The sequence below is a fragment of the Phaseolus vulgaris genome, chromosome 8 (assembly GCF_000499845.2).
Source record: "Phaseolus vulgaris cultivar G19833 chromosome 8, P. vulgaris v2.0, whole genome shotgun sequence".
In the NCBI taxonomy this organism is placed as follows: Eukaryota; Viridiplantae; Streptophyta; class Magnoliopsida; order Fabales; family Fabaceae; genus Phaseolus; species Phaseolus vulgaris.
The window spans coordinates 22720237-22792058 of record NC_023752.2 but is presented as its reverse complement, the minus strand read 5'-3'; the positions used below and the strand labels follow the sequence as shown (position 1 = coordinate 22792058).

The following is a 71822-nucleotide window of genomic DNA, read 5'->3' as shown; positions in this document are numbered from 1 at the left end:
AATATTTTTTTGTCTTTATTTAAACTTAGTTCGTTATTTATAATCATTCTTGGAATAATAATTAAGTCTAAATTGAAAGTTTATAATATCTATTTTCTTTCAATAATTAATTTGTTGATATTGTATTTTTATTTAATGAGCAATAATTTAAATAATAATAGTCCATATATATTTTTTTAAGGATGGTTAAATGTGTTTATTAAATTTTTTATTAAACTTAGGATGTTGTTCTTAGTGATCAACAAAGAATCCATAGTCTTAACGATGTTCGTAAAGGGATTATCTAGTTGAGTAAAGACTTTGAAGGGTAGTTGGAGATAAGGATGACCAATAAACAAAACTTGGACAAACTTTGGAGAACTTGGAAAAAGTTTGTAAAAGCCAAAAATCTTACAAGAATGACATATTGGCATATAGAAAGTATGAAAGTCTTATAAGAATGACACATAGAACATATAGAAAGGACAAAGTGCTATAATGATAACACGTAAGTCATATAAAAAGACAAAGTCCTGTAAGAATGACTCGTCGACCATATAAAAGGGACAAAAGTCGTGTAAGGATTGTGAATACCTTAATTCTTACAACTTCTATAAATTTGTTACTAACACTCTTTTAATGTAGTTTTCATCCATGAAACTCATTGAAATTAAAGGTGTGTGTGATCATATCATACATATAAGGCCTTTTGTGGCTCAACTTAAAGCTTTGGAAGTTACCATGTTTGATTCTTTCTTGGTACACTATATCTTGTGCACCTTTCCTCATCAATATGCCCTTTTAAAATCTCTTACAACAAATATAAGGATAAGGGGTCTATTAATAAATTATTCACTAGGTGTGGTAAAGAAGAGGAAACATTACTGATGAAAGAAAGGGAAAAGGTGAACTTGACCACCTCTATTAAGAGTAAGAAGAATCAAGTTAATCACAAAGGAAAAAATCCTATTTAGCCAATCATAAAGAAAGAATTAAAGAGTTTCTTTTGTAAAAAGATGGGACATATGGAGAAAATTTGTCAAATTTAATAATTGGCTAGACAAAAAAGGCAATCCATTTGTTTTTGTTTGTTATGAATCTAATATGGTTAATTTTAATTATAACACATGGTGGATTTTTTCTAGTTCTACAATTTGTGTTTTTCAAATATTTTGTAGGGTATGAAAAATCTAAGGAGGTCAGTGGGAAACGAGCAATACATCGATTCAGGAAGATAAGTTCACATGTGGAGGTCATTGAGACGCAAATTTTGTTTGAAGTGTTAGAATTAAAGGTCAAGAAAAGAAGGGGTGAATTGAACTATCAAGAGTTTTCAAAAACTTTTAGAATGAATATTTAAAGGATTAGTCAATTTCAGAATTTGGTTGTCTTTCTTTTATTGTGTTGAAATGCAAAACAAGAATCAAAGAACATATTAAAAATACTAAAAATAATAAGAGAGAATAGAAGAGATGCACAATCGTTTTATACTGGTTTACTCTTATACAAGAGCTACATCCAGTTGTTTGACTACACCAATCAAACTTCCACTAAAAAAAATTATTTACAACAAAAAAACAATACAAAGAAACACCAAGAACACCACTCTTGAACCCCACAAAAGCAAAACACCAAACTAGTAACACCATGTTATTGAGTTGAGTTTGAAAGTTCTATCCAAAAATAAAAAACTTACACAAGAAATGAAAAATACAATTAAAACAAAGTCACATCAATCACCATAAGTATAGGAAATGAATTTCAGGTCAATAGCAAGATATCTCCTTCAACGAAGAATAATGATCTTTGAAACACCAAAATTAGTGATTTTACTTTGTATTTAGAAAATACTTTTTATATTCCTAGTTTTCTAAGAAATTGATTTCTAGTTCAAGACTATCCCCTTTGAGTTTTTCCTTTAATTTTTAGAATTCTGGTTTTACATTGTCAAATAAATATAAAATTGTTGGTTTTGGTAAAGTACATGATGGTTTTTATTCCATTTTTCTACAAAATAATAATCTTGTGCACATTGAGTTAAAATGATGTGTTGTGAATGAAGAATCCTCTATGTTGTGGCACCAAAGATTGTGACATATCTCTATTAATAGAATTAAGCGATTAGTAAATGAAAGAGTAGTTTGGACTTTGGATTTTCCAAGAATAGTTTGGATTGCATTAAGGGTAAGCAAAGAAATAACTCTAGATTTTAGCACAATGTGGACTTCAAACCAATTGGAGATCATTCATATACATGTTTTTTTTTTGTCTAAGCATAGATAGTCCAAGATACTTCTTCACCTTCATAGAGAATTACTCGTGATATATGTATACTTACTTCATTCTAAGGATGAACCTTTGGATGCGTTTAAAGTTTTAAGGTTGAAGTAGAGTTACAATGTATAAAACAAATCAAGATTATGATATTTGATAGAGGTGGAGAGGCATATGGTAGATACTCAAAGAATGGACAAACACTCGATCCATTTGGCCATTTCTTCAATAACATGGGATTGTTTCCTAGTACACTATGTTTGATTCTTTGGATCATAAAATAAAAATAAAAAATAAAAAAAATCAAACTTTAATGGATATGTGAGAATCACGAGAGGTAATGCAAAACTTCCTCAATTCTTATGGATTGAAGCACTCAAGAGGACTATTGATGACACCTTGAGAGATAGAGCACCCACTAAGCTAGTCCAACCTTCCAGAAGGATGACCAGGAGCATGACACAAGACCTAGGGCTAGGTCAGGATCACTCCATAGTCGATGCCTCAGAGACCATCATCCCTCAGCGGACCACTAGGAGCAGAGCCTACTGATGGGAGTTGAGCATAAACTAGTTTTTTATTTTTAACTTCAGTAGATTAGAGTGTATATAGCATAATGTGAGGTGTACTTAGAATAAATTGGGTTTGTGACAAGCCCACATTTCATGACAAATGCACCTAGGATTAGGGTTTTTTAACCTAACTTCTAGAAACTAGGCTTAAGGGGCGGCATTGACCTAGGGTCAACCCCTAGGCCGCCCCTCCCCTCTCCCTTTTCCTCTCTCCTCTCATCTTGCCCACCAAGGCACCTCTCTCCTATAAATAGGGTGTCTTGCCTCATGTAATTCACACTTGAATTTGAATTAAGAAGACAAACTATGCTTGAGTGATTAATGAACTTTGTCTCCTAACCTAAATTGTTCTTGGGTCTTATCTTGAGAGTAGTACACCTCAACTAGCGGTTTCTCACCACTAATCTTGGAATTCCCTCACCTTCCAAGTGGCGTGATCATCTCTTTCATTTCACCTAAGCTCTCTTATTTTTTTCTCTATTTTCCTTTTTTTTTCATTTGGCCATCATCCTTTATCTTATGTCTTGATATCTTCTTTTGTTATTCGGTGTATATTGTTCTTTATCTTTTGCTTCTTAAATTCCGCACCTCACCATCATATAATTATCTTTTCTCTTTTTCTTTCTAGAAGAGAACTTTCACACTTACTTAACCACTTGGTTAAGTTTGTATCCAGTGACAATCTTCTTTAAGCTTATCACCATAATTGCTAATCTCAAAACTCATAAACAAAAGAGTAACCTGTAAAATGTGCAACCCTAAAATCAACTCACATAAACTATGTATATAATAAATCAAGTTCCAACCAATGTTGTTTTAAAGACATCTTTTGAGTTATTCAAACGATGGAAACCGAATTTATGACATGTACGTGTTTGGAGGTATAGATCTGAAGTAATAATTTATCTGATACAACCCAAGTCGCTACGAAGATGACTAAGGAAGCAAAAGACAAAGCACATGGTGAACAGTCATCTCAGCGAACAACTCATAACCCCACCAAAGATCACATGGACCTCACTATAGGAGACGAGCATAAACCAACACACCAATTATTCTTCCTTTTGATCTTTTTATAAGATACAAATATGTTGTAAATAATTTGAGCTCTCTTTTTGGGGTCCAAATAGCAAAGATAGGCTAGAATAAGGTACCTTTAGCATAATAGGGGGTGTAGTTAGTATTTTAGCTTGTTCCTAGCCCTTTAGGAAAGGATTTTGACCTAGTTTCTAGAATGACAAGCCTAGGGTGCGGGTTTGACTTAGTCGAACCCTAAGGCTGCCCCTTTTTTGGTGTTTCCCATCCTACCCTTCATACTTGTTCTCCAAGGCTCTTTCACCTATAAATAGGAGACCTACCTCATTGTATTTTACAAGTTGAGTTTGAATGAAGTAAAGAAACTCTGCACAAATTGTGTGAGCTCTTAGTGAGGCTTATGTCCTTTTAGGTTTTAGGTCTTATCTTGAGTGATTTGGGAAGCTCTCAAGTGACAGCCAACACACTCATCTTGGAGCAAAACCACCCTCCAAGTGGCGTGACATTTCTCACCCACCACCATAAGTTTTCTCATTCCATTTCCTTCCATTTTCTCCATTCCATTTTATGGTTTTGTCTCTTAGTTCTCTTATTTGTTGATCTTGGGTTTCACTCATTATCATGAGTATGGTGCATCATTTGGGAGGCCATATCCACCATTGATGTTTACCTTGTGCTCATTTCAATTCCGCAATTGCATCTCATCCTCACTATATCTTGTTTTCCATCTTTGTCTTTGTGAAGTGAACATTTACACTTACTTAACGACTTGGTTAAGTTCGTGTCCAATGGGAATCTTCCTTAGCTCCTAACGACTTGGTTTACTTTCATGCATCTTTAATTCCTTGTCTTTACATTCACGTACCTTTAAATTCTTGTCTTTACATTCTTGCAATTTAATTTTCAACCATTTATTTTCTTGCAATTTCATTCGACTATTTTACTTTTCCATAGCTTTGTTTCGTTTTTGGATTATTATTTTATGTCTTATTGTGTTATTGCCTTTTGCTTTGAGTCATATGTTCATTAGTGTTCTAGGAGTCCTTACTTTGATTCTATTACTTTGCTTTTTAATTTTGAAAGTTTAAGAAGTAATTAGAAGCTTGTTTTAGTAGAAGTAGATTTAAGTTCCAAACAAAAGATTTCAAGTGATCAATTATTTTGAATCCTAATTTATTTATTTTTTTTGTGAAAATTGGAGTTATTGGAAAATATGCATGATCAAAACTATGGACATTTCATTTCCATAATCCAAAAACTAGTATAAAAAAAACAGAGAAGTGTGAAGCGCAAATTTGGGGTTCCATTTTCTTAAAGAAAAACATTTCAAAATTTTAGGTTCAACTTGATTGGCAAATTGATTTCAACCATTGTGGAATTTTTATCCTTTTGCTTTAACAATTTCTAAAGAAAAAAAGTTTCATTGTTAAAAGTTTAGTAAGTACCTTAGAGTCTTTTTCTGTGTCTTTTTCTTGCTTGTCTTCCTTTTCAAGTTTTGTCATATTCTCTTTCTCAAAATTGGTTTAGCTTTCTTGTTTTGAGCTTTTCTTGATTGTCTTTTCAAATTTCTTAAGTTTTTTTTGTGATTCTTTGAGATCAAGTGTTTTAAGCTTTGTCCTCTTTCACTTGAGAATATTTTCAACACCAAGATAGACCTTTTTGAGAGGATAAAATTCCTTTTGAGTGCTTTGAGTGTTCTTCTATTGATTTCTTTTCACCAAAAGTGACGCAAACTTGAGAGAGTGTATTCTAACTTCTATTTCACTAAATGTTTGTTCACTTCTGAATTATGGCTCATCTTTCTTCAGGGGAGTCATCAAAACCCCAATCTCCCCCGAAAGGCATTCATTATGGGTGAATTGGCGGCTGTTAGGAGATCCATTACCCAAAAAGAAGAGGAAATGAGACAAATGGAGGAGAGACTTCAAAGGCTTGAATCGGCTCATGTAAGACAAATAAGGAGGTGGGAACATAGAAGAGCTACAAGAAGTTTCACTCAATATGGTAGTCACGAGGAGGAAGAAGATTGGAGGTTGAACCACTTTGAGGAGAGACACCAACATCCACACCATGCTCCTAAAATTTCTTTGCCTTATGTAAAAATTCATAGTTTTAGTGGGGAAGGTGATCCTAACATTTACCTAGGATGGGAGGCTAAAGTTGAACAAATTTTTAATGTACATGAGGTCCAAGAAGACCAAAAAGTCAAGTTAGTCTCCTTAGAGTTTTTTGACTATATCATGCACTGGTGACATAAGACTGTAATGGAAATTGAACTTAACAAGAGGCCAGCCATGTCCTCTTGGGAGGATTTAAAGTTATGCATGCGCGCTAGGTTTGTTCCTCCTCACTACAGGAAGGAACTCTTGTTGAAGCTCTAACGACTTCAACAAGGAACAAAAAGTGTTGATGATTATTTTAAAGAGCTTGAAACGACTTTAACTAAAATTAACATGCATGAAAGTGAGGAGTCTAAAATGGCTAGATTTGTAAGTGGATTGAGAAGGGAAATCCAAGATGTGGTGGAACTTTATGAGTATTCATAATTAGAAAAATTGGTTCACCTTGCCATCAAGGTTGAAGCCCAACTTTCAAAGAAAAACCATTTCAAAACCTCTCATAATGATGGATACTACCGACTATCTTGGTAAAACAAAAATAAAACTTCTTCCAAAACTTTTCCTTCAAATGTTGAGAAAGATTGCAGTTACAACCCTAGACATTCTAATCCCTCCACTTCAACACCTAAGTCACCTACCAAAACCTCAAGTAGAAAGTGTTTAAATGTTTAGGTTTTGGGCACATTACATCTAATTGTCCTTAAAAAAGAAACATGATGGTTAAGGAAGGGGTTGTCATGAGTGATCATAGCTCACAAAGGTCTAGGTCCCCTACCCCTTCTAGATCCCCAAGTGAGGAAGAAAGTGAGGTTCCATGTAAAGGAGACTTATTGGTAGTGAGGCGCATGCTAGGCCAAGTTTTAAAACCTTTTGATGAAAGTCAAAGGGAAAACATTTTCCACACTAGGTGCCTCATTAATGATAAATTGTGCTCCTTGATTTTGGATAAGGGTAGTTGTACAAATGTGGCAAGCACAAAAGTGGTAGAAAAACTTGGGTTGCTTACCATCTTTCACGCCAAGCTCTACAAGCTCCAATGGCTTAATAAGGAGGGAGAAATCATGGTTAATAAACAAGTCCTCGTAACTTTTGCTATAGGAAAGTATAAAGATGAGGTTTTATGTGATGTTGTGCCAATGGAAACAACACATATTCTATTGGGAAGGCCTTGACAATATGATAGACAAGTTCTACATGATTACCTTCCAAGGCACAATGTTACCTTAATACCCCTCTCTCCCAAAGAGGTTCATGAGGACCAATTAAAAATGAAAACAAAAAGAGAAAATGAAAAAGGTGAGGAAAGTAAAAAGGGTTTCATCTTGTTAGCCCACACAAAAATAAATGCACCTTCAAAGTATACTTCTTCCTTCCCTTTTTCATTACCAAAGGTTTCTACCTACTCACCATCTTTGTTAAAGAATTTTAGGAATGATTTTCAAATACCTCTTAAAGGTTTCCACCTTTTAAGAGGATTTTCATCACAAAAATTATCATTCCCAAACATTCTTTTCAAACTTGGTATGTATATAGAACACCATCTTATGCACTCCCAACACTTAAGGAACATAAGTTGAGTTCACATCCCAATCCTTGCACTATCTTATATGTGAACAAACTAACTATGTTATCTACAGGAGTTCTGAATTCGATGTCGAATTCTCTCGAACTTGGGGAGCATGATACAACCCAAGTCGCTACGAAGATGACCAAGGAAGCAAAAGACAAAACACATGGTGAACAGTCATCTAAGCGAACAATTCATAACCCCACCAAGGATCACATGAACCTCACCAGAGGAGTTGAGCATAAACCAGCACACCAACTATTCTTCATTTTCGTCTTCTTATAAGATACAAATATGTTGTAAATAATTTGGGCTCTCTTTAGGGATCCAAATAGCAAAGATAGGCTATAATAAGGTACCTTTAGCATAATAGGGGGGGTAGTTAGCATTTTAGCTTGTTCCTAGCTCTTTAGGAAGGAATTTTGACCTAGTTTCTAGAAGGACAAGCCTAGGGTGCGGGTTTGAATTTGAATTTGAATGAAGTAAAGAAACTCTGCACAAATTGTGTGAGCTCTTAGTGAGGCTTATGTCCTCTTAGGTTTGAGGTCTTATCTTGAGTGATTTGGGAAGCTCTCAAGTGGCGGCCAACACATTCATCTTGGAGCAAAACCACCCTCCAAGTGGCGTGACATTTCTCACCCACCACCATAAGTTTTCTCATTCCATTTCCTTCCATTTTCTCCATTCCATTTTATGTTTTTGTCTCTTAGTTCTCTTATTTGTTGCTCTTGGGTTTCACTTATTATCATGAGTATGGTGCATCATTTGGGAGGCCATGTCCACCATTGATGTTTACCTTGTGTCCATTTCAATTCCGCAATTGCATCTCATCCTCACTATATCTTGTTTTTCATCTTTTTTATCTGTGAAGTGAACATTCACACTTACCTAACCACTTGGTTAAGTTCGTGTCCAGTTGGAATCTTCCTTAGGTCCTAACCATAAATTTCTAAAATCCCAACCTTAAGTAAAAGTGTCACCATAATGAAAACATCTAAAAATCAAGTTCCAACCAATGTTATTTTAAAGACATCTTTTGAGTTATTCAAAGGATGGAAACCCAATTTATGACATGTACGTGTTTGGATGTATATGTTGATCAAGTGTGATCAAGTGCTTTGAAGATTCCAAATCCAATGTGTTTGATGAAAGGCTGGTGTTGTTGCTGTGTTTGGGTGGGATCTGGGTAGAATAAAGTATGATCCACTCCTTTTTTGAATCTAAAACTGATGTGAATTAAAACATTTTTGAAATTAAGTGTTTTTCCGACTAAGTGAAAAACAACATGTTGTTTTGTCGAATCAACCGGTTGTTTTACTCTTAAGAGTTTTTGAAAAAGGTTAAAAGGTGTTTGGTTTGGTTGACTTAACTGTCAAGCCAAAACAATCGGTTGTTTCGTGATTTCAACCGATTGTTTCTTTGAAAATCCTAACAGAATTCAGTTTTGAATGGTGAATCTGTTTTAATTGTTTTCTAACTGAATACGCTCCTTCATTAAATGCTTTGACAAATCTTTGGAAAATATAAATGGTTTGTTTATGTTTTCAAACAAGTAAGAAACAGTTTTGACAAATTTAGTTTGACAAATTTGGTTCTAAGATTTCAAGATTCACATCAAGCTTAGGATTATCAAGAGAGAGTGGAATAGGATTGCAATTGTATTCTATTCCCTTCTTCATTGATTACTGTATTTCTATTGTTGTATTGCCAAGGAGTATTGTGTTCTTGAGGTGTTCAAGATCAATACTTTGGTGTGGTTTTCCAAAGGTAGTGTGTTTCTTGAAGGGTTCAAGGTCACTACTTTGGTGGTTTGTGTTTTGTAATATGGTTTGATTGCTTAATGGATTATCTAGTGGTATTCTGGGGACTGGATGTAGCTCTTGGCTTAAGAGTGAACCAGTATAAGCTGTTTGTGTGATTCTCTCTTACCATGAACTCATTTTAATTCTGTTTTAAGCTTATCTGATATAAGCAATCGATTGTTTTTCTGTGTATTGCTGCATAACTGCTTGAGTTTTTGGATAACTTGATTCTTGTTCTGGATTTATACAAAGAATTTCATTAAACCTGAAAAAGTTTTCAAAAACCCCTTTTAAACAATCCACCCCCCCTCTTGTTAAAGGCCATTTAAATGTAAAGTTTATTGGAAAATGACTTGATTAGCGGGAGTGATATACTTTAAGATATTGGCTTTTGAAAAAGACATTTGAAGGTCAACCTTCTTAATCAAATGATAGACTATAAGTCATTCATGCTCCTCCAATTCAAAAGCATGCTAAAGAATTAGTAATTCAAGTTCCACTACTTGTTGAATGTGATAATATAGATCAAGTTGTTAACAAGGGGAAATAATTAAATGTTGGACAATCTGTTGAGGATATGTTGAACAAAAAATTCCTTCTCGAGGTAATGGACAATCAGTAACTTTTAGTGATTATGAAATGTATTTATAAGAATTGGAATATAACTTTAGAAGAAACTAACCGTTCTAAATTCATTTTTGACCATTTTGCAGCTTCTACTTTTTTTAATGTCTTTCTCTTCGTCTGTTCTCGTTTCATTTTGACAATATCCCTTAGATGTGTGTATCTTTTTCTTGGTAGTGTGCATTTTCTTGAATTAGGTTAAATTGCAATGCCTTACGAAGTTGACACATCTTCTAGGGTTGAAAATGCTTTGTTCAAGGATTTGATGAAGAAAAACAGCTTCAACTCTTTACTTGAGAGATCTTCTTATGCATCTTGTCCTTTGTCCAATGGATCTCTTAGTCAGACATAGGTAATAAACATTCTTGCTTCTCTTCCAAATGTTTAGTCAGACATAGGTAATAAACATTCTTCTTTCCCATTCAATTCCAAATCTCGTTCTTGCTTCTCTTCCAAATGTTTTGTTTCCAAACTTAATTCAGTTTTGCACATTGATTGTAATTAAGCTAAGTGTTGTTGTAAGAGATATTACAGAAGATTTACTTGAACAATATCTTCGAAGAAGATTTGTTATGTTTTTTGAAGCGTTTTACAGAGGATTTTTAATTTTAGAATTTGAGAGAATATCCTTACATAAGATTGATTTGGTTTCTATTCTTGCTTCCTCAAAATGTAATACAACTATCGAACCAGTATCTTCCTTTCCCATGATGGAGCATCCATAAGTAGACGCTTCGTATCACAACAATTGTATCACAACACCAGTAGTTTTCAAGGGTCCAAGAGACAAGGATGTGAAAAGAGATAGGGTTATAACATTGATAGACGCTCACAGATCAAGTATAACAGTATCAAACAACTAGTCGTTGGTCAAACGAGAGTCGATGGAACAAGGCATGGATGCCTTATTCTCTCAAGTTCATGAGGATGATTATAGAAAATGCTCAAACATTAGTGATACTATAACTAATGAAATGTACATATATCATCAAAACAATTAATGTTTTGTACAAAAAAGTTAAATGAATACAAAATTTCTTTGGTCTTATATTGATATCATTAGTAATTTATTGTCTCATAATGTTTATATATAATTGTGTTACCGTCATTAGATTGTGTTTGCAATAGGTACAAAATGAATAGAGGAAAGAGTGTTGTACCAGATTCAATGATTGACATTCGCAAGTTCAAAAAATGGATAGATGAAATGAACTTACACCTAATGATGACTATGGTTGATGAGGCATGATTTTTGTAATAGGATTGATGGGAGTTGGATTACCCAGGCAAACATTAACGTTGTTGAGTCTCTACGACAGTTCTGTTCAATAGGGATCACAAAAAATAATGTAAAAAATAGATAGAAAAGCTTGAAGACAAATGTCATGAGGTTCACAATTTCTTTGGTGAGCTTATTGAATTTATGTGGAATGAATCCACAAAACCTTGTGAGACTGAGAATGAAGTATGGGATAACTTGATAAAGGTATTGTACAAAGCTTCATTAACAATTGACATGGTTAAATAACTAAAAGATAATGTGCTATTTGGTATGTTTATTTTCAGGCAAAGCCATTTGCAACTTTATAGAGGGTTAATTCAGTCGACACAACCATTTGATAGAGGAATTTTAGGGTGTTGATTGTGCCACATTCCAAATGGTAAAGACAACATGTCACACCCGATGAAAGACACATCACCAAAGTTTCAGGGTGGACCTAAGTGACGATCAAGAATACACCCCTGAGGTCCCCATTTGATAGTTCAATTAACAAAGCTCTTCCATCACCACCAAAAATGGATTCCCATAGTCCTGGTCTGACTCATTTTGTGTCATCTAGTGGTACATCTTTATCGCGAGACACAAAAAAGAAAAGTTCTTACGGTTGATGTGATGAATGCCTTGTTTGAGAAACTAACAACAAAATTAGACATATTTGCAAATGCACTTGGTACAAGAAATGTATTTTTTGAAAAATTGTGTACCATTGCTGAAATATAGGTGTTGGCAATAAGAAAAAAAAAAAGAAATGAGCTTCTCAGCGAGTAGGTCAATATCATGTACCGAAGCTCAACATTTCAACATTCTAAAACTAATATATGAGACATGTTAGTTAACATGAGCCTACAGGCAAGCAAATTATGCTTAAGTGTTATGACTTCCTATAAAGTAGCCCATCACATGCAACTTTTTGGCTTGCTCCCACGTCTCTGTCTAAAACATTTGTTAAATCTAATGAGTAGAAGTGGTTGAATTCCCCATTTCTAACATGTTTTTGGATTATGTTTGTTTTTAATGAATATGTAATATTTTGTGACCTATGTGTCATGATCTTTTAAATGAATATACAATATTTTTATCTTCACCATGCAGTGCCTTTACATTTTGTTACTTGCATCATTTCAAATTTTCTTAAATGTGTGATGTTTTGACAATATTTAGTTTTGGAGTGATGGCTTTGTCTTCAACAAGTAAAAGATAGAGAAGAGTTAAGGAAAGGAAAGGAGAAACTCCAGCCACTAGTAATGGAATTCATTGTCCAAATCTACCAAATACGCTTTTTTTTTCCAGCAAGGGTGATCAAATGATTGAATATGAGAAGGATTTTTACACCTTGATAGTTCAGCAAGCGTGATCACCATCACTTACAATTTCAAGGTTTGGAACATTTTATGTATATCACAATTTCGTACTATGAAGATCTTATTAGAGTATTTTATTCAAACCCTAAAAGTCACAGAAGTTGGTCACCTCAATAGTGAGGTTAACAAGATAAAGATTAAGATCAAACATGCAGATTGTTTGACTTTGACTAATCTATATCAAGGTCAAAAGCTATTATTTTCAAACATCCCTAAGGAGTTGCAGTGCGACCACGACATGACATTAAGTTCCTTGGTCAAACCACATATGCAAGGTCAAAATGTCACAAAGGCAAGTAGTTTGATTATTAATGACAAACTTTTGCATTACGTGTTAGTGTATATTTTGAGTCCGTAAACAAGCAATTTTGCACAATTATTGCACAAAAGCATTTTTATGCTATGAGCCATAAAAAATAGCATTTTGATTAATTGGTCTCATCATATATGAAACACATGATTAGATGTAGGGACACCCAAGATCCTTTTACATATGTCTTTCTTATTACACTTATCATGGCTCACTACGGCATAAACTTATCTATGAATGCATCTGTCGAACTAGACTGATCACACTTTTTTAGGAAAAAAAACTTTAAAGAAACTAAATGTGGTTAATGTCAACACTATTTGGCAACATGATATGGTAAACCAAGATAATGAACAACATCCTCATGATTAAAACCCAAATCCATAGTAAATGAGGACTCTTTGACAAGATAAGACCAAAACCAATAATCCATCACGATGCTTAAATGTTTTCACAAAATTGGAATGATATTCAAGAATTGCAAGAAGGATTAAATAATTTGAACATGGATGTAAATAGAAATTTCGAGAGGGCACATCAAGAAATTGACAATCTACAATATATATTTGATAACTTGTAGACTCTTTGCAATGTAGGTTTAATGACAATCTACAGTGTACATTAAAATATACCATTTTTTACTCCATCCATTTCATAAAATTATAACTATACTAAAAAGATTATAAAAAAGTATAAACCATTTACTATGTTACCTTTTTGCCACCTATCATCACTCATGTGCCATTACAGTGGAGATTCCTTGCACAGCACCATGCATCAGTTGTAGAGATTTGCACGAGATTCCTAAGTGTTTTTCCTAGCAGAGATTCGTAAGAGATTCCTACTTTGACCAGTGCATGTTGAATTGTGGTGGGTGATGAGTTAATGAAATAATAAATATGGGAGGGAGAGATAAATATAAGAGGGGAGAGGAGTTGAGTTGTGTGCTTTGAGTTGAGGGAGGTGCGTGGTTGTCGGAGGTGCACGGTCGTAGGAGGTGTGCGGTAGTCGAAGGTGTGCAGTCGTCAGAGGTGTGCAGCCAACGGAGGTGCAAGGTGTGGTTGGGAGTGGTGCACTCGTCATCAGTGGTGTTGTGTATGGCTCAGGTTGTTGGTGGTGCTCGATGGGCGGTTGTAATCTGCAGTGGTCGTAACGTTGATCGGTGGTGATTGCGTCGTCGATACCATACTCATTTTTTCACACGCAAGTATAAAATTCGTAGATAATTGATTTTGGAATCTAGAGAATTGATTCTCCATATTATATTGATATTTGATTTTTTTAATATTTGATTATTTGTTTTGTATTTTTAATTCATTTTATTGTATGTATATTGTAATGTGATGCTTTCATATATATATATATATATATATATATATGTGTAATTTTTTTATTTTGATTTCTGTAATTATTTATTTTGTTTTAATTTTTATTTTTATTTTGAAGTATGTTTATAAAATATACAATGATAATTAGATTATTTTTTTAAAAAAATAATCTGATAAAATGGTCATTGATAATGGTAATTAAATTTAAAGACGTAAATATTTTTAAAATATTAATACTAAATAAGTTAATTATCAAATTAAAAGTTATTTATATGTAACATGTAAACTGATTTTCATAAATATATTATAAATAATGATATAATTTAAAAAACTAAAAATATTATTTTGAATTTATAAAATAATTATAAGTATACAGAATATTTAAATATTTTTAAAAACTACTTTATAAATACTCTACATATAATATTTAATTTAAAAAGAATCAAGTAAGAAAAAATTTATAAAAATTATTTTGAATTTATAATATAATTATAAGTATAAAGAATATTTAAATATTTGAAAATATCACTTTACAAAATTTACGTATAATATTTAATTTTTTTTAAAATCAGGTAAAAAAAAATTAAAAATACTATTTTGAAATTATAACATAATTATAAGTACAAATATTATTTAAATATTTGAAAATATTACTTTACAGAGTTTAGGTAATATTTAATTTCTTTAAAAAATCAAGTAAATTTTTTTATAAATATTATTTTAAATTTATAAATAATTATAAATGTAAAGAATATTTAAATATTTGAAAATACAAAGAGTTTACTTATAATATTATTTTAGAAATCAAGTAACAAAAAATAGAAATATTATTTTGAATTTATAATATAATTAATATAAGTATAAGAATATTTAAATATTTGAAAATACCACTTTAAAAAATTTACAAATAATATTTAATTTTTAAGTAAGAAAACTTTATAAATATTATTTTGAATTTATAACATAATTATAAGTATAAAAATATTTAAATATTTGAAAATATCAGTTTACAGAATTAAGGTATAATATTTATTTTTTTAAAACATATTAGTAAAAGAAATTTATAAATCTTATTTTGAATTGATAAATAGTTCTTTGTACCAAAAAGAATTGATGATGTAGTTGGTTGGCTTGATATAATAATACATATCACGTGGATGGTGGGAGGCATGAAGCATGTATTTTGTAATAATGTTGAAGTATAAATATTTGAAAATACACAGAATTTATGTATAAAATTTATTTTTTTCTAAAAATTAAGTAAAAAAACTTTATAAATATTATTTTGAATTTATAAAATAATTATAAGTATACTGAATATTTAAATATTTTAAAATACTAATTTATAGATACTCTATATATAATATTTAATTTTTTCTAAAATCAAATAAAAAAATTATAAATATTATTTTAAATTCATAATATAATTATAAATATAAAGAATATTTAAATATTTAAAAGTACCACTTTACAAAGTTTACGTTGAATATTTATTTATTTTTTAAAATCAAGTAAGAAAACTATAAATATTGTTTTGAATTTATAACATAATTATAAGTATAAAGAATATTTAAATATTAAATATCACTTTACAGAGTTTAGTTATAATATTTAATTTTTAAAAATAATCAAGTAAAAAAACTTTATACATATTATTTTGAATTTATAAAATAATTATAAGTATACCACTTTATAGAGTTTATGTATAATATTTTTTTAAAGAAAGTAAAAAGTTATAAGTATAAAAAATATATTTTTAGTGAATTATATAATTTAATTTTTATTTTACGTACTATTATTTCTCTAAAATGTGGTTCTTTATACCTAATAGTTAAACTTGTATGATTGTCAAGGATTTGTGATCATGGATAACAATAACCATTGGTCTATTTATTTTGACAATGTTAAAATATCTAACACGAATGACAAGAATCCTGATGTACTTGGTGTCGATTTCACACTAATTCCACAAATATGAGAGCAAATCAATTTACGGACACAAGTAACAACAATTACAATCCTTTGCATGATTGAATATGGATTGAATGTGTTGCGTGTGTTAACCGAAATAAATAATGTTATACCGAAGTTTGTTCCACAAAAAGAGCGTTGTCGACAAGAATTGATGTCGTACTTGGTCCAAAGATGTCGTGACATTATTCGCATGGGTCCAAAGACATCTATTAATTTATCCCAACGAATAAGAGGAACGGGGATGGTTAAAGATGCATTCCAATCTACAACTGAAGAACAAGTGGCTAAATTTTTACACATCATTGGTCATTACATCAAGAATCAAAGTGTTTTGTTCTTCTTTCATCAGTCCAGAGAAACAATGTCTTGCCACTTTCATAATATTTTGAAGGCAATATTGATGTTGCAGGGAGAGTTCTTAATAAAAACTAGCTGGGACCGAGGTTGAAGCTCATATCTTAAAACAACTATCGATTTTTTCCATTCTTTAAGGTATGAATATGAGAAATAGTAGTTAAATATTTAATTCATGTTGTATGCAATGCAAGTTATATATAAATGTAAACTTTTTGTGTATTAGGATTGTTTAGACACTCATGTCCGTGTTAAAGTCCCCCAAACTGATGCTCCTCACGGAAGAAAAGACTGGTCAACACAAAACGTATTTGTTGCTTGCGATTTTGACATGAAATTCACATTTGTTCTTGCCTGGTGGAAAGGAACAATCTCTGATTCCAGGATATTGAAGGATGCGTTTGTACGAAAGGATCCATTGGTCATTCCGAAAGGTTAGTTGAGTGTGTTTTCAAGTGCAATAAATATTCATTTGGTGACATGACTTATAAGTAATAAGTGTTAATGGATGATTGTAGGCAAATACTACCTTGGAGATGCGAGTTTTATGTTCAAAGCCCAAGTTAAAACTCCATATGGCGGAGTTTGATACCATCTAAAAGAGAATTCCTTAAGAGGTCCACAAAATGTCCGTGAGTTGTTTAATCATCGGCATTCCTCACTAAGAAATGTTATCGAAATAACATTTGGTGTCCTCAAGAAGCGATTCTCAATTATCGCTAGTGGAACGGAGCCTCATTACTCTGTGGACAATATGACCGATATTGTTTTAGCATGTTGTATTCTTCATAACTTTCTTTACGGGGTGGATAATGATGACTCTTGTTGGAAGAAGTTGATTGTAACTTGATGCAAGGAGATATAGATGTGTCACACTTGCAAACTCATGAGGATGACTACAAGCTCGGATCACAAATTAGGGATACTATAGCAAATGAAATGTGGACAGGTTATTGTACTAATTAATTTTATGTAACATCCCTGAACTTATATTTATATTCTTGTAAGAACAATTTGTTGGTTTAATATTGACATTCGACCTTTATTAATCTTTATGTATAGAACTATTTATGTTATTGCAAAAGTTTAACTTTTTTTATTAGGTTTTATCATGGATCGTGGAAAGGGTTTTGCTTCAGAGTCATTTGCAAGAATTCGTGAACACAAAAAATGGACTACCGACATGGATTTTCGACTGTTGAATGCCATGATCGATTATGCATCTATGGGTAACCACATTAATAGTAGTTGGACGACGCAGGGTTACACAAACATCTTTAAATCCCTACATCAGAGTGGATTGGTAGGAATTACATAAAATAATGTGAAGAACAGGCAAAAAAGCCTTAAGGATAGATGGCGTGAGATCCATGATCTATTTAGTGAACTGAGTGGTTTCGCTTGGAATCAAAGCTCAAAAATTTTCGAGATTGAGAATGAAGTGTGGGATATGTTGATAAAGGTAACATATTCAACCTGATGTTCACTTATCGCATACATTAACCAATAATTATGAATATATTTATTTTCATTAATGAACAAGCAAAGCCCTCAGCCGCAAAGTAGTGTGTTAATCCCTTCAGGCACTAGAAGTTGATGAAAGACTTATGGGGGCTTGATCGTGCTACTAGCCGCTGTGAGAGAACAATATTACAGTCATTAAGTCGAACTCAGTCTCATCATTTAATGTAGATCTTAATGATCACAATATGGAGTACATCCTGGAGGAGCCGAAATTTGATGCAACCCAATGTGAAACTCTTCGCTCAGCTAACCCTATTGTAAATTCATATAGCCCTGACCCTAATCTGACACCCCCATCGATGTCACCTCAACCATCCCAACCATCAGGTAGTACTTCTTCTTCTAGGGGCTTAAAAAGAAAAGCCCGCATGGTGGACATCATTGATCAGCAATTAGAAAGACTTAACACAAGGTTTGTGGAGATGAACATACACGATGGAAATCTATTGGATAACTGTTATGACTTGCTTTGTGGTCATCCTAATGTGGTAAAACAACTTTTTGACCAGTCTCTCGAGCGACAAATGAGAAAGCTGATGAAGATAGTGACTAAAAAATCCCTAAACTATGTAAAATTTAGTTGTACTTTATTATGCATATGTATTTTTCTTTTTGAATCTGTAATCATATTTATAACACAAACCCCTAAACAAATTAAGGACTTCCATGACTCTTTTGAATGATATATATTTCAATATATCATTCACATGATTTTCCATAACATTATTATTATTAATATTATTTATTTCATGTTTCCTTTATATATACATTTGTAATGTATGTTTAATATTTGTTATGCACAGACTTTATCGATGAATTTTCCTTTAATAAATTAAAATACTGCATTAATATTTATTTCATAAATATTTTTTCCTTTATCAAATTATAACTCCAACACATTATCAAAAATAATCTACTCTTGTATCGAAAATAATCTTTTAATTGCATACAACTATTATTCAAAAATAAATAATCCAAAATTACAGCTTTGTTCTAAATAAAATTTATGACAAATCATAAATATGATCCAAAAAATTTACATAATTTATATTTTTCCGAAGTTAACATAAACATAGTACCGAAAATAATGTTTCAATTGTCAAAAATAATATTTTAATTCAAAACAATTATAATTCACAAATAATCAATCAAATTAATTTTTCAACAATTTTTAAATGCAAGGACAAATGTGTGAAATTACATTTTTCTTAATTAAAAAAATACAATTTCAATCACACCCATCTCATTACTTACAAACTTTCATAAATCTTTCCTACACTTTCCACTATGTTTACCTTATAATCCAAACATTCTAACTTTCTTTAAATCTTCCCTTCAAATCATCTCAAATTCATTCTCTCATTTCCACTCTTTAATCCAAACAAAGCATTAAAGATTTATTTTACCTTTTCTTTTCTGTTACAATAAGAACTTATTTAATCATGAATTCGAATAAAATTTGAGCTAATTTATTGTATTCTCAAAAGGTGTCTAAATTTCAATCAAGAGCCTGCTGCACAGCAAAAGGTGCGGTATCAACTTTTCCTTGATTTCCCAACACCATCTCAACAATCATTTCAGCAGTCCCAAAAGCCTGGAAATTTCTCCATAATCAGAAAACTATTTAAATGTTTGTTCAGATTTCAGAGTGCATGCAAAGTAAATAGGCAATGTTATAATGCTATTTTCTAATGAAAAATATGACAGTTGTTTTCAGCACCCAGAAAATCACTTCCTTAAAACTTTCTCTTCACCAATCTGAAATGTAATTTTAGATTCTTCTTCCAGATTGGTCATTCCGGAAGGTAAAAGAAACATTTGGAAACAGTGCAGGAAGAAATATTCGGAATGCAGATAGAAGCTGTGGAAAAATATTAAGTATCTAAGTGAGAACTCACCAGTGAAAGCCCAGCCCCTTCATGTCCAGCCGCAAGGTATACATTTGACAAACCAGGTACAGGCCCAATCATGGGCTTCCCATCAGGCACTAACAGGGTAAACATTAAGCAAGTAAGGTTTTGAAAATGTAGATAACTATAAATAGCTGCATAAGATAGCAAAGAGATATTGACTCACTGTAAGGTCGTAGTCCTATTCTGACTTTTCTACTAGCACTTAGATCTGAAAGGGAAAGCGTTTTCAATTTGGGAAAGAATTCTCCAACTCGTCTCCAGACGTAACTGACAACAGACTCGTCCAAGTCGGTGTTGAAACCAACAAATTCACGACTACTCCCTTGACGGTGAATAAGATTTTGGTTTTGTACAGCAAGCAAAAAAATGTTAAAATTCAAACACAGAAGAATTTGAATCAAAAGTAAAACTGGATCTATTTCATGAAAAATTGAAAGCTATAAATGAAGGAAATGGAACAACTGTTCAGCCAAGAGATCATGAGCTGTTAGATTAATTATTTAATTTTGTGGTTTAACATTAATCAATTATTAGAAATTATTCTTAAATCATCAACATATTAATTATGGTATTGAACTAATTGATGGACATAGTATTGGGCTTTGTTTTTAGAGTAACTCATGATGGATTGGATCATTCAGTTTTAGTAGATTGTTTAGAGTTCATGTTGTACAGCTATCTTAAGGCAGATTCTCCTGCACTGCACCATATCATTTTTAACTCGCACCCGGACACATAGGAAAAGTCCAATCTACCCTTAATGAATCTGAAAATATCTTAAAATGTGATAGGCACCCAATCTCATGCACCCAACCCTATTCTTCTTCTTCTTCTTGTTCATTTGTGCTTGAAGCAGCAACAGCCACCCTTGGCCACTGTCATCCACCGTCGTCTCCCTTGGTTTCCTTCACCATCAGTGAGCTTCATCATCGCAGCAGCCGCCACCGTCAGCTTCTGAAGTCGGAGAAGGAACCATCGTCGGAGAAAGGTACTCTGTCATGCCTACCGGATATTTTTATCCGTAATTCATTATTGAGTTCCGCACTTTTTTATCCGTAGTTCACTATGCATTCTGGATATTTTTATCCGCAGTTCAAGACTGGATTCTGGATATTTTTATCCGCAGTTGGGCACTTGGCTTCCGGATATTTTTATCCGCAATTGTGGAAGAATGGCCTCTGGATATTTTTATCCGCAAGAGGCATTTGACTTGTGGATAATTTTTTCCGTAGTGTTGTTGTTGTTATGCGGATATGGTTATCCATATTAGTGTTAGGTAGTTTAGGGCACTTGGCTTCTATGGAATTTTTCATTTGTTTTTTTATACTATATGTGTTATAATTTTTTATATATGTTGGATTGAATGTTATTTTGTTATATATGTTGTAAGATGGTGCGGACTAGAGGTGGAGGTAATTCTAGAAGATGGTGCGGACTAAAGCTTCACACAACAATGAACTTCCTCTACCTCACCATATAATATTTTTCAAAGTGAAGAAGACAAGGGCATGATGGGATTTTAAAAAGTTCGTCGGGTGCCAGTCACAACTGATCGGGTGCAGGAAGCAATTGCCCTATCTTAATTATGGTCACCACCCTTAGTCCACCTTAATATGCGGCCTCTTTGGAGTTACCTTAATTGTAACGTGAAGGGTAGTAGTCCACATCAACTAGTGATATGGTTAAGATTTAATATATATATATATATATATATATATATATATATATATATATATATATAAAAGCATGATGCAAACTTCATCCTACAAACCAGTTTTGTGGAGTAGAGCTAAACTAAACCTAAACCTAAAATTGAAAAGCTCCTATCTTATAGGAAATCCTTTCAAAGACAAGATTATTCAATATAAATAGCAGTCAAAACTTAAAAGCAAGATAAGCAATCATCCTATGTATAGATTATTAATATGAGCTTCTCCATTGCACAAATATTATTTACACGGGACATAGAAAAGAAATTTACCAAGAAGAAGATTCCCTGCTGCATCAATACTTGCTACCATTGAAACAGATAAGTCCTTTTCATAATCTGATGATTCTAACCCAGAAATTGTTGGATGGTTGAGATAATCTGCCTCCATCACGCCATGATTCAATGCAAGCAAATTGAAATTTTGAAGCACAAGTAGGTGACCCTTCATACCAAAGAGAGAAACATTGGAAAGTAATATAGGATCAATAAAATAAACTGATCATCAGACATAATTTGATGCATTTGAAAGGAGTTTACTAAAGATAAAACTTTGTTATGTTTGCATGAGCATGTGGTCAACAATAAATAACTAGCTTTATTGTTCCTCCCTAAACAGGATGATCCCGTATCAAGAAGCAAATCATGGAAGGAAAATTCACCACGTACGAAAAAAGAAAGAGTAATAGAAAACATATTGCATGACTAGTTCATACTAAAACACACTTAGCTTTGAAGAAAAAAACTACAATCATACAAAAATAGGACCCAACAGAAGCCCAGTCCAATACTAAGCAAACAATCCAAAAGTGGAAGAGCTACAAGACACGCCAAACAGTGTTGTCACCAAGAAGAATGATGCAACAGTTCATTCAAAGAATGTTGGACTATCCCATGGACTAAAATCTGAACACAACAGAGAAAATACAGACTGGAGAAGCACCAAAATCCTTTTTGAGAAAAAGTTAGTTATAATAATGGAGAGTTTCTGAAATTTATTATAATTCTAGTATCTATCATTTTCAATTTTAGATAATCACAACCTATGACAATGCACCATTTTAAAATGAATTTGATATTATAATTAGTTTTAAACCAAACAACTGCTCAATTTAAAACTAGTTTGTTTTAGGAGACATTTGGGTATCTGATGCCATCTTAGACTAGTTTTAGAAATTGCCAAACACCCCCTTGCTGTGTATTAGTCAAAACAGAATTCTGAATGGCTTGGATGTGTTTGTCTGCATGCCCAAGAATGAAGAAGTGGGAATGAGATTATGTATATATGTGTGAGAGGAATTTCCAAGAAAGAACCCACAATATGGTCACATCTGTGATGTAATGTGACTAGTTAACAGATGGAAAATAAAGTTAGCCTTGTGGAGCCTTTGGTCACAAGGGTTCTCAAGGAATTTCATGCAAAAATTATATAAAATGATATATGACTCATAAGCTTAGGGGATAACATGATATAAATTGTCTATAATAGTCACGCTTTACCATTATAGACATAAAATGACGTACACTGAGATTATATCATTTTCTATTTCTTTTAAGCAGGTTTATATGTATGCTAGACAAAAGTTTCACAATGAATCCAAATCACTTCCTAAGCAAAGTGATGACACTGAATCTACTAGGTTAATGCTTCCTGATAGTTTCTACAGGTGTTCTTGCATTGTTCCAATCCAACATTATTGATTTGCATGATCATCAAGCAGTTGCATACACACTTGTCGTTACACTCACTGACTTGTCACATTGTCTAGGTGCCTCGTTCGAGGTCCTGAATTACAGAGTTATCGTGCATGCATGACAACTTTTCATATGTATGCAAGGGGCTAAATATTCCTATGGTAACTTTAACTGTCATGTCATCATCATGTGAAACAGTGTTGTTTATCAGCATTGTGGATTGTGTTGAATTAGAAAAATAAATTCAAAACTATAAATCAAATTTCTTCAGAGTTCCAAGAAATGGATTGTGTTTTTAAGACAGGAAGTTTAAATTCCTTTGAAAAAAGACTACAGTGTTGCAACACACAACCTAAGTGGTTTCTAAAAATCTCCTTTTTATGTTAGAACTTTTTTTTCAGAAGAGACTATGAGAACAAGAAAGAAAATTCCAAACAGTTACAACTTGAATTCAAATTACAAAGTAAAATGTACTAGAGTGCATCATGGTAAATGACAGTATTTGGAAAAACAATGAATGAATTCCTATATATGCAAAGATTAGATCATCTTCAAGCTGTATATATTCCTATTTGAAGGGTGCATAACTGCATGGATAAACTCACACTAACTTGTCAATTTGGGATTCAATTCGGTTATGAGATATCAGGAAGGAATTGGAATGTAATCATATCGATTCATCCAGATAAAGAAGAAGAGTTCTCTATTGATTCAAATGCTCTACCTACAAGATAGGGATAGAGAAAGAGGAAAAAACCGAGGATTTCACATAGTACTTTTGATCGAAAAATTGATCTATTTTTTTCGTACTTTTCACTCAATGATGAAATGGGTCAGATTCTACAGGACCAAACCTTGTGGGTGTAAGGAATGATGAAAAAAAAGAAAAAAAGAAAGTAAATAAAAATGCAGTAGAAGAATCCTCCTGACTCCAAACGAAAAAATCCAAACTTGATTGAAAATGATCTTTTTGATTATTGAAGAATGGGGCAAAAGGATTGATAGCGAAAGATTTCTTAAACACACCTTTCTGGGCCTTACTGGAACATGTAGTTCCATTCCCCAATTTCTGAACAAGTCCTGTATCAAACAACCAGTCCAACAACCAGCTGCAACTATAACTGCTTTCTTGCTGTATAATGTGTTCTTAAAAGTCTGAACAGCTTTAACCTCCCCATTGCCATCTGACCTGGGATCAAAATGAAAAAAAAAGCATTTAGTCCTCAAAATGTGTTCCCCTACCAGTGTTTTAAGTGCCACAGTCAGTGCAAAGGAAAGGGGAAAAAACTAAACCTTATAAAACATTTCACTGGGTCATTAAAAAATTCTCCATATCTTCCTTCTGATGCAAAATTCCTGTTAGTCTACTCCACACAACAATAAATTTATAATTATAAGTCTGAAGTCATATAGAAGCCTGTGGCAAGTCTTTACTTGAAAGAATAATGCACACATTAAGTTGCAAATGCAAGTAAGAGATATGCAAAATGTAAACATTGATAATTATTTATGAGTTGCATTGCAAGTAGAAGATATGCAAAGAAAAAAAAGAAGAAAGAATACAGAACCTTTTCAATATATTCAACGGTGCGATGAGCATCCAATTGGCAGTCTACAGGTAGAAATGCAGCTGCACTGTCTCGGTCCACCAACAGATCAGGTTCCTCTTTAAACAAATCAGTGCTACTCAGGTACTCCGCTTTCAACCCAGCCTCACAAAGTTGTTTCACCCTCCCTTTTAACATGTCTGACTCTGCATCACTTCTACCAATTAATAGGCTTCCTGCAGATCAAAAGAGGTCACATCAAAGGTTTGGACCTGGGGAAAAGAGGCCTAAAACTTTCATGACTATAAATATCAATTCCACGCCTCCTTCATATTACTGCATACAACACTTATAGAAGACTGCAAGGTTCTGACATGCCTTAACTGCTTCAGGATAATCTCAAAAGCACAAAATTACACAAGTAAGTCTATATTTCAAATATAGAAAACAGAATGATGAAACAAATTATCCTGATCTACAGAATGCTCTCTCGCTTCTTACAAACAAACAACATAATGTTTCTCTTTCAAATGATGCTATTTGACATCAAAAAAGTGCTTTCGGGAAAATATTAAGATATGTAGCAGCATGGCTCCAAAGGGTAAAAGCTAAAGATGCAGGCAGGTGCAAGACCTCTCCCTATAGTCAGACAATCTCCTGGATTGAAGAGGGAATGACCTTGAACAAGTTCCCAGCATACATATCACAAGGGCAATGATACATGCATGCTATCAAACAAAAACAAGTCATCAAAATACTTTCAACAATGCTAAATATAGATGGTTTTTTCATTTGTTGGGAAAATTCTGCAAAACAAGATTAAACAATTGCACACGGATATGAAATTCATAATTATAACAATGTTTATTTATGTTTTTAGTCCCTGAAATTTAGGACTTTCTGATTTTGGTTCGACAAATTTAAAAACGCATTTTTTTAGTCCCTCAAAATTGAAAAATATGCTTTTAGTCCCGAAACACTAAATTTGAGGGGTTAAATATATGTTTAAACCCTAGACTCAACTTTGAACCCTAAACTCTAACTCCTAATTCCAAAATCCTAGAAAACACATTTTAGTCTCTCAAATTTAGTATTTAGGGACTAAACCCATAATTTTTCCATTTTGAAAGACTAAGAAAAGCTTCTTTTTTTCTTAAATTTGGGAGAGCAAGACCATTAAAAATATAATTAAACCTTATAACAAAACCAGACACTCTGTTTAGTTGATCTAACTCCTACAATGTAACATCAGCTCCAATGCCTCATAACTAAAATATGCAAATTATATAAGAAACTTCAAATTGGACAAGCTACATTGGCATGAATCTCTTTCAAATTGCAGTTCAAACATAAATTTATAAAAAGACAGAGTTATTATACCAGATTTTTTCCAACCCAACTCCACCGTAGGATCCAAGCCTTGCTCTTCCAGGCTCTGTGCCAGTGTTGTCCAGAGTTGATGGCTCCTCCATGCAAGATCCCATGTAGCACTTCCAGGGGTTTTGTTTACCATCCATAGATGTCCCTGCCCTGGAAACAACCAGCTCAAATTCCAAATCAAAGGGGGAAAACCCTACAGAAAATTAAAATTCAGCACTCCGTTTTCTAGTTCTGCAATACAAAAAAATAAATAAATAAAATATCGCACTTAATGCATATTTGGATTCGCAATGGACTAGCTAAAATCACATTGAAATCCCAGGTAGCCTCACCTAGTCCCCCACAAAAAAAAAAAGAGACGAATGCAAATGACTTAGTGCATGTTTGGATTCATGTTGCTATATAAACTTATATTTGGTTTCACAATGGATTGTCTAAAATCACATTGAAATACCAAATAAGGTGACAGGTCACATGTTTAGTCTCAATGAGAGATTGATTCCAGGTCCAAAACTGATTTGGAATTGAAGCAGCTTTAAATAACTTCTTTTGGATAAAATATTTTATACTGAATTTACCTATTAATTGCATTTAGAACAAAAACATCAAAGTATGAAAATCTTGCGAGCACAGAGAGTGAGAGATATACCTGCGCCAGTGGCACCAGAACAAGGGAGAGCTTTGTCGACTATGGCGACAGAAAGATCGGAAGAAAGGAGGAAGTGACGAGCGATGGTTAAGCCAATGACGCCAGCCCCCACTATGACGACGTCGTATGCGTGAGACGAAGAAGAACAAGAAACAGAGAATGGAGTCTTACTGGGCGTGGTTTTGTTTTTCCAAGAACGAACGGAAGAGAGGGTGAAGTTGTGGTTGTGAAGAAGGTTCGGATTTGGAAGATTTGGATTTGGGTTGGGAAGAAATGCAGAGAGTGAAGTTGTCATTCTGTTGAATGAGTTTCTTGGACAAAAGGTTTTTCAACTTCTGCAAACACCAAATAACAATCATCCTTTTATGTATCTAGTGTTCTTGGATGCACCATAAAATATAAACTACTTCTTCCTGACTATATATGCATAATTAAAGTGCAACTAGTGGGTTTGAAAATGAATATGAATATACAAGTTCCAACCAATACATGATAAAAGTCAAAGTTACTATCCATGTGTACATTGGACTTTAAGTCTAATTCAACTTCATAAAACCGGCTTATAAGGTGAGGTTTGCACTCACTTATATACTATAAAATGTTCTAATATCTAGTCGACGTGAGATCTCCTACACACCCTCCTCACGCCAAGAGTGATAGTTTGTGCGCGAGATAACATATTATGGATTATTCGATAACAGTCTAATAGCGGGTGACCTGATAAGCTCAATAAACATTCGATAGGATAGGCTCGAAAATGACTATGATACCATATCCTTTAATATCCCCACAATCTGGGGAGCAAATATTTTTTGAGACCCAGCTTGAAACAAATACTCTTAAAAGATTTGGGACTTACACTACAAGAAAATCATGAAATAAAAACTAATTTTAAAGACAAAAAATAATTAGTTGTTATAGTGACTAAATTAGAGATCATTTTAGGAACTAAATAAATTTTTGGTTTCTAAATTAGTTTCTATTATTGTTAAATGGTTTTTAAATTGGTATCTAATTAGCAACCAATATTTTTGCTACCAAATTTAGAATCTAAATAATTGGTTGTTAAAACCTTGGTAACTAATTAGATATCAATTTAGAAACTATTTAAAAATAATAGAAAGTAATTTATAAACCATTTTTTTTTCTAAAATGGTCTTTAATTTAGTTACTATTGCAACTAATTATTTTGGTCTCTAAAATTTGGTTTCTATTTGATGATTTTTTTGTAGTGTTAAAGCTTTCGTATAAATGTGAGTCAGTTGTTCTGTGGTGGAAATGGAAAGCAAATGGATGAGACCCTTCTTTAATTTTTCTCTAACAACGTGACAATCTATTTCTATATGTTTCGTATGCTTGTGAAACACTGAATTTGCTGCAATGTATCTTGCTGAGTCATTGTCATAATATAAAAGAGTTGGTTGCTCAAAAGGAACTTTGAAATCTTGAAGGAGATAAGTTAGTCATTGAATTTCACATGTAACAGTGGTCATTGCCCTGTATTCAGCTTCACAAGAACTCTTTGATATTCTTCCTTGCTTCTTTGATTTCCAAGATATAAGAGAATTCCCAAGATACACACTAAAATCAGTCACTAATTGTCTTGAATCACTGCAGTGCCCCAATCACTATCACAAAAGGCTTTGAGATGAGCAGAAGTGTCGGAAGAGAAAAATAAACCAAGACTTGAAGCTCCTTTAATATATCTGAGAATTCTAATTGTTGCAATATAGTGAGCAATTGTAGGCATAGCAAGAAACTAAGAAAGTTGTTGATGGATTGTGCCTTCATGACCGAATTGATTTGTTGAATTTTTGGAGGATTTACGGAAGCTTCAATGGAGGAGGCGTGCAAGGAGGCTCACATGGAGCTTGTGGTTTCCTTGGAGGTGCATGCTAAGTATGGAGAGTGATAGGTGAGGCCTAATCACTTGAGCTAGGTGGAGAGTTGAAGACTAAAGTGTATATCCTAAAGAGGCAAGACAAGAGTGAGAATTAGCTCAATATTTTAGCAACAATTTCACTCATTCATTAATCTTCAAAATACATGAACCAAACACCTTTTTAAATAGCATGAGAGGGTCGGATTTGAACAAGTAGAAAGGGTGGGAAAATTCAAATGAAATGGGTTTGAATTTGGCGCCTAAAATGAGCTCACATGGAAGGAGTGGCATGGTGTGTAACATGTGCTCATTTTTAGGTCTAATGGGTCGGCCTAGGTTAATTAGGAGTTTTCTAGAAACCCTAATTTAACCTAGGTTGGTCTTTAGATGCTTAATCCAACCCTAATTACAATTAAAGAAAAATACAAGTAAAATTTCTATTCTATTTTGACAAGAAAATAAATTCTACTCTACACTAGATTTATGGCTTCTTTGAACATATATTGAGAGGTTTCTCTGCCATCAGTAGTTGTATCCCAGTCCTCTTGAATCTTTTTTGCCATAGCTCTAGTAGTTGGCCCTGATCTTCTATTTGTTGGGTTTGTACTTGGGCTTGTGTTTGGGCCTCTTCCATCATTCCCTCCCTCTTGAAGAGGATTTGTCCTCAAATCCAATGCTTCTGCCTCTTCATCTTCACTACCTATAAAAGGGGTTAAATCCATAACTTTGAAAGTAGTATGTACTCCATATTCTTCAGGCAAGTCTATTTGATATGCATTATTATTGATTCTTTTGAGGACTTGGAAAGGACCATCTCCTCGGGGACTAAGTTTGGGTTCCCTCTTAGTAGAGAATCTATCCTTCCTAAGGTGAAGCCAAACCCAATCTCCTTCCTCAAAAATTATCTCTCTCTTCCCCCTTATTGTTATGTTTCAAGTATTTCTTTGTTTGTTGTTGTATTTGATCCTTAATCCTCTCATGCATTTTTTTAACAAATTCAGCCTTTGTTACTCCTTCCTTATGCACAATTTCTTGTGGATTAGGTAGAGGTATCAAATCCAAAGGAGTAAGAGAATTGAATCCATACACATCTTCAAATGGAGAAATATTAGTAGTTTTATGAACTACCCTATTATATGCAAATTCAATATGGGGAAGGTACTCATCCCTAGATTTGTGGTTGCCTCTCATGATTGTCCTAAGCATAGTAGAAAGAGATCTATTTTTAACTTTATTTTGACCATTCATTTGAGGATGACAAGAAGTTGAAAATTTCAACTTAGTTCCAAGCTTTTCCCAAAGAGTCTTCCAACAATGCTCTACAAATTTTGGATCTTTATCCGAAACTATGTTTTTAGGTAAACCATGAAGTCTTACCACTTCTCTAAAGAAGAGCCTAGAGATATTGTTAGCATCATCCACTTTATGGCAAGAAATAAAATGTACCATCTTGCTAAACCTATCCATAACCACAAAAATGGAATCAAAACCTCTTGCTGTCCTAGGAAGTCCTAATATAAAATCCATGCTTATGCCTTCCCATAGAGCACTTGCAAAAGGAGTATAGAGTGTTGAAGATGGATGTGGCTCCTTCAAGTCAATGTGTTTGATGTAGCAAAAAGTGTGTTTTGCTTTGAGTATTGTCTTTGTAATTGGGTGGTCTTGTGTATAGGTTAGAGTGTGTTTAAAGTGAGCTTTTTGCATCGTGACCCACCTCTTAACCCTTGTCAAGGTGATAAGATCAAGCATAGCGTTTTCTAAAATGTTTTTCTCGTGTTTTTCCAAAATATGTTTTACTGCATAAAAAAATGAATCTGTTATTTCTCAAATGAATAGATTCTTTTATAAATTGATGCCTTGTTCTTTAAAAGTTTTTTTATAACTTTGTTTTGTGCATCAAGTATCTTGGCTTAGCCTTTTATGCTATCAAAACGACTGAGTTGCATCTGTTTAAAATCTCTTTTAGAAAATAAATCTATTCATATGCTGTCTATTAAAATCACATAATACCTTAAAATCAGATAATTCTTTGCTCTCTGTTAAAATCACTTAATACCTTAAAATCAGATAACTGAAATACTATCTTGATGAAGTAAGCAGAAAAATAAATCTGTTCTTTCCAAAATAAATCAATTCTTTTCCTATATTTTGTAAAAAGACTGAATTTGTGTGAAATTTTTAAAAGCTCAATTCACCCCCCTCTTGAACTTTGACAGTATTGAAACAATTGGTATCAAGAGCTAGGACTTGTATTTTACTCAAGTTTGTGTGCAATAGGTCTGAGTTTAAAGTGCTTTTTGCTGAGGGTTCGTCTATTAATAGACCCCCTATGTTTAGTGGAATGAATTATGCTTTCTGGAAAATAAGGATTAAAATATTCATGGAATCTATTGACTCTTGTATTTGAGAAGCTGTGGTCCATGGACCTTTTGTGCCAATGCAGGTTGTTAAAGATGAAACAGTGGTGAAACCAAGATCTGAATGGAATGAGAGTGAAAAGAAAAAGGCTCAATATGACCTAGTAGCTAAGAACATCATAACTTTTGCATTGACAATGGATGAATTCTTCATAATATCTCAGTGCAATTCGACTAAGGAAATGTGGAAAGTTTTGGAAGTAACTCATGAGGGCACGAATGCTGTGAAGAGATCAAGAAAACATTCACTCATTCAAGAATATGAACTTTTCAGGATGCAACCTGGAGAAAACATTGATGATGTACATAAGAGGTTTACCCACATTGTAAACCAAGGTGTTTGACAAAGAAGAGCTCAATATAAAGGTGTTGAAGTGTCTTGAAAGGAGCTGACAACCCAAAGTGATTGTTATATCAGAAAGCAGAGATCTGTCAAAGTTGTCCACTGCTGCACTATTTGGAAAATTAATGGAGCATGAGCTAGAGCTCAAAAGGCTTAAAGAGCAAGAGACAGTGGAGAGAAAAACTAAAGTACTTGCATTGAAAAAAAGTGTACATAATGATAACAGTGAGGAAGAAGAGAATGTTGAACATGATGAAACATTAAGTCTACTTACAAAAAGGTTCAGCCGATTTCTAAAGAAGAAAGGCAGAGATAGGACTTAGCAAAAAAGGAGGTATCCTAAACCAAATGAATCTAATCCTTCTAACTATACTTGCTTTGGTTGTGGTAAAATAGGTCACATAAAGATGGATTGTCCAAACAATCAAACAAAAGAAAAACCATCCAGCAAGAAGTTTGAAAGAGAATGAAGTGTCTTCAACAAGCAGCTTCTCAACAGAAAGTGAAGAAACAAACCTGTGTTTCATGATGAAAGATGAAGGATCAATATCTGATTCGATTAGTGATTTCTCTATGGAATCTGACAATTATGATCAATTGCTAGTTTCCTTCAAAGAAACTCATAATGAGGCAAATAGGCTGGCTGTTATAAGGTACTAAATTGCAAAATGAAAATAATGTTCTTGCACCTAAGGTAAAATCTCTTGAGGAGGAACTGCATAAAGTTAAAACTAATCTTGTAAACCTTGAATTGAATTGTTTGCATGCTTCAATAAAGACTTGTGAAAACTGTAAAAAGCTGGAAAAACAAGTTGAGTATTTGTTGAAAATATTATCTAATTTCACTAAGGAAAGAGATAATCTTAAGACTCTTTTAGGGTCACAAAATGTTGGTTTCAACAAAAATGGAATTGGTTATAATCCTGGAAAAGAAAACAATGTTAAAAAGTTGTCAAGTTTCTTTGTTCCTTCAAAAACTAGTTTTTCCTCTTTCAACAGTGGTAAAAAGGTATATCCTGTTACTTGTTTTTATTGTATGAAATCTGGACATATTTCTAGAACATGCATTGCTAGAAAATACCTTGTTCCTAAAAGCTTGGCCAAATGGCTTCCAAAGGAAAGGTATTAATCACTGTGGGGCCCTAGACTAAAAGGGGCACCATGTGTATTATTTTTGTTTTGTTTTGCAGAAAAGCAGCAAGAGAAACCAATGGTATTTGGACAGTGGATGTTCAAAGCATATTATTGGTGACCTAACTAAGTTCACTAGTCTAAAACTCAAGGCAGAGGGACATGTCACTTATGTGAGACAATGACTTTTATTTCTCAAGTGGAGCCTAAGAATTTGGATGAAGCTCTAAGGGATAGCCACTGGATTCTGGCTATGCAGGAAGAACTGAATCAGTTTGCCCTTAATGAGGTATGGTCACTTATTCCAAGAACACCTGAAATGAACATCATTGGAACAAAGTGGATATATAGAAATAAGATGGATGAGCATGGAGTGGTCACCAGGAATAAAGCTAGACTTGTGGCTAAAGGATATAACTAAGAAGATGGAATAGATTATTATGAAACTTATGCACCAGTGGCTAGACTTGAAGTTGTTAGACTTCTTCTTGCTTTCTCATGCATAAAAGGTTTCAAACTTTTTCAAATGGATGTGAAAAACGCCTCCTTGAATGGATATATCAATGAAGAAGTATTTGTTTCACAGCCCCCAGGTTTTGAAGACCATCAACATCCAGAACATGTATTCAAACTCAAGAAAGCACTCTATGGACTTAAGCAAGCCCCTAGACAATGGTATGAAAGACTGAGTGTTTTTCTAACTTCACAAGGGTATGATAGAGGCACATATGATAAAACATTGTTCATTAAGAGAAAAGAGGAAGACATAATTCTGGTTCAAATTTATGTGGATGATATCATATTCGGATCAACCAATGAAGAATTGTGTGAGGCCTTTGTGGAATTATGAAGAGTGAGTTTGAAATGTCCATGATGGGTGAACTGAATTACTTTCTAGGTTTGCAGGTCAAACAACTCAAGGATGGAATATTCTTAAATTAGGCCAAGTATTGCAAGGACTTGTTAAGAAAATTTGGAATGGATAAGTGCAAATCAATCAGCACACCATTCTCAACTAGCTCCAGCAGACCTGGCATAATGTTTGTTGTATGCATGTGTGCTCGTTTTCAATCTGCTCCAAAAGAATTACATTTCAATGCAGGCAAAAGGATTCTGAAATATCTACAAGGAACAAAAGATGTTGGCTTGTGGTATCCAGGTTATGTTTCACTAAGTCTAACGTGGGACCCAGCTTACTTGGCCCCATCATTACTAGCAGTCAACGACACCCGAGGACTGGTCGGTACAACTAATCTTCAAAATACATGAACCAAGCACCTATTTATATAGCATGAGAGGGTCGAATTTGAACAAGTAGAAATGATGGGAAAATTCAAATGAAATGGGTTTGAATTTGGCGCCTAAAATGAGCTCACATGGAAGGTGTGACATGGTATGTAACATATGCTCATTTTTAGGTCTAATGGGTCAGCCTAGGTTAATTAGAAGTTTTCTAGAAACACTAATTTAACCTAGGTTGGTCTTTAGATGCATAATCCAACCCTAATTACAATTAAAGAAAAATACAAGTAAAATTCTTATTCTATTTTGACAAGAAAATAAATTCTACTCTACACTAGATTTATGGCATCTTTGAACATATATTGGGAGGTTTCTATCCCATCAGTTGTAACATCCCTAATTTTTACCCATATATATAATAAAATAAAAGTAAAACAAACACTATCTACTTAACATATGAATATATATAACTATCTCTAATTGTATCTAAAAAAATATATCCCTTTTCATAGGGATTTTAATATATACATCAAAAGTTTTAAAAACAAACAGAGCATTCAAATTTAAACTATCACATCCTCCAGCTGCTCACTTAGGAGCTCTATTTCCTGCAATCTCATCTGCTCCCGTGTACAACACGATCATCACAGATAAAGAAACAAACACAAACAAATAACAGGGTAAGCTAGTTATAACAAAATTTTCTATAATTCATAAATTCTCATAAAATTTTTCAAACATTTCACATAACCATCAAGTGTCTATCCAAGAAATTCACAACTCATCTTTCTCATGTCAGACTTCTATTGACTCACAAAACATATACACTTGACTCTACTTCCGGAAGACTCGTGTATTGAAATTAGAATCCTGAGACTTGCACCTGTCATACTACACGTTGTGAATCCACACAGCCATGCACATAAACATCTCAATATCTCATAATCTCGTATGATAGGGTAAATTCATATGACCTGAAAGACCAGATTATATTTCAAACCCTAGACAAATTCATATGAACCTCCATCGACTCTCACCAACTAAATAATTTCATCTATGTGATTTCATTATATCAGTAGAGTCAGGATGTCTCATTATGGGCCTAACAGAACAATACACCCTAACAACAATCTCAACACGGTATTTCCTTTCCTGAAAATACTATGTCTTGATCACATTTTCACATCATTCCATATCTCATTTAACACATCAATGCACCATTCAATCATATCATATTTTAAACCTTTCTAAACAATTCAAATATATCTCAAAATTTACTTAAACACACATAACCAAGTTCCAAATATATGCTCTCTAAATCAATCATCTTCTAAAATCAAACAACCACTTTTCATCAAACATCTCTTTTAAGTAATTCAACAAAATATTCAAAAATAGTTTAACTCATTTATATTATCATTCAAATACTTTCAATTCTCAATCACAAACACCTTCAACAACTTATTCATCTTAAAATCAATATAAAATATTCAAAATTAACTATTTGAGTCAATATATTACTTTACTCTTCAAAAGAGATAATCACACAAGCAAAAACAATTGAAATTGGTGATCATGTCACCCCCACATCCACAATCTTTTAACCTAGGGTTTTATTTAAAAATATAAATAAAACTAGCTTCCCTTACCTGGACTTAAGCAGATGCTCACTAAGAGCTCCAACCCGCCAAAAGCTTAAGGATAACCTAACATACACCACAAAGTCCTGATCACAAATATAACTATATCACTAGGACCCTAATCTAACAGAGACTAATTCTGAAGATAAAAACCTCACATGCAAACTTAAACTAAAAGGCAACCTTAACCAGATCAAAACTAACTCAAAAGAAAATGAACCAAGAATGAACTTACTTTATCTGGGATTTTGATCGGGCAATCTCGTAGAGTTCACTATCAAGAGTCCAATGACAGACTCTGATCATCAAACTGATGAGCGAGGAAGTCATAATCTTAGAGAGAAGGGAGAGGAAAGGAAAAAGGGAACGAAAATGAACTTACTCTATCAAAGATTATGATCGGCCAGTCTTGTAGATCTCGCTGCCAGGAGTCTAATAGTGGACTCCGATCGTCAACCTGATGAGCGAGGAGGTCAGAATCTTAGAGAGAAAGGAGAGGAAAGGAAAAAGAAACTTCTAGAGAAATGGTGGTTCTTTTAAAATGAAACTTGAATAACTAAATTTCTATTTATATAGCTTTTTCCCTTTTAATAATAAAATATTAAGGTGTCATTTTAATTGTACCATTTTTACTCTTTTCTCGGTCCTTACATCAGTAACTGTATCGCAGTCCTCTTGAATCTTCTTTGTCATAACTCTAGTAGTTGGCCCTGATCTTCTATTTGTTGGGCTTGTACTTGGGCTTATGTTTGGGCTTCTTCCATCTCTTGTTACACAAAAAATGTTATGTCAGGTCGGTATTAGTGAGATACATAAGTCTTTCAATCAATCTTTTGTAGGCTTGAATATATGTGAAAGGAACACTTCCAGTAGAAGACAATTTTTCATGATTATCAATAGGAGTGAGTGCAGGTTTATAGGCTAAAAGACCTGCATCTGTTAACAATTCTAATGCATATTTCCTTTGATTCACCATTATTCCTTTCTTACTTCTTGCTATTTCTAGACCAAGAAAATATCTTAAATCCCCAAGATCCTTAATTTTGAATGTCTGATTCAAGGCTTGTTGAATTCGAGCAATCTCTTCTTTATCATTTCCTGACAATATTTTACCATCCACATACACCAATAATGTTATAAAAGATCCTTCACAAGAATTAATGAACAAGGAATGATCATTCATCATTGAGTATATCTCATAGAAAGCAAAAATGATGACAGTTTGACAAACCACTCTCTGCTAGCTTGCTTAAAGCCATATAAAGCCTTTTTTAGTTTACAAACTTTTCTTGGTGGAATAGAAGTCAATCCAGGAGGAGCAACCATGTATACATCTTCTTTCAAATCTCCATGTAAAAAGGCATTGTTTATGTCTAATTGTTTCAATTCCCAATTATAGATAAAAGCTAGAAAAAGAAGCAACCTTATGGTGGTCATCTTTGCTACTGGAGAGAAAGTATCAAGGTAGTCAATGTCTTCTGTTTGTGCGTATCCCTTTGCCACTAACCTTGTTTTATACCTTTCAATTGTCCCATCAGCCTTATATTTTATTTTGAATACCATTTTCAACCTATGACAGCTTTATCCTTAGGCAAAAGAGCATTCTCCCAAGTTTGATTTGACTCTAAAGCAAATACCTCACATTGCATAACTTTTCTTCAACAAACATGTTTCACAGCTTCAGAGTAAGTGTTTGGCTCGACATGTGAAGAAATAGACATAACAAAAGATTTGTAAGAAGGTGATAAATTGTTATAAGATAAAACAAAATTTAAAGGATATTTAACTGTTGAAGATGTATTGGAAACATTAAGATTACAATGATAATCCTTTAAATACTCAGGTGTTTTTTTTTATTCTTATACTCATTCGGACAGATTGATCTTATTATGTCATGATCTTCATTGAGGTTGTGGTCTATATGGGAACAAACTTGTTCTGGAACCTCAATGTGTGACTCACAGTTATTATCACTGTTATTTGCAGCATTATCACAAGGTGCAAGAATGGTTTGTGATGGTTGACTCAAGACAGGTTGATCTTTAGAAAACAAAACTTGATCATAAATGTTAGGATTATTAGTTTCATTGTTAGTATCTTGAACCCTTTGATATGGAAAAGACATGTTCATAAAAGACAACATCCCTAGACACAAAAATTTCTCTTGATTGAATATTCAACAAAAAATATCCTTTTGTCCCCCTTTTAAAACTAATAAAAACACATTTTGATGTTCTTAGATCAAATTTTCTTCTATTTATTGACAAAGTGCTAGCATAACATAAATAACCAAACACCTTTAATTCATTAAAATCTGTTTCAGTTTTGTAAAACATTTCATGAGTAGAAGAATAGTTTAAAACAGGTATGGGAAACATGTTTATAATATGCGCATATGACCAATAAATTTTGGGTAAATGAGATTGTATAATGGGAACTCTTGCTACATTTAATAAATGACCATGTTTTCTCACTACAAGTATGTTTAATATGTTTAATATAAATAAATAAATTATAAAAAAAAACTACCAAATCAAACTTAATTTTACCTATTAAAAAAAAATAAAGACAGGTTCTCTTTTCCGTGAATCCATTGCCTCTGACATTGTCCAGCCATTTTTTAGAATTTAATGTCACTTTCTTCTTTACCTTTAGTCTTCTAAATTATCTTTTTGGCTAGAACGTATTTTAAAAAGGAAAAAAAAATGGTGATTTCTGTTTATTAGTTCCCAGTTTGTTCTGCCTAAATTTGTTATTTGGTCGAGTAATTTTCTTAAAGAAAAATATAGATAAATAAATAAAAGGCTATTTTTGTGTGCTTTATGTTCGAGTGTCTTTTACCTTTGTCTTGGTAATGTTTGTTTTAGAAAAGTAAAAAAAAAGTTGTAAATAATTAGTGATTGAAAATAAATAATCAAGGACACAAATATATAGTTAGTCGTTATCAACAGTATAAATAGTTATTAATAATATAAGTATGGTTTATTTTTAATGAAGGTTTTATAATAGTTAGTACCATAATAGAAATGGGAAAAATGAAAACACAAAATTAATAGTAGAATATAGAAGCTAATAGCTTAATAAGCAACAAAATAGCACAGAACTAAACAAAATAGGATATAATTGTAGAAAAAATATTGCATATTTTTTCACTCACTTTGCATGTTTGTTGAGACGCTAATTATCTCACTCCAGCGTAGTCTCTTCAAGAGAGTTCTAATAATAATAAAAACTTAGATGAGATAATAGTGTCATGTGTGTATTCTCATGAACTTGTTAATGTGTGTTTTGTGCTAACTGAATACATTAAGACCCAGTGAAAATTTGTAGCAACAGAGGGTCTACCAATACACATTTCATATAAGTACATTTTAAATTAAAAACTAAATAAATTATCTATATATTATTTCCCCCGATATTAATCTCATTTCTCCTCATGACGCCACATTATACATACATTACCTTGTACATGGATCAACAAGATTGTAATTGCAAGCTTGATACGTATGATTGATGGAGCATCTTGCTCAATGACAAGTTCAACATCACAACAAAAAAATCATGTCCTTGCAATCAATGAAAGACAACCAACATTTGAATAATAGGTATACATGACAACATTAAAGATCATCCAAGTTAATTACATTGTCATTATACCAATGAATTTCAGAAGATTTTGTCCCACAATTACTCTTTTCATCACACCAAGAATTTTCCAAAGCTCTTTCTAGAGACTCCCTAAGATCCATCTCCCACAAACCTAGCCTACATATTCTGTCGTAGGTCTCGTAACTGGTTACCCTCAGGCCATTTGACACTAACTCCTTTAAGTCTCCGCTCATTTCTTCACTATTCATTATGTCTAGAAATTGTTTTGATACTCCAGGTTGCCAGAAAACAACAATGGCACAACTCTTGTCCACCAATTTAACATCAAACTCTCTTGAAAAGATATTATGCGATGATCGAAGTAAACTCTTTAGCATGCCAGCTGTAATACCAAGATTGAATCCCCATAAGAAAACCAAATGTTCACAGCTGATTTTTCTTGTATTATTGGTCCAGACACCAACATCCCCAGCATTAGATGAATCTTGGATAGGGGGTGAGCATGGATGGAATACATTGGTGAAATCTTCAAGCTCTGGAGCCAAATGCTTATTGCCAGAATCAGTAACATTTGGGGAAATTTTCAATATAGAGCATAGCTTCATGAATAAATAGCCTAGTCTTAATGCATTAAGTCCATGAATCTTGCCTTCTTTTACAGTAGCTGTATATACCAACAAATAAAATAAATAAAAACAAGACTTACAGGTCATGAAAATAAAACAAATCTTTTTCTTCTTTTTTTTGTCTAAAATATTTCTTAAAGAAATAAAAAAAACATAACTCAGTCTTCTCTAAATTTAGACAAGCTATGGGGGCATTTACTTTGACTTTGATCTCACTTTTATTTTTAAATAACAAAGTTGTCACCTTATATTATATCGATTTGTTTTCCTGTGTTCAGTATTTGTGCAGGAAACAAAAAAAAGAAAAGTTGTTCAGCGTCGCCTGCACAAATCTTTAATTTAAAAATAAGCAATAAATTGAAAAAAAAGATGACAGTTGCATAATTAAAAAGTGAAAACAAGAAACGAAATTGAAATTGAAATTGAAATTGCACTTTGGATTTAGGGAGTTAGACCGAAAATTCCTTGATGTAATGCGTAGGGAAATTAATTCATGAATAAAACTCCTTACACAGCATATTTTGATAAAAAAGAAAAAAAAAAAGAACAGTGAGAAGACTTGTTAGGAATATTTTGGCTTTTTTTTCCCAAATGGTATAATTCAATTTGGTATTTCGTGAAATGGGCAAAGAATTTTTTTATTCCAGAATTGGGATGTGGAGTGGGACTTCAATGGAACTAGATACAACTGAAGTTGTACATGACAAGTACGACTTCAGTTTAATATAAAAATTGAAATCGTACATGACAAGTATGACATGACAAATTTTAGAATAATTTTTTTTGCCCAGTTAAATTACACCATTTGCGGAAAAAATGCAAATATTTTGCGTATGTTTGTCTGAACCCAGGCAATGCATAAAAGCACAAGTTTACAGTGCTCTGGCATGAAAAGTTGCCCACCAGCCTAATAATGCCACAGTAGCTAATTCCTAATATGAAAAATGAGTTTTATAATGTGAATTAAAGTAAAGTAACTTTACAGCAATAGAAATTGAAAACATGGTGACAGTTGCATAATTAAAAAGTGAAAAAAAGAAACAAAATACAAGAAGTAAACGCCCCCCCCGAGCCGGCTAACTTTTGGTTTCATTTCCTATTTTCATTCTCTGTTAATTATATAAATTGTCGCCTTATACTTTTCAATCCGTTTCTGTTTTCAAAGATTTAATCATGAACAAAGACAAAGAAAAGTTATTTTTAATACTTCTATTACAAATAATTGAAAACAAGAAATAGATTGAAAACCAAGTAGCAGTTCTGTAATTAAAAAATAAAAACATAAACAAGCCTAAGCATTCGGTTTTGTAAAGTATGAAACCATCTAATAAGCATGTTCACGAGGCTTTGCACATAATAAACTAGACAAAATGAATGAAAGTATGAAACCATGTAATAAGCATGATTTTGAATTATGCACTAGAATACAAGTTGTGAACATCAAGAAGTGGTGACTGACCTTGGTCAGGAATTTCCAAATCAACCGGTGCAAAGAAGTTATTATTCAAGTAGGATATAGCACTCGGAATGTTGGTCACTTTTCTCATGGTTCCATGTTTCTTCATCAAGTAATTTATGTCAAGTACATTGGGAAAAATTGAGTGCAAAGAGCTCACAAATTCATCTACCTCCAGTGGAAGTGGTGCAATGAATTTTGAATGAATTAGAGTACAATCTGCATATAAGCAAATCAGAAGTTAATAACACGAAGAAAGTAGACCAGATGAATACTACAACTAAGTTGGGAATTTTCATTTAAGAGATACACCATTAAGGCAATTGTAGCAGATAACAGGTTTCTGGGAAGCAGAAATCGAATCGATCACCTCTCGAAATCCACGAATTTTCTTGCTCTCCTCCTCTTCAAAATTCTGAAGCTCTCTCTGCAGTTAAACTGTAAGTATTTCCAAAGAAAAAAGTTAGGAGGCATGCACAAAGGGTAGACATTTCTCATTACCTCCAATAATTCCTTATCTTCTTTTGAATTTGCCAGAACAATTCGTAGTGCATGTGTGGTCCCACTCTTTGTAGGGATCAGCAAAGGAAGAAGATCATCTGAGTGGTCTACCAACATCTACAAATGAAAAGCCAAGAAACAAAGGAAAAAATAACTGAATCATTTAACTCATACCAGTAGCGAGGTGATCAAGGTTGTATTATTCAGATTAGAACAATTAAAATTTCTTTAGTTAACTATACCTCGAGAATTAGCTGCACTTGACGTTCACTGCATACATCTATTGTCATGCAAGGTCTTGATCTGAACTGTTCACTACCCAGGACAATATTCTTAAGGGAGTTGATAAGTTCTTCTGCATAAAATGAGTTTAAGAACAAAAGGAAGACACAAGAAATTCCCTATTGCAAAAAAATCTGCTAAAGATTTTCTCACCATCTCTGCTTGTGCTTGTGCCAGACCTTTCAAATGTCTTTCTCCAATGTTTAATCCGTGATCTAGTCCTCTCAACAAAAACTGTGTCCGCAACAGTAGGTGATGAAGAAGATTTCACCTCTCGAAGAGAAGGGAGAGCAGCTCCAAGACGAACTTTAGCTGCTGACTCTTGAGCTCTAGATAGATATGATATGCCTGTCATACAAATAAAAAACTAACAGGTAATTAAAAAAGGGCAACCTAGCCCAGGCGGCACCCACCCACACTAAATGAGGTGCAGAGAGTGTAAATTACTCAGTCTTAGCCCAAACAAGGATTTGAAGCCATGACCTCTAAGCAACACAGAAGAAAGTTTATCCATGCTAAGGCTCATCCTCAGTCATAGGTCACCAGGATATCAAGATAAGGGATTCAAATTCCCCTCCGAAAGAGATTTTGACACATTTCGACAATCAGTCAATTGGAAACTTTCAATGAAGATCAAATAGCTCATTTTATCTAGTCATAAAAAACTTGAGCACATCCAAGATTTGAACTGTCTTTCTGATGTCTATGCAACAGTGTCCATTCATGCAATGTGAATGTCAAAATGGCTGGAATCCGGATCCCCAAATAAGTAACAGAACCATAGATCCTCAATTTACATGTCATAGCATAAACTTTCTTTCGACATTTACCACATTAGCAGACTCGCTAAACAGATTATACATTCCAGTATACAGTTGAAGGGACCATCTCTTAAGGCGATCAACAATCACCATGACCAAAGTCCGACTATATTTAGGGCAGAAAAAAAAACTCTTTGTTTCTTTTTCCCATTCAAGAGTATTTCCCCATGTCATGTTGGTTTCCAATCAAAGTTGAGTTTCACCACAGTAGTTCATATAATAAATACTTGCATTAAAAGTCAACAGATAAGTACATATTTAGATTAAAGTTTGCAAACTTAAGTTTGAATGGATCCCATCTTGCAAACCGAGTTTGCAAAATCAGCTTCGGTGTCGGGTTTTCAACTGAAAAATAGTTTTAGGCCAAATATAAACGTTCAACAGAAATACTAACAACACACTCTCTATCACTCTTTTACCTTCGTTTCTTAAAGCTAATTAGGGAGAGGAAGAAGGAAAGCAGGTGAAAGGGAATTGCAGTTAGGTGGGAAGGATCCCTAACCGCCTTCTTTTCATGCAAAATAGCGAAGAAACATGTGGAAATCGGCCATATGTATGGGTCTACTTTTTGAACATTTTTGTTCTTTTTATTATTATTATAAATAATTAAAAAAATAATGTTAATAGTAATAAATAAATTGATGATGAATAAAATATTCTTTCTTTCTAACCAATCAACATTTTTTTTTTCATTCATTCTCATCTATTGATTTTTCACTTCCTCTATTTCTTACCTCTATACCAAAATGAGCATTAAACATACCCTCTATTGTCGGCTGAAATATATTGGAAACTACAAATTCTAATGGGTCCAACATGTAATGACTCTATCTCCTGATTTTGTAGTCTCCAATAAATTTTAATTAATGGTAAAGTGTGTTAAAAGGATGTTACTAGCACTCCTCAAATTTGCCAGAGCACAAGAGAAAACAAGCATCCACGAAACTAGCGGTTTACAACACAAACTAAGTTTGAAGATTCCAAACACTGGACAAAACATGGGATATCTTTAAATAAACTTCTCCGTAAGAAAATTTCTACAAATTAGCTCAAACATTTTAGCATAAGGAGCAACTCATTTTTTATTTATTTTTTTCTAAATTTCTTTCCTAAAAGTGCTGAAAATTTCCTAGCCTAAAATTATATTCATCATAGATCAGCAGCAGAAGCACTCAAGGAATAAGTTCTAGGTTTTGTCCTAATTTTAAACCATCTAGTAAAAGGAATTGAAAATTTACCCATTTTGCGCGCCCAAAACGAGAACAATAACAAGAACACACAAAAGCAACAAAAGCTCACCATTATAGACGCAAGCATTGAAATCAAAGCCCCGGCGAGCCATGGAGGCGAGAAGCGATGTCTGGCTCGAAAAGCTGTAAGCAGGCATCCCCATTTTCAATTCGTCTCTCGGAAACAGCACGAAATTATAACTGCACATTTTCAACATTGTCTTTGAAACAAATGGTGACCCAGTATTATCAAAAAACGAAAAAGAAGTGAAGGTGTTGGGAACTGACGGGTGAGCAAGGAGTTTGTCGGAGTGGGAGACGGAGAAGGGGCAGACTGCAAAGTGGAGGACCTGGAAGCGGTGGGCGGCGCGGCGGGCCTTGGAGTAGGCGGTCTGGGCGGTGTCGAAGGGGAGAGGGCGGAGCCAGGACGGCGGCGATGGAGAGCCGGTCCTGGCCATGGATACCGCCACATAGTCGGAGGAAGAGATGTGAGTCTTTATCTCTTGCAGGGACTCTTCGAAGTTGGAGGTAGTCACCTGCTTCACCTTCCATTTCGAGGACGTGCAGAGGAAACGACGCCGCAACTGAAACACAGAAGCCATGAAAATGGCTGCGTTTCTGCTTCGAGTTTTTTCCTTATGATCCGCGCATTACCACAACTGCAGGAGAAAAATAAAGCTATACACAGTGAAAAAAAAAGTTCTGCATCTACAAAAACTCCAACCTAACAACTCATTTTAATAATATAATAATACGTATTAACATTTTAAATTATAAATAAATAAAGTATTAAAATTTTGAACTATTAAGTGGATTATTTTTCGTCAAAATATCATATGAAAATTGTGAAATATATTATAGGATGACAACTATCACATTTTATATAACCATTTAATAATCATATATAGTTATTATTTTATTTTAAAAAATTATTTGTATTATTTAAATACAATTTTTTATTGTTAAATGAGATTGTAAGACAAAAATGTGGGAATCAATAATAATTTTCCTATATTATAGCCCATAAAAACTCAAGAACTACTTAAAGGGTTAGAAAGTTAAAAGAAAAAAAAAGAACCAGAAATCTACAACTATAATGTTTGGGAGGAGAATTGGTGTGACAAATTGTTTTGGAAAATTCAATTTGAAGAAGTACTTACGTTTAGGAATAAAATAAAGAATATTGTTAGTAGATAAAGCCTCTTTTCCTAATGCAATTCATTCAACTATACAATTTTTTTTTGTTGTTAAAGAAATTAAGAATAGGATAACTATAAGTTTATCATACCACAAATTTATTTGAATAAGAATAGTTTTTATTGCACGGTAGGATAGGTTTAAGATTTTAAACCCTAATGATTTCATTCCATCGGAATAACCTTTTTTTTCTTCCCCTGCCAAGTGTAGAACAAAATTCTCCCATTAGTTTTCTTACTTTAAATTTATTTATATATTTTTGTAATCTTTTTTACATTTATTACTCAAATATTTGCAGTCTACATAATTCATTGCGATTACCCAATTATCTCAAAGTCCTTATAGCAACAGTATCTACTCAGTACAATGCCATCGAAGGAACTTGGTGCTCTTATCAAAATCCTAACACACGACAACGCTCCACACTTATGTTTCCATTAGAAATACGAACAGAAAAAAAAATGTTAAATATAGATATTTACAAATACCTCATTCCAAACTCAATTTAATAAAGGGAATGGTCATCAAACCATATCCTTCTTATAGATTGTTGAGAATTGAAGAAAAAGATAAGAACACAACAAAAATAACAACAGTAACAATGAGTTTAAAGATCAAGCATTCTTTTTAACAATCCTCCAAAATTATGAATACAAGGAAAAAATAACTTTAATGTAGGATTCTAGTTTACAGTTATGAATACATCAGTGCACCACATTTCTCCAACATGTTACATACACAAAAATTCCTTTCCAACAAAAAAAACCTATATAAATCTTTAAACGGCTACTGTCATATTACAAACAATTACTTTCTTTGTTTTCATTGACTTAAAGTTGAACACCCCACTTACCAAATAAACTTTCAAGTAATGCTAGAAATAGCATGAACAACAAAATCATAGAATTACTGCAAAAAGGTGATCCCCCAGAGAACTGGAATTTGTGGGATTGATCCCTGCAGAAGCGAAACATGCACTAGTGTTACTATTAAGCACAAATCTTGGTGAAATTTTGAGAATTTGATTGTCTTAGCTCAAGTATTTTGCTATTGCAATTTGCAATCTTGTTTATGCATTGTAGACATGCTAATTGCTTGTAAATTGTGAAACATCTAAAGTCGCTTTCTTTAAAGGAACTCTTACTTTTGAAGGGAGGAAAGTAAGCCACAGAAAATTGCATTGTCAGGCAAAGTATTTTCATTGCTGTCTTTCTCTGGGTTTACAACGTGCACATAAACTTCTTGGCCCAGATACCAAGAGTTGAGGTTCTCTGCACGAAGGTTCCAGATACCGGCATTGTCAAGAGATACCAAAATGGCCGTCCAAGCACCAGGAAAGACCTGCAGACAGGTTAAAATGAGTTGTTATAGCATTCATTTTTTGTCACCAAAAGCTACTCTAGCATATAGTAAATCAAATTCATGTGTCACTTTACTTGCAATCACATGTTCTTGCATGTTGGAACAACTAACAAGAAACTGTCATAATTTTAGCTTAGAAAAATTGCTCTGGTCAATTGGCTGCAAAGCCTCTACAAACGAGAGGACAAGAGACAGCACAAGAAATCATTTTTAAATAGAAAATAAAGAAATTCAAGATATTTTTAAATATTAAAATTTAAAGGAATACTACAAATTTTAGAGTTACAAAGCAGAAATGAAGTATTTCTTGGTTGAATCTGTGAAACAATCTCTATTCTTGGTTCAATCTGTGAAACAATCTCTTATTCTTGGTTCCCCTTTTTATATATGAAAATGGTCCATTCCAACATAACTTTCACATAAGTTTTGAGCAAATGTCTGGAGTAAGAGATTATGCAGTGGCTAAGGAAGTAATGCAGTAATACCTGTGTAGTGCTGCGAGCCACACCATCCCATTTATTATAAGTACTTCTGCTATTTTCTGTCCATACTCCAAAATCCATGCTACAGTACAAATGCAAAATTTACCCACTCTTATCCTCAATTTTAGTGCGACATAGATAACAAACCAAAATGATAAATTAAAATTTTAAAGCTAAAATCTCACCCAACAACAAAGAATGCATAGCCATCCAAATGATAGGTCTGGACTGTAGTGTCATTGTTTTGAAATATTATTTCCATAAAACCTTTGTAAGTACCATTAATCAGAGAAGTATCAACTTTAGGGGGTCTGTTCATCAATCTATTTGGAAAGTCAATCTTGTACACACCCAGAATTTTAAATTGTTGGGCAAGCTTCAGGGGTGTTGAAGGTGGTATGTATGATATACCATTAAGGGTAGTTCGCCACTTTCCATTTATAAGTTCTGGAGGTCTATTAAGAATAACGTACACATCCGTCACAGTAATATCACCATATTTGAAGGAGCCCTGTGGGTTTGGACGTGCAGCACCGGCAGACACGTTCCACCTAAAAGTACAATCATCAAATGAGATTTTTAACATTCAAAATTTTATGATATTGATATACTCTAGATCTAACTATAAATCTAAGGTGTCATGAAAGGACAACAAGTATATTAATTTAAATTAATGGTTTTTTTTGTGTTGTCCCCCTAAACACCAATGTCATATAACATAGTGTAATAACTTAGGGACTATATAATCCAAGACTAAAAAGCCAGGCTTCTTTAATCAGGCTAGTCTATAATACTATTCACCTTGTTTATTTATCAAAGTAAAAGTTTCCACAAGGAGACAAAGTATCAACTAATAACCTTATTGATCTTGCTTGATTTATTGAAAATGAAGGATCATCTTCACCCAAAAGACTAGGAAGAGGGCCTGAAGCAGGTCCCAGAGAATTAGAGTAGTGCAAAATGGCAACTCCAGTAGCTTTAGCCCATGATGAATTAACAAACCGAGGACTGGCAACAATATAGTAATCAGTGCTGGCATTTTGATCCATTGTAACCAAGAATGAATATGACTGACCCACATGAATATCCATGTTGGTGTAGTTTTGCTGAACTGTGTATGATCCTTCAGTCTCCACAAGAAGCAAGTTGTGATTTTGTATCCTAAAATTTAAACTTGTTGAAATACCAACATTGTGAACGCGTAGGCGATATGTTTTCCCTGTTTCAGACAGAATGATAAATAGTTGATGGTACATGAGTACAGAAAAAAGTTAAGTTCTCTCTTATTTACAAACTACATAGATATCTAGATTTAAAATCATTTAAGTATCTGCAAATTCTTGTTTGAGTGTTTAAACGTGAGTGATAGAATTAAAACCATCTATTTTTGGGTGAAAATCTTAGAATGTAGCATAATAAATGCAGGGAAATCTTAAAATTCTTAGAGGTTCCGTTCTAATCATGAAAATTGGATCCATCCGAAGGAATCAAGCTGCGTATTTGGGAGGGGACTTTAAAAATCTAGAGACCCTCTATAAATCCATCCCTTTGCACAAGGTATGTTTGTACATGTTATTCTACAGGCCTGAATAAATGTTATGCCCCAATATAGAGGAACAACATGATCCAAGAAAGAATGGGGAGGATGGCAAAAATGATATCGCTAGCAAGACATACTCGTAGAATAAAAGAACATACAAAAAAATACTTAGTGTCTAGACCACATGATCAGATGATCATGATGTATAAACACGTACACTTACTATATATAGGACTTCGCCTTGTCACAGACAACAATTTGCTCGAGTCAAGCAGACAAGAGTTTGGTCTGTGTATTTCAGGACTAACATAACATGACTGGATAAAAGATACCTCAAATTTCAATAACTCCGCATAAAAACTATTATTTTTTCCATACTCCATTATTCTAGTTTAAAACAGCTAAAATCTCTTTCTTAGCTCATGATATTGATCAGTTTAACCCATCTTATACATTTCTCATAAATTTACAACATTGACCAATACTTGAGAGCCAAGCACCACATATATAGTGATTAACCATGCGTGATAAAAACAAACATCTGAAAATGAAGCTTCAAGTTAAAAAAATGATATTTCCAGCATGCACGAGGGAGAGGCATTACTGATTTTTAATACTCCCCAGATAGAATCTGGATCAGAAGATGGAGATTCTTGGGTTTGAAATTCTGAATTGTATGGTCTGAGTCTGACCCAAATTCAGGCTTCAATAATTTAGAAATCCACCAAAATTTGTGATTTCAAATAAATTTAGAAAGGGAGTTGCTAGCATTCCTCTTTTGATAAAGACCCAAACACTTGGGAAACTCACCTCTAACGTTAGTAGTTTAAGGGAGGGGGAAAACCACACAATTAAATACTCCACTGAACATCTCATACTACTTTATATGGACTTAGACACTATATTATATCCAAGTCCCTATTAGTTTCCTAATTTATTGGTCAATCCAAAATTTGAATTGTAATTAATATCAAGATATGTAAGAAATTTCACATCTGATTTTAAGATGAAACTAGGAAAGTCTTTGATAAGGAATTTACATGCATAACCATTTGGGAGGCAAATCTCGTGGGCACGTGTATTGGAGAATCGTTATTGTATGAGATTGAGAAGCTGATGGAGTTGAAGGGATAGTGGTTTGGCTGTGTAGTAATGTGTGATAAAAGATTTTACTCATGACTTTATCATCTTGTATAAGATAAGATTTGTCTATTTTGAATCCAAAACTGTTAAGCCACTATCCGCAACAGGCAATGCTTTATCATATTATAATTTCAGACATATAAAACTTTGTGCGGACTTCTCTGGAAAATAAAAGTTCTAAGGAGAAGGAAGATCGTTGCCAACTTGCCATGTATGTCACTGTCACGTACGTCTCCCATGCTTATGAACCAAGTAAAAAAAAACATGCATTGCCTATGTTCTTACCTGGTTCCACGTTTATTATCTGGTAAGAAATGCCATTTGGGACAAGATTGTCATCATAGCGATAAGGACCTAGTCCATTAATAAGCACTCCATCAGGAACTCCAAGGTCAACACCATTTTCAACATCTTTCCTGAGATCCTGTTTCACCATATGAAATGGTCATAACTCTATAAATAAAATAAAATTACTAAAGTCAGTCAGAGAAAGCAAAAGGACCTACCTTATGACTCCTGGTGTACCAGTCACTCAAAAATATGGTAATATCTCCATCTGGCAAACCAAAGGGAACAGGAATAACTGGTCTATTGTTTATGATGATTCCTCCATATCCTCCTGCAGCTTTGTGGAAGTTAAGGGAAGGGAAGTAGAAAAAGCTCCCTATTTGATCTTTAACTTGAAACTCATACGTCCAATTCCACCCTGCTGGAATGGGGCAATTAGTTCCTGAAACTCCATCCTGCCAAGAATTTTTCCTGTGTTGTATGCCATTCCTGCATTTAACTACGCAACATAATCATTACCATCATTATTAATAGTCAAATCATCACTCTTGACAAAATCCAATTATGTTACCATGTTAGAAGTAATGGCTCATCAAGACTGTTCTTGACATTGACAACTACATTCCAGTTTGTGGTGACATTCAGAGTTGGTCCTGGAAATTGTCCGTTGATCCCAATAACCTGAAATAGAAATTTGTTACAAAAAAAGGGTTGGTGAGAAGCAACACTATTCATAGGTGAGCATGAAGCAAAGAAGTAAAGCACAAAAAGTTAGATTATATTAAAAATACATACAAACCACATGTTTTTTACATGCACTAGTCTAATACACCTACCCTCCTCTTGTGTCATAAAATACCATAAAACGTGATTTACAAGGAGGCACTGAATGAAAATCAACTCAGCCCAAAAAAGGAAACCCAAAAGTACTAAAATATGTTGGATTGATAAAGATTTGAGAGCTTATAACTTCTTAAGAACACGATAGAAGGTGATACTCGACTAAATTTAAATGTTTATGTTGTGTTTGGCTTTTGAAAAGAGAAATAGAAGGAATGGAAATTGGAAAGAAACAAGTTGAAAAAAAAAAGAGAAATAAGTAAAAGATAAAATTGAATGTTTAGTGGTTTGATAGCAGAAATGGGTGAGAAATAGAGACAAAGCCTCTTGAAAGTTCCATAATTTGGTAGAAAATAAGAAAAGATAGAGAGGTGAATAGATATATGAAAGAAATAATATAGTGGTCCCCAAATTATTTCTTTTCTCCTTTCCCTCTATCAAACGCTCAAAATTCTTCCCCCTCCCTCTCCATCCTTCCCCTCCACTCTACCAAAGACATCCTTACTGAATATTTTGAGGGCAAAAAAAGGGTTAAAATCAGATCCCGTATAGTCTATTCGCCACAAATACCAACATGCAAGAAGGAAGGTTAAATTCATCTGTAGATAATTAATAAATGCCAAACATTTAACATACCAAAATTGAAGTTTATACTGTACTCTCCTCTTATCCGTTTGACAATTACAAGAATTACCAGTTAATTCGGAATTAACTAAGTAAATACTAACAGAAGGCTATAAAAACCGACATTTAAATTACCACAAAAATTCAGGTATAAGTAAATAGCATTTCTTGCTGAAAACAGAATTAGCGCCCCAAATTAGGAAACATTTGACCATTCCATTATCAATCGAGTCACAAACAGAAGTTCAGATCACAACACACACCTTATCCTCACTATATGCAAAAGCACATTGAGTTAGGCAACTTGTTGTAAACACGTAACTTTTCAGGTTTTTCAACAACACACTGCATCCAATGGATATGAAAGAGAAAAGAAAAGCACACTATAGAATTGGCAAAGAAAAGGAAAAACCAACCTTTTGTTTAACTCCAAGAGGGGAGGCTGAGGCGTAGGATACCGTCCAATCATAGAAAACATAAGGGTCACCTGCAAAAGTAACATCTAAGAAGCATAGAAGCGTTGTGAAGAACCAAGAAGATAATGATGGCATCGTGTTTCTCAGTGAATCTGTCTTTCTGTTCTCAAGTTCTGTGCACAGGGAGAGAGAAACTGTGAAGTGAGTGAAGTTACCAATTCTGTGCATCACATGCGAGAGAGGTCACTTTCTGACTTCTGCCTCCTCTCGTGGGTCCCTCTCTATCTTTTACTTTTCTAGACTTAAGGGACTTTTTTTGCCATCTTTTCTCAATTTATTTTGACCTTTTTATCTTTTGAATATCTTGTTAGCTAAGTAATTATATTATATTTCTCACTAGATAAACGTGTCTTCTTTTTCTAACAAATCATAGCTTTTTGCGTACTTTCATACATTTTCAACCACTAGTATTTTCTTAACTAAATTTGAATGTTTATCTTCTAATTAATTTATTTGTGTTTTATATGCATGTGTTCTAATAGATATCTCTTTGCGACTAGTTCTAATCGATATCTCTTTCCGATTACAAGTGTTTTAATTTATATCCTTTTGCGACTACAAATGTTTTAATCTATATTTACTATTACAAGTCTTATTATAATTATAAGTAATAAGCTTAAATATTCTCTATTAATTTATTTTATGTTTAGTTCCTTCGGTATTTTGTTTTAATTTTTTTCTTTAGTATGAAGTAAGGTATTTATAAATATATTTTGACACTTAAGTTATATTTGAATTTCTAATCATTACTTTTTATTTTGAGAGTTTCATCCTATTTATAGTTTACAGAAGGATTAGCGAGACTCAATACTTGTTTAATCATGTTTTTAGTATGTAATTAAGTTTTACTTCTTAATTATGAGGCTTAGTTGTGTATTAATTGACTGAGAAGACAAATAGTTGGTATGTAATTAGACGGCCTCTCGACTTTTCGGATACCCGATGGAAATACTTCAGTAGTAAGGGATCATTTACTTGGTATTTCTTGTTAACTTAACTTACCGTTAACAAAGAGTCACTTAAGCATTTGACCTTGCATGTCTCCATGTCTTTAGCTAGAAGGAGATCGACCATCAGTGCCTCGTACTTCGAGCACTATTATTGCCCCTCATTCGATTTTATTTGACTAGCATTCCACATAAAGGGTCCACCAGTTATCAATCACCAGTTCGTCCTGCAGTTCGAACATGAAATCGGCCAGGCATTGCGATTTTATGGGCCTGTTGTTGAACATGGGAGCTTTGATGTGTGAAATCCACATGAAGCCTGAAGCTGTGTTGCTTTTTGGTTTGGGTTTAGATTAGGGTGTTTAGAATCTTTGTTAAGACTAGTTCTTAATACTTGCACAAGCTTGACCAATTAGTTTTAAAAGAAACAAAGTGTTTTTTCAAGGAAAGGGAAAACAACCGGTTGAATCATCGAGATAATCAGTTGTTTGTCACTTAGCTGACTTGAGGTTTTTGAAACTGGTTTTTGAATTAGTTATGCAACTGCTTGACTCATTCAACCAGTTAAATCGTGGTTTCAACCAATTAAATGTGTGGTTTCATAAAAAAAATTTTGAAAACTTGTTTTAACTGATTCAGCTGACTAAATCTGCCTTAAACGGCTACATATCAAGTGCTATAAATATATCCCTTCTTTCAATGCAAAATACACAATCAAATACAACAAGTATTGATACAAATTTGAGATCAAAGAAAGAGATTTGTTTTTGAAAGGTGTACCGCCCTGGTAGTCGGAAGTGATGACGTGGCATCAAGCTATTGTATAGGCGTGTTGAGAGGACGCCAGGCTGGTAGAAGGGAAGGAGGTCGGGGGGTTAGGGTAGTCGCCAGTTATTAAGTTGGCGTGCTCCGATCTCCAGCATACCAGAACCGGCGGTCACCGGGTTAAAGATGAAGTCGCCAGATGTAAACTCAGGCGACCAAGTGATTCGAGATCGCCGGAGTAAGCACATCGCCGAAGATGAAGGTGATGCAGATTATGAAGGCGGCCGGCGAGACCACAGGGAAGGTGTACGAAGGCACCCTAACCCGCCAATTCCAGTAAAGATCGCGCTCCAAGTTAGCTATGCACTGAGCAGTATCATGCATAAGTAACTTAGCCAAAGGAGAGTCAGAAGCAGCGCACAAGTCAAGGAGGCTCCAGATGATGGCACGTGTACAGCTGGATGCGAGCCACGTGTCCAGGTCTGTAACTGCCAGGAGAGAGAAAGTGACCAGGTATTTAAGGGTTCCCCAACGAACTTTTGAGGTACGCACGTTCAGATTGTATTCTTTACGCTTGCGAGTTCTTGAGCATACTGTGAGAGAGAACATTGCACGGTTCCTTGAGAGCTCTTGAGTTTTGCTCTTGAAGTATTTGGTGGTTCAGTCACTGACTTGGGCGTTGGAGTGCGATCGGCCGCAGCGGCGCCGCTCTGTTCTTTTGCAGGTTCTTGAGGTGGATCGTGACGAAGGACGAAGGTTGAAGCGGTGCACATTTCGATCCAAGTTTGACGAGGCAAGTTCCAACGTTCTGGTCAACAGGCAGGACCAACAGGCGCCCACTGTGGGGCCGTGTAAAACCTGTTCCCATCCACAGCGTGAGTTCTTGGAGGTTTTCGTAGTTTTCTGCGTGGTTGTGTGCTGGTGCAACCACTGCTCGCTGTTCATCTGAATCTTGTTCGGTATTTTCGCGTTTTCCACCGTTCATTTCGAGTTTTGGTTCGGTGAAGTGAAGTTTTCTGCTGTTTACGCGAGATTTGTTTGGCGAGTTTTAAGTTCTTTGACTCGTTTGGTTTGCCGTGGGAGAAGCTGTGGTTTCTGGTGGAGTTGCAGGTTTCTGTGGAGGTTCGCTGTGTTCTTGAGTTTTCTTGCGGAGTTTCGCGCAGTTTTGACCGATTGATCGCTGAGTCGATCGTCGCTGAAGGAAGTGTTGTTCGTTATTCTCTGTGATTTGCTGAGTTTTCATGAGAAAAATGAGAAGCAACCGTTCAAGTCCAGTTGCGCCCGTTGCTGCTGAAGGCGCCGCCGCCATGACCATGGCGCAGATGGTAGAGATTATGCGCTCGTTGCAGACAACTGTGGAAGCCTCGCGCATAGAACAGGCGAGAATGCACGAGGACCTGGCCGCCTCTCAGGCCAGGAATGATGAGCTTAGCAAAGTGACTGAAGAGCTGCGTCAAGCTCTTCAGGAGCAGCAAGGGCGTCCTATTGCTGAAGAGGTCGCGCCGTCAACGTCGCCTCGTGTTTTCCCCATGCCTTTCGCTCAGGCGATCACTGACACGCCTATTCCTGCGAGTGTGGTACCTGTTAAGGCTGTTTTCACCGGCATGGAGGATCCTGAGGCTCATCTCACCACGTTCCATACGCAGATGATGCTGTCAGGAGGATCAGACGCCGTGTACTGCAAGATGTTCGTGAGCACACTCCAGGGAACGACGCTGGAATGGTTTGTGAGCTTGCCTACCGGTCACATTACCAACTTCCAACAGTTCTCGAAGATTTTCGTCGAGCAGTACATCGTGAATAAGGCACCGCCCAGGGTGTCTTACGATTTGTTTGATATAAGGCAATATCAGGGAGAGTCCCTCAGGGACTACTTGAATCGCTTTGGGGCGCAGATGGTCAGATCGCCGGCCAAAGATGAAGAAATGCTGGTCTATGCATTTAAGAAGGGCGTGCTGCCGGGACCATTCTGCGAGGCATTGATCAGGGCTCACCCCGCCACGTTTGCTGAGGTCATGCGACTTGCGGTGGCCCACATCGTCGACGAGAGTGAAGTCGCCGAGAAGAGGGGAAGCGTGGCTCCCACTAGGCCACGCGCCCAGACGAGAATCCAGCCACAAAGGGTGCTGGAGACAGCGGCGGCCAGAAGGGATCAGAGGACTCGCCATCCTTATGATCCAAGGAAGAACAAGGGTAGGGGCCAAGGACGCTAGCAACCAGCACGTCGGGAATACAATCGCCCGCCTAAGCACAAGTTTGTTATGGGATTGGCGGACCTGATCGCCATTCCCAACATATCAGCTAGGTTGAAAGCGCCCGAGAAGGTAGGCGACAAGGTGCTGGGACCAAAGCCAGACGCCTGGTGTGAGTTTCACCAGGGCTTTGGCCACACCGTGGATTCGTGCTTGGCCTTAGGATAGCAGCTCGACGATCTGGTTAAGAGCGGGTTCCTAAATGACTATCTGCTGGATAGGAGGACGGGGGGAGCGTCGAGCTCCCAACCTGCAGGTGCTGAGGCTCAGCAGCACGAGCTGCCTACGCACGGGGAAATCCATACCATTGCAGGGGGTTTCTCAGGGGGTGGATGCACCGCATCACAGAGGAAGAGGTACGCGATGTCTGTGATGACGGTGGATATGTTTGAAGACCACTCGCCGGAAGTGGACATTACATTCACCAAGCAAGATCTTCGGGACGTTGTGCCTCATGACAACGATCCCATAGTCATCTCGTTGATCACAGCAGGAAGAAAGGTCCACAGGGTTCTGGTGGACCAAGGAAGCTCGGCAGACGTGATGTTCTGGCCGACTTTCACGCAGCTGGAGCTACCCCTTGACCAGGTGGAGGTCAGGGGGTACATAGAGTTGAGGACTACGTTTACAGATGAGGCGGGTTCGAGAACGGAGAAAATCAAATACCTTGTCGTAAACGCTCCTTCAGCGTACAACATTCTGTTAGGAAGACCCACGCTCAACAGGATAGGCGCTATACCGTCGACCCGGCACATGAAGGTGAAGTTGCCGTCTATGGAGGGGGTGGTGATCACCATCAAATCCGATCAGAAAGAAGCGAAAAAGTGCTATGAGAATAGCCTGAAAAACAAGAGGTCGGTAAGTTACGTAACAACCACCCCGCCTCCCGGTGTGAAGCCCAGGTCGACGGTAATAGGCGAGACCGCCGGAAGAGACGTGGAGATGGTGGATGCTGAGCTGGGGGAGGGGAACGCTGGTCTGGAGGAGGAAGAGGCAAGGAATCGCCCTGAGGAAGCGAGGGAACTGGGAATCGCCAGGGCGGTGATCGCTAGAGAAACCAGACCAAAACCCGTCGAGCAGTGGCTCGAGAGAGAAATCGGGGGAAAGGTCTTCAAGCTGGGAAGATCTCTGGAGGTTGAGCTCCAGGACCAGATCGCCAAGGTGATAGAACGGCATCTGGATGCGTTTGCATGGTCCGCTTCGGACATGCCCGGGATCGATCCCGACTTCTTGTGCCATCATCTGGCGATGGACAACTTGGTGAGACCGGTGCGACAAAGAAGAAGAAAGTTCAACGAGGAGAGGAGGCAGGCGATTAGGGACGAAACACAGAAACTCCTCACTGCAGGCCACATCAGGGAAGTTCAGTACCCTGAATGGCTGGCAAATGTCGTGCTGGTGAAGAAGAGTAATGGGAAATGGCGCATGTGCGTCGATTTCACTGATTTGAATAAGGCCTACCCAAAGGATTCATATCCTTTACCAAGCATAGACGCCCTGGTGGATAGTGCTGCAGGGTGTAAGTTGTTGAGCTTCCTGGATGCCTTCTCGGGGTATAATCAGATCAAGATGCATCCCATGGATGAAGAGAAGACTGCCTTCATGACCGAGAGATCGTGCTACTGCTACAAGGTGATGCCGTTTGGGCTGAAGAACGCGGGGGCCACGTACCAGAGGTTGATGGATCGAGTACTTGCACCGATGCTGGGAAGGAATGTGCAAGCGTACGTAGATGACATGGTCGTGACCTCGCCAGAAAAAAGCAAGCACGTTGCAGACTTGGAGGAATTGTTCACGACGATCGCCAAGTTCAGGTTCAAGCTGAATCCAGAAAAATGCGTCTTTGGTGTGGAGGCTGGAAAGTTTTTGGGTTTCCTCTTAACCGAAAGAGGAATAGAGGCCAACCCGGATAAGTGTGTCGCCATCTTGGCGATGAGGAGCCCAGCTACCGTGAAGGAAGTACAACAACTAACAGGTCGGACGGCCGCCCTGTCTCGCTTCGTGTCAGCTAGCGGAGAGAAGGGTCATCCCTACTTCCAGTGCTTAAGGCGCAATAACAAATTTGCTTGGACGAAGGAGTGCGAGGAAGCCTTCGTCAAGCTGAAGGAGTACCTGGCGAGCCCGCCGGTTTTGTGCAAACCGCTGGTGGGAACCCCTCTCAGGTTGTATTTTGCTGTAACTGAGAGGGCGGTAAGTGCAGTGCTCGCCCAGGACCAAGATCAGGCTCAGAAGCCTATTTATTTTGTTAGTAAGGTGTTGCAGGGCCCCGAAACGAGATATCAGGCCCTGGAGAAGGCTGCGCTGGCTGTGGTATTTTCGGCGAGGAGGTTGCGCCACTATTTTCATAGCTTCACAATACTGGTGATGACTGACCTGCCCATCCAGAAGGTCTTGAAGAAGCCCGACGTTGCGGGAAGGATGGTGAAGTGGGCAGTAGAGTTGTCAGAGTTTGACATTAAGTATGAGCCCCGAGGCCCGATTAAGGGGCAAATCTTCGCAGATTTCGTGGTCGAGCTCTCATCTGAGGCGACACGAGTTGAAGGGTACGACTTCCGCTGGGTGCTATCGGTGGATGGATCGTCGAACCAGCAGGGTAGCGGTGCTGGAGTCATCTTGGAGGGACCCAACGGCGTGCTGATCGAACAATCTTTGAGGTTTGCCTTCAAAGCCAGCAATAATCAAGCAGAGTATGAGGCGCTGATCGCCGGGATCTTGCTGGCAAAAGAGATGGGGGCGAGGGTGTTGATGGCTAAGAGTGACTCGCTGCTAGTCACGGGGCAAGTAACAGGCGAGTTCCAGGCTAAAGATCCACAAATGGCGGCTTACCTGGAGTATGTGCAGGAATTGAAGAGTTCCTTTGCCTCCTTTGAAGTGGTGCATGTGCCCAGAGAGCAGAATGCCCGAGCTGACTTGCTGGCTAAGCTCGCCAGTTCAGGCAAGGGGGGTAGGCAGAGGACGGTGATTCAAGAAACTCTGAAAACGCCGAGAGCATTTGTAGCAGATCACCTGGTTCTTCAGATAAGCAGGTCGACGGAAAAAGTGGCAAGAAGTCACAGGTCTTTGACGCAAGAAACGTTGAGATCGCCGAGAATTAGAGCATGTCGAGGAGAGAAGGTGAACATGACGCAGGTCTGCGCTACCCATGAGCCAGACACCTGGATAACACAGTACAAGCGGTGCCTGGCAGATGGCCTTCTTCCGCTGGATTCGACAGAGGCTAGGAAGATAAAGAAAAATTCCAGCAAGTACACAATGATTGATGGCGAGTTGTACAGGTTTGGGTTCACTCACCCACTCCTGGAATGTGTGTATGGTGAGAAATGCACGAGGATTATGGCAGAGCTCCATGAAGGTATATGCGGAAGCCACGTCGGGGGTCGAGCTCTGGCTGCAAGGACCCTCCGTGCAGGTTACTACTGGCCAACGATGAGAGAAGACTGCAAGAAGTATGCACAGTGTTGCAAACAATGCCAACAGCACGCCGATTGGCATAAGGCGCCTCCCGAGGAGTTGAAGTCGATTTACAGCCCTTGGCCGTTTCATACATGGGGAATCGACATCCTGGGACCTTTCCCACTGGCGATCAGGCAGATGAAGTACTTGGTGGTGGCGGTTGAGTATTTCACCAAGTGGAATCGAAGCAGAACCAGTGGCCCAGATCACCGCACACAAGATCGAAGGTTTCGTGTGGAAGAACATTGTGTGCCGGTTTCGTGTGCCCAAGCGCCTGGTGTCGGACAACGGGACTCAGTTTGCAAGTCACCTGTTGAAGAAGCTGTGCGAAGGGGTGGGAATTCAACAAGTGTTTGCATCCGTCGAGCACCCTCAGACGAATGGTCAAGTAGAGTCAGCTAATCGGGTGTTGCTGAGAGGTTTGAAGAGGAGGCTAGAGAAAGCCAAAGGAAGCTGGGCTGAGGAGGTACCCCGTATAGTCTGGGCGTACCACACCACCGAACAGTCAGGAACCCATGAGACCCCGTTCAGCTTGGTCTATGGGTGTGATGCAATGATTCCAGTGGAGATCCAGGAGAGCTCGCCGAGATTCCAGAACTTCGTAGAGGAAGACTCGAATGAAGAAAGAAGGTTGAACCTGGATCTACTGGATGAGGTCAGGGAAGAGGCGAGATTGAAAGCTGAGGCGGTGAAGAGAAGGATTGAACGAAGATATAACTCGAAGGTGATGCCGAGACAGTTCAGAGAGGGCGACCTGGTGATGAGGAAAGCCCACCAGTATGAGATGGAGAATAAGCTGTCGCCTAAGTGGACGAGACCGTTCAGAATAACCGAGGCGCTCGGGAACGGCGCCTACCGCTTAGAGACATTGGAAGGAGGGGCGATTCCTCGCACTTGGAACGCCACGCACCTCAAGTTATATTACAGTTAAGAGCTTTGTAAGTAAAGACAAGCACGAAGTTATATTACAATGTCTCTGTTAAAACAATTTGAAGGGGGCACTCTTTTTTCCCTAAGGAGGGTTTTTAATGAGGCCACCCAATAAAAGAAGAGTTTTCGAAGTTCAAAGTTGTTTTAGATTGCATGCTTGTTGTTTTCAGAAATTTTTGAAGAAAGACCTTGTCACTTATATGTGATTTAAGGCAAGTAAAGATATATTGCATGCTTTCTAAAAAGTTTTTAAAGTCCTCATCGTCTTTCGGCGATCGGAGGCATCAGTTAAAAGACCTCAACGCCCTCGCGCGTCCTGAGGCGAGATAAAGACCTCCTCGCCGTCGAGCGAGTGCAGGCGAGGAAGAGTGAAAAGTCCTCAGTGTTTCTGGGGGCGAGAAGATGTAACCCCCGGGGCAATGTAGAGGCACTAGTGAAAAGTCCTTAGTGTTTCTGGGGGCGAGAAGATGTAACCCCCGGGGCAATGTAGAGGCACCAGCGAAAGTCCTCAGTGTTTCTGGGGGAGAGGAGATGTAACCCCTGGGGCAATGTAGAGGCACGATTTAAAGACCTTCTCGCCTATGAGCGAGTTCAGGCGAGTTTAAAGACCTTCTCGCCTATGAGCGAGTTCAGGCGAGTTAAAGACCTTGATGTGATTCCAATAGCCACATAGAACAAGATTCTTGACACTTTGAGGAATCACCTTGAGCTGGAAAATAAAGAGGCACTTTCTTAGAAGTTGGATCATGGTTCTAAGTCAAGAACTCACCAATAACAAGTACCAAATCCCAAACTCATTTGGATGAACCAAATATTGTCAAATTGAATCAACAAAGGAATTATAAAAAGAGAAGACCGAACAGAAATTAGGCAAGAACACATAAGAACCGAACATAAAAGGAATTGAAAACAAAAACAGAACACATGTGCTGGAAAATGGAATAGCCGAACCAAAACATGCTCAAGAACACAAGACAACAAGAGTAATTGAAAGAGAAGAAAGGAAGGAGAAGAGAATGCTCATGAAGATGGAAGATAGGTTGGATGATCACGCCACTAGAAGTATGGATGCTCCTAGATGAGTGTGGAAGCCGCCACTTGAGGAAACCATGGTCCTTCAAGATAAGACTAGAGTAGAAGCTCAAAAGCTCTCCAAATGCTCACTCCAATTTTGAGTATAGTTTCTTTAGATGAATTCAAATCTGAAATTTACAAGGAAGGCACCTCTATTTATAGCCTAAGGTGCTGAAAATTGAAAGCTAAAACAAATCAAAATTCCCTCCAAAACAAGCTAGAACCGGCGCTCAAAAACAAAGCAAGGAAGGTGTGATCCTTTCCTTCACTTTGGCACCCCCTATTCTACTCCTACACCTATCTACTAATACACCCCCCTAAAGCTCCTAACTAAAACCTAAAAGATGCTATAACAAAAGAGGTTTCTAAGGTTTCCCTCTAAGCACCTTCAACTAAAGACACTATAAAAAGAGAAAATAAATGTCCTCTAGCTCCCAAGGCTTTGAACATGCTTCTTGTAATCCTTTGAGGTGGACTTTGACCTCCATGGGCGTCCTCCATTTGTGCCTCCACCTCTTCTTGAGCTTGATGAGTGGCCTCCATGTTCTCTTGGGCTTGATCTCCATCATACTCCCCGAGTTGGAGAGAATTCGACCACGAATTCTGGAGACCTACAGAAAAAGGAGTTAGATCGCTGACATTAAAAGTATGACTACCTAAGAATGTATCAGGCATATCTAACTCATAAGCATTGTCATTAATCCTCTTGAGGACTTGGAAAGGTCCATCCCCTCGAGGCATTAGTTTGGACTTCCTTTGAGTAGGAAAACGATCCTTCCTCAAGTGAAGCCAAACCCAATCGCCCTCATCAAACAACAATGCTTTTCTCCTTTTATTGGCAAGTTCAGCATACTTGCCAACCTTCTTCTCAATTCTCTTCTTGATGTCTTTATGCAAAGTTTTCACAAAAGAAGCCTTTTCATCCCCATCTTTGCACAAGACATCGTCAAGAAGGGGAATAGGAAGAAGATCAAGAGGTGTTAGGGGATTAAACCCATAGACCACCTCAAAAGGAGAATGGGAGGTGGTAGAATTTACTACTCGGTTATATGCAAACTCAACATGGGGTAGTAAATTCTCCCACACTCTAGGATTCCCCGAAATAAAGCATCTCAATAGTTGTCCTAAAGTTCTATTCACCACCTCGGTTTGACCATCAGTTTGTGGGTGGCAAGTGGTAGAAAATAAAAGCTTAGTTCCAAGCTTGCCCCACAAGGTCTTCCAAAAGTGACTCAAGAACTTAGGATCTCTATCGGACACTATAGACCTAGGAATCCCATGCAAGCGAACCACTTCTTGGAAGAAGAGGTTTGCAATGTGGCATGCATCATCCACTTTGTGGCAAGGAATAAAGTGAGCCATCTTTGAAAAACGATCCACTACCACAAAAATGGAGTCCTTTCCCTTTGATGTCTTGGGTAAGCCTAAGATGAAATCCATAGATATATCTACCCAAGGCATTGAAGGGATAGGAAGAGGAGTATAAAGACCATGGGGATGCATTTTAGATTTAGCTTTGCGGCAAGCTATGCATTTATCACACAAACTATGAACATGTTTATGCATATGAGGCCAAAAGAAATGTTCATGCAACACATCCAAAGTTTTAGCAACCCCAAAATGTCCCATTAAGCCCCCCTCATGAGCTTCTCTAACAAGAGATAATCTAATAGAGCATTGGGGAACACAAAGACGTTTTCCTTTAAAAAGAAAGCCATCTTGAATAAAAAAGTCTTTGTGTCCTCCCTTAAGACACTCTTGATAGAGGAGAGAAAAATCAAGGTCATCATGATAAAGTTCCTTAATGTGATCAAAACCAAGATATTGAGAGGTTAAAAGATTTAGCAAGGTGTATCTTCTAGAAAGAGCATCCGCCACAATATTTATTTTGCCTTGCTTGTGTTTGATCACATAAGGAAATTGCTCAATGAATTCCACCCACTTAGCATGCCTCTTGTTAAGTTTGTTTTGGCTTTTCAAATATTTAAGAGATTCATGATCACTATGTATCACAAACTCTTTGGGAAAAAAGATAGTGTTGCCAAGTAAACAAAGCCCTAACAAGTGCATATAATTCCTTATCATAGGTGGAATAGTTGAGATGACTTCCCTTCAATTTCTCACTAAAATAGGCTATGGGGTGGCCCTCTTGAAGGAGAACAGCCCCAATACCTATGCTTGAAGCATCACACTCAATCTCAAATGTCTTAGTGAAATTAGGATGGGCCAAGATGGGAGCATTAGTCAATTTTTCTTTCAAAGTATCAAAAGCATTTTGTTGTGCTTCTCCCCAATGAAAAACCACATCCTTTTTCACTATGTCATTGAGTGGTGCGGCAATGGTACCAAAGTTTGGGACAAATCTTCTATAGAAAGAAGCAAGCCCATGAAAACATCGGACCTCATTCAAAGATTTCGGTGTAGGCCAATTTTGAATGGCCACCACCTTTGTTTTGTCCACATGGACCCCTTTACAACTCACAACAAACCCTAGGAATTCTATATGATCAAGAGCAAACATACATTTAGCAAGGTTAGCATACAAATGTTCCTTCCTAAGGGTTTCCAAAACTTGCCTAACATGCAACCTATGGTCATTCAAAGATAAGCTATAAATGAGAATGTCATCAAAGTAAACCACAACAAACTTACCAATGAAAGGTCTAAGAACATGATGCATGAGGCGCATGAAGGTACTTGGTGCATTAGTTAAACCAAAAGGCATAACTAACCACTCATATAAACCAAAGTTGGTCTTAAAAGCCGTCTTCCATTCATCACCCGGTTTGATACGGATTTGATTGTAGCCGCTTTTAAGATCAATCTTTGAAAAGATTTTTGAACCATGTAATTCATCCAACAAATCATCTAGTCTAGGTATGGGATGCCTATACTTAATGGTTATGTTATTGATGGCCCTACAATCCGAACACATTCGCCATGTGTCATCCTTTTTTGGCACTAAGATGATAGGCATAGCACAAGGACTCATGCTATCTTGCACCCACCCTTTTTCAATCAAAGCCTCAACTTGTTGGCGAATTTCCTTGGTTTCACTTGGATTGGTCCTATATGCGGGACGATTTGGTAAAGAAGAGCCCGGTATCAAATCAATTTGGTGCTCAATCCCTCTCAAAGGTGGAAGTCCATTTGGAGGATCTTGAAACACATCTTTGAACTCTTCTACCAAATTTTCCAAGCAATGAGGACTATCAACAAGTGATTCTATGCTAAGAGTTCTAGGGATGGCTAAAAAAAGAGGATGATGAGCCACTATTTCCCTTTCAATGTCACGCCTAGACACAAGGAGTGTAGGCTTAGAACTCTTATCTTTTTTATCTTTTTTATCTTTTTCACTCTCCCTCTTTTTCTTCATGATAACTTGGTCCTCATGGACTTCTCTTGGAGAGAGAGATTTTAAAGTAACCTTGTGACCATGGAATTCAAAAGATAATTTGTTGGTAAAGCCATCATGTAAAACTTTTCTATCAAATTGCCAAGGCCTTCCCAAAAGAACATGAGTGGCTTCCATGGGCACAACATCACATAATACCTCATCTTTGTATTTTCCAATGGAGAAATGGATGAGGACTTGTTTATTAACAATTATTTCTCCTACTTCACTAAGCCATTGTAACTTATAGGGCTTTGTATGAGAGATAGTAGGCAATCCAAGCTTATCTACTACTCTTGTACTAGCCACATTTGCACAACTACCCCCATCCACTATCAAGGAACAAATGTTGTTTTGAATAAGACATCTTGTATGGAAAATATTTTCCCTTTGACTTTCATCAAAAGGTTGTGAAACTTGTCCAAGAAGTCTTCTCACAACTAACAAGTCCCCTTCAAGTGGACATTCGCTCTCTTCCTCACTAGATGCATGAGAATGCAATGAATGCTTTGAAGAATCCGAATCATGCTCACTAACTACAATGCCCTCATGCATGTACATACTTCGTTTGGAAGGACAATTTGCAGCAATATGACCATAACCCATACATTTAAAGCATTTAGTGTTAGATGTTCTAGTGGGAGACTTAGGTCTAGATGTTGATGGCTTAGATTCCTTGGGTTTGAAAGAAGAATCTTTGGAAGGATGTTTAGAAAAAGAAGTTTTGTTTCTCCAAGACTTGGAGTAGTATCCATTATTGGAAGCATTTTTAAAAGAGTTTTTCTTAGCAAGTTGGGCTTCCACCTTCATTGCAAGATGAACTAAAGAGCCCAATGATGAATACTCTTGTAACTCAACAATGTCTTGGATATCCTTCCTAAGACCACTCACAAACCTAGCAACCATGGCTTCTTCACTTTCTTCTAATTCAATTTTAAGCTCAAGCGTCTCAAGCTCCTTATAATATTCATCCACATTTAGCGTGCCTTGTTGAAACCGTTGGAGTCTCAACATGAGGTCTTTCCTAAAATGTGGGGGCACAAACCTAGCGCGCATATGATCCTTTAAAGAGTTCCAAGAGTCCACGGGAGGACCCTTGTGGTATCATGAGTCTTAGGTTCATTCTTGTTTAATTGTTGAGTTGTGTGCACTTTTATTTCAAGAGCTCTTTAATTTTTCTTGCAATTTAAGTTTCTGTTTTAGGTGTTAATTGAGTTTTCTTGCTGTTTTTCTTTTACACCAAGTGCTTGTGAAAAGGTTTATGGCACTCATAATTCTTATGAGTATGGTTGCTCTTTTGGAATGGCATTATCCTTCCTAGAGTTTACCTTAAGCTTCCTTTCACTAGTTATTAAAATTTGTGAAGTGTCTTTTAATTTTTGAATCATGTCAAGTTTTGTCTTAGCCATGTTATTCCATAATTGTCATTACTTCTAGTAGTACTTTTATTGTTTTGATTGTTTCTTGCTTTGGTATCATATAATTTTCTGAATTGATGTTGATCCTTTGTGCATTTTCTTTTTAGAATTGAGTTCATACTTGTATTCTAGACCTATACAAGTTCCAATACATCATTTTCTATTATGTCTTTGCTAGTTCATCATCCTGTTTTTTTTATTCCTATTAGGATTCCTCTGTTTCTGAAAAAAAAGTGCTTACTGTTTTTCCTTATTGCAATTGATTTACTTACTGGAAAATTCTGAAATTCTGGATTTGAGATATTCAAAGTGTTAGAAAAGAATAGAAAAAAGAATCATTCAAAAATACGAAGTACACAAAAAATGATAAATAAAATAAAAAAAGTGTACATTTCTGCCGAAAAAAATACGGTAATCTGGCAGCGATTTTGAAAAATTTATTTCTCTCAATTGGCTTACTGTTTTTAATTGATTCCAGTGCCATTATTGAGTTAATATCTTGAAGTTTCTGTGGTTTAAATTTCATAATCCAGTTCTCTCTACATCATTCCAGTTAAATCAGTGAATATCAAGCACAGTTTGCATTAAAAAAAAATTTTCCAGTAGCTAAATTTTTGTTTTCTTCATCTACTCTAGTGCTTTTCCTTAAGTATTCTTTTGTGTGCCTACTTTCTCATTGAGTTCTTTATTTTCTTGATTGTCTTTCATTCTTTACTCTTTGAGTGTGTCTTACATATAGTATTCCTTTTGCAAATACCTTTCTTTGCTTATACCTTTTCTTGTTTGTCTTTATTGTTTCATTGGTTTTGTGGTGGTTGCCTTTGAGATTGGTGTGCTTGCTTTGACATCTTTCATTTGAGGATTCCAAGGCCTCAAGATCAGATTGGTGCAAGGACATTATTTCTTTGAGAGTGACCTATTTTTCTGCCTCAATTCACTTCGGCAATTTCATTGCCAAGCGCACTGTTTTTGCTAATTTTGTTTCTTAACTTGTTTGTTGTTTCTGTGTGTTTGCTGTTTTTTATTTGCAAAATGGCTGGCTATTCAAGTGGTGCATCTTACAAACAACATTCTCCTTCCAAAGCTTCAGTCCTTGGTGAAGAAGAACATAGAAGAAGGAGGCATCACCATCATTCTCATGAAGAGAGCTATAACCGTGACCAAAGATATCACCAAGTGTTCAACATTGCTTGTAAAAAAGTCCCTAGTTTTAATGGTGATAGTGATCCTAATGTGTATTTAGATTGGGAGACTAAGGTTGACCATTATTTTCATGTGTATAGGGTCCAAGATGACGATAAACTTAGGATAGTTTCTTCATCCTTTTTGGGCTATGCCAAAGAATGGTGGCATAAAATTGTAATGGACATTATATATCGCAAGAAACCTCCCGTGGTTTCTTGGAATGCTTTGAAAGAGTGTATGCGCGTGAGGTTTGTTCCTCCTTCTAGGAAGGAACACTTGTTGAAGTTCCAAAGGCTTCCTCAAGGACATAGGATGGTAGAAGAATACATTAAAGATTTTGAAACAACTTTGACTAAAATGAATATGCATGCTAATGAAGAGTCAAAGCTAAAATGGTTTGTACGTGGTTTGAGAAGAGATATTAGAGAAATTGTAGAATTAAATGAGTACTCTTCTTTAAAGAAAGTGTTTCACCAAGCCATCAAGGTAGAATCCTATCTTTTGAAAACAACTTTCAAAAATACTCATGATTATAATTTCTACAACTCTTCTAGGAAGGATGCCAACAAAATGTCTACTCAAAATTGTCCTTCCAATTTTTCCAAACAAACCATGTTTCCAAAGAAAGTTTCTACTACAAATCCTTCTAATCCTAAGTCACCTACCCAACCTTCAAATATCAAATGTTTTAAATGTTTAGGTTTTGGGCACATAGCTCTTCATTGTCCACAAAAACAAATCTTAATGATAAAAAAGGTAAAACAAGACCTACCTCACCCACCTACCACAAGTAAAAAAGAAAAAGACAAAGAAGGCCAAGTTGACATGGATCTAATCCTTTCACCTCCAAGGTGTTTTCCTTCCTTATCTTTTTCCTTACCCAAGGTTCCTATTTCACCACCATCTTGGTTAAAAACTGTTAGGGATAATTTGTTCATACCTCCTAATGGTTGTCACCATTTAAGAGGTCTTTTTCCAAAACATCACATCATTCCCAAACAAATTTTTCCAACTTGGTCGATTAATAGAACCTCCTTTTCTGAAATCCCATTATTTACAAATGCTAAGTCATGTTTACATTTTTCTTCCACTTTTAATTGTAAAACTAAACTGACTTTGTTATATGCAGGGATTCAGAATTCGTGGACGAATTCTCTCCAACTCGAGGAGTATGATGAGAATCAAATAAAGGAGGCTTTTATTAATGGAGGAAGAGGACATCCACCCTCACATTTGAAGTTCTTCCTTCTAGTCTTCTCAAAATTAAAAGAATACATAAAATAAAGATGAGGCCCAAGCCCAAAGCCCAAGCCCAAGCCCAAGAAGGCCAAAGCCCAAAGAGCCCAAGTCCATCCCATGAGGGGCAAGGCCAAGCTTTGAAATACTCTTGTATAGTTTTAGGAGGTGTGGTTATTAAATAAAGGAGTGTGAAAATGTAAAATAAAGTCACATTACCCATTTGACTTAGGAGAGTGGTGTAGGTGTAGTTTTTGGGAGGTGTCATAGTAGAAAAAGGTCACACCTCCCATGTGACTTGTTTTTGGTGGGAATTTCAAATGAGTTTATTTGAAATTTCCCACCTATTTTTCAGCACCTTAGGCTATAAATAGAGGTGCTTCCTTTGTAAAATTCAGATTGGAATTAATCTAAGAAAACTCTACTCAAAATTGGAGTGAGCATTTGGAGAGCTTTTGAGCTTCTTCTCTAGTCTTATCTTGATGGATCAATGGAGTCCTCAAGTGGCGGCATCACTCTCATCTAGGAGCATTCCACACTTCTAGTGGCGAGATCATCCATCCTCCTTCCATCTTCATGAGCATTTCTTCTCTCCTTCCTTTCTCCTCTTTCATTTGTTTTTGTTAGCTTGTGTTCTTGAGTTTGGTTTGGTGTTCTTGCTGTTTTTATGAGTATTTTGGTTCGGCAGTTTTATAATTCTGCCCATTCATCTTGTTCCTTTGCTTTTCTTACTCTTTTGTTCGGTTCAATTTGACTAAAATTGGTTCATCCAAATGAGTTTGGGATTTGGTACTAGTTTTTGATGAGTTCTTGTCTTAGAACAATGATCCAACTCTAAGAAAAGTGCCTCTATAATGTCCAACTCAAGGTGATTCCTAAGAAGGTCAAGAACCTTTCTCTATATGGCTATTGGAATCACATCAGACCTTCTCGCCGATGAGCGAGTTCAGGCAAGATAAAATCCTTCTCGTCTCGAACGAGTTCAGGTGTGGTGCAAAGGGTGGAAGAAGTTTGGAGGGTGACTAAGGTAGGTTCGAAGAGAACACCTAGTCACCCCGTCTTTGTTCTGAAGTTCAGGAAGGTAGAGAAGGATCCGAAAGGCGCCTCTACCCCCAGATGAAGGAACAATGGCCAAGTTGTGAAGGCAGGAAGAAGCTAATATCGCCAAGAGTCTTTGGCGACCAGGAAAAGTTCAAGCAATGGCGAGAAGTTAAAGACCCGTTTTGATAAGGCAGACCGGGTGAAGCGATGTCTTAAGCCACCAGTTGAGTTAAAGCTCGTTGTTTGAAGAGTGATTTTACGCTAAGGTTCATTGCCTTAAGTTTACAAGTTGTTAGAATGATTGTTATTCGAAATCGATGTGGTTCGAAACAGTTAAGTACACGATTGCGCTTACGAAATTACCAAGTTATTTCTTTGAAGTAAATTGTGCAAGGAAAGTTAAAGCAGACAAAGAAATTACAAGAAGAAATGCAAGGACTTTATCATAAAGTAAGTATCAGATTAAAGGTACATGTACAGAAAAAGAAAAAAAGTTTATTACAAGCAGGGGAAAAGGCATAAAGGTAGTGGATGGAGGGAATCAGTTAGTCTTCAGCAGGAATAACCTTCCCATCCACCACCTCGTTGTTAAGGGACACCATGCTGAGATCAAGATCGGGGAACAAGCAGGCGAACTGTTCCCGGACAGCCTCGAATCCAGCAACGAGAATCTGGGCAGAGCTCAGCTCGAGATCTTCAACTTGTTTCTTTTGCCCCTCATTCTGCTGCTTCAGCTCTTCAGCTTGCTTTTTCAGTTCTTCAGTTTGCTTCTTCAGTTCTTCAGCTGCTTCTTGAGCTTGAAGAAGGTCTTCAGTAACCTTCTTGGATTCTGCCTGCACCTGGCCCAGTTCAGCAGCGAGCTTCCCTTTTTCTTTGTTGGCTTCGGCAAGCTCAGCCATGGCCTCGTCCCTCTCCTTCTCCACCTTTCCAAGGAAGACCTCCCGATCGGCTGACCTTTGTTCTAGTTTCTTCACCTTGGCGGCGTCAGTTTTTATTAAGGCCTCCAGGTCAGCCACTTTGACGCGATAAGGTACAATCTTGCTCTCCAGCTCAATCTTCTCTTGAGCCAGAAGCTGCACCTTATGGCGTAGATCGGTGGCCTCCTTGCGCGCCACCCGGAGCTCGGTGCTCATTGCATCTTCTACTCGGGAGTGCTCAATCTCGGCGAGTGTCAGATTGCAAGATAACTTCTCCGCCTCAAGCCTTATAGTGCTATTCTCAGTTCGAAGGGCGAAGAGGTCATCCTGGAGCTTCCTGGTGGAGCTCTCCACAGCTTTAGATATAATGGTGGGGAAGTCCTCTGCCATCATCTTCAGTTTGGCCGAGAAAGGCTCCCACATCCTCTTAACCTCAAGAGAGAGGTTTGCTGTTGGAGGCACCGGGTGGGTTTGCTGTTGGTTTTCGCCGCCACCCTCTTTAGTTGGTTGCTCAGCAGGTGCTTCGTGGCGTGGTGGCGACGTCGGGGATTCAGTAATCAGAATCGGAGAGTGATGAGCACCTTCATCCCCAACTGGTGCAATGTTCGCAGTTGAGGCATTTGATGGAGGACCCCCTCCAACTGTTACATACGGCGTGGAGGCGCTCGGGGGGTTCTCCAAGAAGTTGGCTTCGGCGCCCTCGACTTCAGGAGGCGCAGATGCCAAAGGGATCGCTTGGACTGGTGAGGCAGGAGCTGGTGGGGGTGGCAATGTTGGAGGCGGAGCAGGTGTAGATGGTGGTGTTGATGTTGGAAGAGGGGGTGGAGCAGATGGTGAAGAAGGTGCCACCCTCTTCCTCTTCGTGACGAGACCATCTTCAGTTGCCTCGTCGTCTTCCTCTTCCTCCTCGTGGGCTACTTGGGGGGCTTTCCTCTTAGGTTTCCTGAGGACAAGCTTTTTGCGTTGGTTGGCGGGTTGGACATCGGGAGGAGCTGGGCCTTTGGGTGGCGATCGGCCCTGTGCGGCGGCGATCTCCACCACTGAGTTTGGCACGGTTTGGGAACCCGATGCCAACCCGTGG

General features: G+C 36.3%; 4 protein-coding genes across 7 annotated transcripts; all 4 read right to left on the bottom strand.

Annotated features, from left to right (window-relative positions):
- Positions 1 to 19294: 19294 nt before the first annotated feature.
- Positions 19295 to 27463, bottom strand: LOC137825885 (uncharacterized). Of its 2 annotated transcripts, none has more exons than XM_068631685.1 (9): positions 26999 to 27463; positions 26350 to 26499; positions 24991 to 25205; positions 24716 to 24786; positions 24449 to 24611; positions 22001 to 22172; positions 20183 to 20341; positions 20005 to 20093; positions 19295 to 19700 (listed from the first exon to the last, which is right to left on the bottom strand). In XM_068631685.1, the coding sequence occupies exons 1-9, from the start codon at positions 27291 to 27293 to the stop codon at positions 19605 to 19607; spliced, it is 1410 nt and encodes a 469-aa protein (XP_068487786.1). In that variant the 5' UTR covers positions 27294 to 27463; the 3' UTR covers positions 19295 to 19604. The 2 variants fall into 2 exon arrangements, with proteins under 2 accessions (XP_068487786.1, XP_068487787.1); XM_068631686.1 differs by having other exon boundaries at positions 26350 to 26542; positions 26999 to 27371.
- An 8974-nt stretch (positions 27464 to 36437) lies between these two features.
- LOC137824770 (uncharacterized mitochondrial protein AtMg00810-like) lies at positions 36438 to 36912 on the bottom strand. Its single transcript, XM_068630447.1, has 2 exons — positions 36885 to 36912; positions 36438 to 36799 (listed from the first exon to the last, which is right to left on the bottom strand). The coding sequence occupies exons 1-2, from the start codon at positions 36910 to 36912 to the stop codon at positions 36438 to 36440; spliced, it is 390 nt and encodes a 129-aa protein (XP_068486548.1).
- Positions 36913 to 39136: 2224 nt separating this feature from the next.
- Positions 39137 to 44891, bottom strand: LOC137825820 (poly(A)-specific ribonuclease PARN-like). 3 transcript variants are annotated; one of them, XM_068631606.1, is made up of 8 exons: positions 44466 to 44891; positions 44248 to 44378; positions 42281 to 42475; positions 42088 to 42200; positions 41846 to 41962; positions 41657 to 41771; positions 41348 to 41563; positions 39137 to 39926 (listed from the first exon to the last, which is right to left on the bottom strand). In XM_068631606.1, the coding sequence occupies exons 1-8, from the start codon at positions 44777 to 44779 to the stop codon at positions 39274 to 39276; spliced, it is 1854 nt and encodes a 617-aa protein (XP_068487707.1). In that variant the 5' UTR covers positions 44780 to 44891; the 3' UTR covers positions 39137 to 39273. The 3 variants fall into 3 exon arrangements, with proteins under 3 accessions (XP_068487707.1, XP_068487708.1, XP_068487710.1); XM_068631607.1 differs by having other exon boundaries at positions 42088 to 42197; positions 44466 to 44887; XM_068631609.1 differs by lacking the exons at positions 44248 to 44378; positions 44466 to 44891 and adding an exon at positions 42575 to 43430.
- A 1085-nt stretch (positions 44892 to 45976) lies between these two features.
- LOC137825859 (monocopper oxidase-like protein SKU5) lies at positions 45977 to 52343 on the bottom strand. Its single transcript, XM_068631651.1, has 9 exons — positions 52070 to 52343; positions 50761 to 50870; positions 50408 to 50678; positions 50187 to 50325; positions 48077 to 48437; positions 47404 to 47769; positions 47222 to 47300; positions 46519 to 46715; positions 45977 to 46331 (listed from the first exon to the last, which is right to left on the bottom strand). Exons 1-9 carry the CDS (start codon positions 52295 to 52297, stop codon positions 46205 to 46207), a joined length of 1878 nt encoding a protein of 625 aa, XP_068487752.1. The 5' UTR covers positions 52298 to 52343; the 3' UTR covers positions 45977 to 46204.
- Positions 52344 to 71822: the final 19479 nt, after the last annotated feature.

Bases quoted from the DNA above. Each gene is read 5' to 3' on its own strand.
- LOC137825820 (XM_068631606.1), bottom strand. From the start codon at position 44,779: ATGGCTTCTGTGTTTCAGTTGCGGCGTCGTTTCCTCTGCACGTCCTCG. The intron at 41,564-41,656 runs GTGTATCTCTTA...GCTTATATGCAG, and splicing joins CTGCTACAATTGCCTTAATG to ATTGTACTCTAATTCATTCA. The intron at 39,927-41,347 runs GTCAGTCACCAC...TGGTATATACAG, and splicing joins TTTGGAAATTCCTGACCAAG to CTACTGTAAAAGAAGGCAAG.
- LOC137824770 (XM_068630447.1), bottom strand. From the start codon at position 36,912: ATGGCTTTAAGCAAGCTAGCAGAGAGTG. The intron at 36,800-36,884 runs GTTTGTCAAACT...ATTCTTGTGAAG, and splicing joins AAGCAAGCTAGCAGAGAGTG to GATCTTTTATAACATTATTG.
- LOC137825859 (XM_068631651.1), bottom strand. From the start codon at position 52,297: ATGCACAGAATTGGTAACTTCACTCACTTCACAGTTTCTCTCTCCCTG. The intron at 50,679-50,760 runs GTAACATAATTG...AGTTAAATGCAG, and splicing joins GAGCCATTACTTCTAACATG to GAATGGCATACAACACAGGA. The intron at 48,438-50,186 runs GTAAGAACATAG...TGTCTGAAACAG, and splicing joins GATAATAAACGTGGAACCAG to GGAAAACATATCGCCTACGC.
- LOC137825885 (XM_068631685.1), bottom strand. From the start codon at position 27,293: ATGACAACTTCACTCTCTGCATTTCTTCCCAACCCAAATCCAAATCTT. The intron at 26,500-26,998 runs GTATATCTCTCA...GGTTGTTTCCAG, and splicing joins TTCTGGTGCCACTGGCGCAG to GGCAGGGACATCTATGGATG. The intron at 20,094-20,182 runs GTGAGTCAATAT...TTACCCTGTTAG, and splicing joins AATAGGACTACGACCTTACA to TGCCTGATGGGAAGCCCATG.